General features: G+C 46.4%; 1 long non-coding RNA gene across 2 annotated transcripts; it reads right to left on the bottom strand.

Moving 5' to 3' along the window:
• Positions 1–25,088: 25,088 nt before the first annotated feature.
• On the bottom strand, positions 25,089–49,744 carry LOC144298831 (uncharacterized). 2 transcript variants are annotated; one of them, XR_013365706.1, is made up of 5 exons: positions 49,666–49,744; positions 45,515–45,728; positions 43,176–43,249; positions 29,233–29,286; positions 25,089–26,211 (listed from the first exon to the last, which is right to left on the bottom strand). It is a non-coding gene; the product is annotated as an uncharacterized LOC144298831 (long non-coding RNA). The 2 variants fall into 2 exon arrangements; XR_013365705.1 differs by lacking the exons at positions 45,515–45,728; positions 49,666–49,744 and adding an exon at positions 49,041–49,653.
• Positions 49,745–72,089: the final 22,345 nt, after the last annotated feature.

Raw genomic sequence — 72,089 nt, 5'->3', positions numbered from 1 at the left:
GGTCATGACCCCAGGGTCCTGAGATAGAGCCCCACAGGATCCTGGATCCTGGAATAAGGCCTGTTTCTCCCTCCCCCTCTGCCTGCTGCTCTGCCTACTTGTGCTCTCTCTCTCTCACTCCCTCTGTCAAATAAATAAATAAAATATTTTTTTTAAAAAAAAAGCTCTATGTCTCTTCTGAGCTTCAGAAGTCATACAGCTACAACACCAGCCCACACTGAAGGGGAGGGACAAAGAGCCCCCCTCCTGATTTGACACCTGTGCCACAACCACCACCCTCTCGAACCATAGCCGTGGTAGTCTCTGTCTCTACGCCACAGCCCGCAGCGAGCAGCTACCCTCAGAGTCTTCTGAATACAGTGGCCACGCAGGCCACGTGTCATGGAGAGGTCCGAGTCCATCCATGGGAATTTGCCATATATGTGAATATCTGGCTGGAAGGACAACATCCAAATTTCTGTGTGTGATTAAAGACCTTTCAGGGATGTCTACACTCCCAGCAGTAGCCCTGCCCACTTCTTCGCCACCAGGTCCATTAGGGAGCTGCTGACATGTTTTGTTCAGTCAGTCTCGTTAGTCATCAGCTATGTGCTTGAGCCAACAAGAGACTTGGGAGTTAAATATCTGTGAACGACAGTGAAGAGGAAGGTCTTCCCCAACTTGGCTGGGAGGCACGAGAGTGGCCTTAATGTGGACAGGTCTCATTGGAATCTCCTCCATGCCACTTCTAGCAAGAACCTGGAGCAGACACAGCCCTGTCATTGTCCTTGAGCATCTTATTGTGTCATCTGTAAAATGGGCACAGCAATGCCAGTGTTGTTGTATTTTTTTTTATTTATTCATGAGAGATACACAGAGAGAGGCAGAGACATAGGCAGAGGGAGAAGCAGGCTCCCCGCAGGGAGCCCGAAACGAGACTCGATCCTGGACCCCGGGATCATGCCCTGAGTCAAAGGCAGACACTCAACCACTGAGTCACCCAGGCATCCCCAGTGTTGTTGTTTTATATCATAAAGAGGAAATGAACAAGGTTGAAACGAGGTGTAGAGAGGAGAGGGCATGTAGCAGAGGACTTATGGTTGTTAGAGGCTTTTTTTCCTCAGTCACCTTGATCCCGCTCACCCCCACCCGGGCCAGTTTGTGTGTCTAGCCCAAAGGTCACATCAGAGCTAGAAAGGACACCGTTGCGTTGAAGGTGTTGAAGGCAAACTAGCCACAGGGCAGGAGAGATCTGGGGTTCTGCTGGGTCATCTAAGCTTCACATTTTCCCCTGCTGCAGGGGCTGGGGTTATCCCCGTAGAAGTCAAAGACACTGAGGGTCAGAGAGGTCGAGTAGGTGCCTTGTTCAAGGTCCCGGAACTAATAGAAACGCAGCCAAGATCCCACACCTGGCCATCGGGCTCCAGACCACGTGCTCACCACCATTCGGCTCAGAACCAGATGTTGTGCTTTGGAATCAGACAAACTGACCGGACCTCCAGACCTGTCACTTCACTCCCTGCCCGTACGTTCTCTCTCCTTACCTCCAGGATGGGGACGATGATCGCTTGGCCTGCAGGGCTCTTGGGAGGATGAAGGCCCTCAGCCACATCCAGCAAAGCACTCTGCACTGTGCAGTGAATTTCATCCCTGCTCCTCCTGGATTCGTCTGTGAAAACGCCAGATCCTGTGTAAGAGGGAGAGGATTCAGGTTGGGAAAATCCCATGAGGTAGAAGTTAAAAGTCAAAGGCAGCTACGGAGACAACCTGCCCCGCATCGACCCTCCACCCCCGGTGCGTCCGTGGCTGACATTGTCAGGGCACCTTCCACGTGCCCCTGGTACCCCCCACTCCAGACCCCAGTAGTGCACTAGACAGTTCTCTTACACTACAAGGCTCCTGGCTGGAGCACCTGCATCCTTCTGCCTGAGGCTACATGCTGCCTGGAAAACACGCTCTGCGGGCGGGCCGGACAGGCCAGGAATGCCAGGGATGTTGAAGAATCACGACAACCAGGAGTAGCCCTCAACCAAGAAGGGGCAGGAACTAGTGGTAAATGCCCCAGCTTCTTTGCCTTTTGGTGAGTGATTCTGAGGAGTGTCGCACACTCTTCTCAGAGCGTCCCCAGAGGGGCTGAGTCCTCATGGCCCACGGTGACATCTGCCAATTATATGTCACTGATGATTCTACTCCCTTCTCTGTCTCCCACTCCTCCTCTCTCGCTCACTGTGCTTTTGGGGTCACTACCCAATACATTACCTGCACCCAAACCCTTGTCTCAAGGATTTCTCAGAAACAAGCAAAATGTTGCTCCCCACCTCCCAGCTGCCCCTCGGTTCCCCACCCCACACCTCTGCCTCTGAGATAAGAGGGAGTGAGAAGCCACACTAGCCACTCATCAGCTCATCCAATCTTTCAGTGGAGAAACTCTGGCAGCCCATCCTAGGCCCTCCCGGGCAGATGGCACACACGCCGAGAGCCGGCCCTCCAGGCTGCATGTCTGTCCACCCCCAGCAGATGCTCCGGAGGACTCTACCTCTTGGGGCAAGTTCTCTGTTAGGTCAGATGCACCCTGTGACTCCTCCCCCACAACAAAAAGGAAAGATTGGACGTACGCACAGAGCTTGGTGGGATCCCCTGCAGAGTCAGGCTTCCGTCCCTGCAAATTATTTTTTGCTAATCAATATGTTTAATAAATAATATTCCAGTTGATTTCATTACGGGCAATACACAAATCAATAGAAGGTTATTGCATGATAACTTCCCATTGATATTGTAATCCTCCTGATTTAATAAATGTTGCTTTTCTGAGCATTGCTGTTTGCATTAGGAATTGAAGGAAGGAGGACAGAAAAAAGACTAACTCCATTACAAAACTGGGGCTGGTGCTTAATAAAAAAAAGTGCAAAGAGGGCAGCCCGGGTGGCTCAGTGGGTAGCCCGGGTGGCTCAGTGGGCAGCCCGGGTGGCTCAGTGGTTTAGCACTGCCTTCAGCCCAGGGCATGATCTTGGAGACCGGGGATCGAGTCCCGTGTCAGCCTCCCTGCATGGAGCCTCCTTCTCCCTCTGCCTGTGCCTCTGCCTTTCTCTCTTTCTGTGTCTCTTATGAATAAATAAATAAAATCTTTAAAAAAAAATTTTTTTTAAAGTGCGAAGAAAGTGAGTGGGGCTACTTCAGCTCAGTCTACAGTAGCCTGCTCTGCAGCCTGGCATTGCCCAGCGCCGGGTTAGCCTCCTTTGCCGGATTCCAGAGCAGAATGTAGGAAAAGTATTTGGCTGGAAAGTTTTCTAAACAAGCCTTTGCAGGGGCTTGACCTTTTCTTTCCTTTGCAAATCCTGGCCAGAAACTCCACGAACGAGAACCCCAAACAAGAAGGAGACAGATAGTGTAAAATCATAAGCCTGCAGTTTAAAATCTGTTCTCAAGTCCCGGAGGATCAAAGCCACAGGAGGCCTTGGCAGTTGTGTAGCACAGAGGCCGAGCTACCTGGCCTCGAGCAAGGACATCACAGTCATCTGGAAGCTGGGGCAAATGCAGGCTCCTAAAGCCCGGATCGTGGAGCGATGACCCAGGAAAGCTGCCATGGGGCCTGGCAAAATGCATTTTGCATTTTTTTAAAAGATTTTATTATTTATTTGACAGAGAGATAGTACAAGCAGGGGGAGCGGCAGGCAGAGGGAGAGAGAGGTGCCTAAAGCAGCTGAGCAGGGAACCCTATGCAGGGCTCCATCCCAGGACCCCGGGATCATGATCAGAGCCTAAGCCAGACACTTAACCAACTGAGCCACCCAGGCACCCTTGCATTTTGCATTTTTTTATTGAAGCAGAACATATTATTAAAGAATAAACTTTAAAAGACTATTAATCATGGCTCTCATACAAATACAAAGTGAAGATGCGTGGAAGATTTTCTTTCCCTCCTTAACTGATTAAGGAACGAGTAAGATCTTACCATAGATTCAAAGGAGAATTCAAAGTACCACACTCCTCTAGTTGATCTGGTTCATGCTGGAATGAATTCACAGAATCACTGGGAGAGGGATCCAGAGTCTCTCCAGCATCACACAGAACTTTCTGTCCACAGACAAGTACCATTTGCGTTGCCACCAGTTAACTATGACTTACAGAGGCATAAAAGAGCTCTAAGACAATGAAAGGTACTAAGAATCACAGAATCCAATAACCCAGAAGGGTGTCCCAGTGTAATTGGGAGTTAGGTCAGATTTCGCAGGTTAAGTAAGGGCAGGCTCCCACAGGCAACCCTCACTTCACCAGCCACAAGTGTGGATGACAGATTATAGCTGTCTTAGTGGCTCAGGCTCCCATCAGAAGGTGTTAAAGACTAGGTGGCTTAAGCAATAAATATTTATTTCTCACAGTGATCTAGGTGTGTAGGCTGAGAAGTCCAAGATCAATGTGCTAATAGAGTCAGTGTCTGGTAGGAACCCTCTTCCTGGCTTAGATAACCAAACTCCTCTGTGTCTTCACATGGTAGAGAGAGGAAGTAAATGCTCTCACCTCTCTTCTTATAAAGGGCACTAATCCGATCATCATGAGAGCTCCACTTTCATGACCTAATCACTTCCCAAAAGCCTCACCTCCAAATACCATCACGTTGGGAATTATGGTTTTAATATAGGAATTTGAGGATATATAAATATTGAGTCCATAGAAACAGCTTTATTATAAAGGAAATAAATCAGAACCAGCCAAAAGAAGAAAACCCTAGGATGATTTCTGGGAGGGCTCCAAACTTTGTGTCCTCAGGACATGTCACTTTCTTGGCATGTTGACATATATCTCTGGAGGTCAGGCTGGTATCATGTGGCTCAAAGCCCCAATCTTTTAATCACATGGTTGGTCTTTCTGGTATGGCTAGATCCCATTCTGCAATTATTCAGGGCCCACATTGAGTGGCCTCCTTAGCATAAACTCATGTGTGATCTAGGAGACCAAGCTCGAATAGCAAAGACACTTCTATCACTTGGGGCATTCCTAGGACGTAGAGACTCCCTTTCAGGAGCCAGGGGCAAACACCAGCCAAATGCTTTATTACACAACAGGTGTGTTAACTCGATTTCTATTCAAGGCATCCAGTTATCTTTTGGTCCATCTCAAAGTATTTCAAAAGTTCTCCCTGCAATACACACAGAAAACTATGCCAATCATGAGAGAATACTAACAAGGATCTTCACAAACTAAGCAAATGCATATAACCAACATTCAGGTCAAGGATTGGAACTTGATTGGCACCCCAGAGAGCCCCTTCCTGTCACTATACCTCCTACCACCAAGGGTAACCACCTCATTTCTAACACCATGGATTCATTGTGCCTATTTCTTACCCCCATATAAATGTAATCATTCAGGATAAACTCTTGTGTCTAAGCATCTTTTGCTCGGCATCAGGTTTGTGGGTATGATTATAAACAGTTTGTTGAGCTACAGTATAGTATGCAGTAGTGTGGAGGATGCATACTCTCTAGGAATAAAGCCAAGTTGGATAATTTGACTTGGCTCAGTACCAAACCTCTCCCCAATTTACAGATGATGAAACCAGAGTCCCCAGGGCAGAAGTCTTGTTCCAAGGACCATCAGCCCTCATGGGCAGGTGAGGGGGATGAGGGGATGGCAGCAAGGGGCAGAAGGAAGATGATGAGATAAAAGAAAGGCGGGGGAACAAAGGTGACAAAGGATGGAAAACAAGGGAGAAAGGGAGCCATGGAAAGGAACAGGAGGAAGATAAGAGTGAGGTGAAGGCATGGACAGACAAGGAGACAAGGAGGGGCTGGGGGAAAGGGAGTGGAAGCCGGAGGGAGACATCTGCTCACCCTAGGGATGATGCCTTTACTGCTCAGCCCTGGGAGAGTTGGAGCTGTTGGCTCACTGGAGCTTTCTTCATCTCCCTATCTCCCCCAGACTTCCTGAATCCAGCCAATGGAACCTGAGGGCTGTGTTCCCCTCCTGTAGTTCCCTGGAGAGCCAGGATTCTGTAGACTTGTGTGACCACCATCCAGGGTCAAACTGCCTGCCAGAAGCCCCACGGAAATGTGCTGCCTGTACCTGGGTGGAAAGCCCAGGACAAAGCTCCAACGCTTACCTTCCTCCTGCTACAGGAAGGGAGGTGCCTGACCCTCCAGCACCTTGGAAAAACAGAGTAGCCAGGAGCAAGGCATCTACTGAGTAGCTATTATATGTGGCATATGTGGCCTTCCCAACCTTCCCCACAACCAGGTGAATTAGGAATTATCGAGCCCAGTTTTCAGATAAGGAAGTGGTGCCTAAGACAGTACAAGACATTTGTTCAAGCAGAATAAGAATAAAAGGGATTTGACTCAAGAGTTGCATGGATCCGAGAAGCCTTTGTACCCGTGTGTGTGAGTAGTCTGTATTTTTCGTATAGCATCTCTTTGCATGCTTGGGGCTTTGCATTCCAGCTGGCTCAGCTGGAATTCTGACGTCAATACTTACTAGCCAAGTGAACTTGGAAGAATCTGTTGGTCTCTCTGGGTCTCAGATTCTTCATCTGTAATATGAGAATAATAATAGTACTTGGGGCACCTGGTGGCTCAGTCGGTTAAATGTCTTATTCTTGGTTTCAGCTCAGGTCATGAGCTCAGGGTAGTGGGATTGGGCCCCAAGTCAAGCCTTGTACCCAGAGAGGACAGTCTGCTTGAGATTTTCTCCCCCCTCTCCCTCTGCCCCTCTCCCTGCTCGCACTCTGAATGAATAAATGAATGAATGAATGAATAAATAAATAAATAAATAAATAAATAAATAAACTCTTTTAAAGAAAAATAGTACTTACTTCGTGGGGCTACTGTACGAATTATCTAATAATATACAGGAAAGGGGTCTTAGACTGTTCTTGGCCCATGACTAGTCCTCACTGAGAGTAGTCACCCCTGTATCTCTCTTTGTATCATCATCATCAGTAGCAGCAGCATTATCATCTCCATCGTCATCATCTTCATGACCACCAACATCTTTGACATTCTTACACTATATGGTCCAAATAATTCTTGGCAGTCTCTCAGCACCTGTCAGTCAGTGTCTGAAGACATTCCTTGGGGCTCCCCAAAGCACATGTCAATGGTAGCAAAACCCCAAGCAAAGCAGATGCTGGGTAGAGGTGGAGCCTTTGTGCAGGCCCCAAGTCCAGCTCATTCCCCTCATGCTCACCTCTCTTCGTCTCTCATCTCACTACACAAATCGATCAAGGCAGCCACCCCAGCTTGCTTGACTCTTTAGTCCAGCTCCCACAGCTAACCAGTTCCATAACTCAGTTTTGCAAGTCTTGACTGTGAAGAAAGGAATTGGTGGGGGGTCCAACTCATTTTTTTCCAGTTAGCCTGGACAAGTCTCAGAGAGCCAGCTGACCAAGTGGTGCGTGAACCGCCTCAAGTCCATGAGTCCAGCTTGGGTCCAATTGAATCATGACTAGCACCTTAGAGGAGAATGGAGAAGATACACAGAGAATAGAAGCCAAGAGTAACCGTGAACCTCTGTATGAGCAACTTCTTAGGTCTTTCAACTCCTATAAAGCTCACATGCGCTTTGGGGTCTTCCCTCTGTTTTCACATACTCCCTCTAACCTCACATAGCTGATGCTTTTGGTACCATATCCGTCTTCCCTTGACCAGGCTGGTGCATCCGTCCTCCATCCGCTCTGCACAAGGCCAGCCTCCTTGCCTCACAGTGGTATCAATTCCATGGTGCAATTTACACACCAGGACTCCTCCATGGGATCAGGCTGGAGCCCATCTCCCCCTGGAAATCACACCCCTCTTTTGTTACTTCCCTTGCCCTGTCCTGCCTTCCTTTTCCTTTCTCCCTTCTGTGAACACTTCTTCCTTACATTATTTCCTGGAGAATCTCTGTCTCAGGTTCCACTTCCAGGAACCTGAACTTAGATACTTTATTGTGTCTGTTCCCGTTTCAGCTGTTCTGAGGAGATTCCTATCCCTGGCAACTCAGAGCTCTGAGGGCACTTCTTTAACTAGTTTACAATACGTAAGCTTTCATTCCAAGTCATTATTATATAATAATGTCTCCTATATCCATTATCTGGTTATATCAACATTTAACTATTTGCCTGTCATTGAACGTATGGGTGTTATAATTTTCTGTTCTATCCAGTACTGTGATAAAGTTTTGACCTTCAAAGTTCAAAAAACAAAACAAATACGCAAATATTTAAAAATAAAACAAATACGCAAATATCTCTTTCATTTAGCATATTTGGTCAAGGCAAAATTCAAATCCCCTCTTGGGGCTCTTTGCCACCTCCTATATCCCCCTGTTTTAAAGTAATGGTATGTTAATAGAAAAACGGAGGTATAGTAAAGCCAACAGATCAGGAGACAATTGCCATTGGCGAGAATTTATTACTCACAATTTCCAAGAAGGAGAGGAGGCCTGCCACACCACGGAGAGTGGGGGGCACATATACAGAAGCACCAGTGCTGGTCTGGGACAGAGGAACTTTGGGCAAGAGCCTTTCTTGTGGTCTCTGTAGGAAGCTGTGGTGGCAGGTGGGTGACACAGGGTAAGCAGTTTTAGAATTGGCTGCTTTGAATAATTTCACTGGTCTCTGGGGCTAAAGTGCAGCCCCTAGTCGTCTGGTACCCAGCCCTGAGGCCAGGAAGGCAGGTAGAGAGCAGCCTGAAGCGTGAGAGCCCAATAAAGAAGAATGGGAGTACGCACTCTGGATTGATTGGTTTGTATTTAAAAATTGCATCCCCGAGAGAAGGATTCTCTGAAAGGGCAGGTGGGTGGGTGACAAGGGAGTCAGGAGGCCAAGGCAAGGAGACTCAGGCATACGATTGGGTCGTACAGAACCAGGCATATCTGGCATATGCACGCAGGGTGAATGTTAAAGGGCCAAGGAACATGTTTAAAACACCCGACGACCCCTGCTCCTTCCCAAAGGACAGTGGGAGACTAACGTCATTGCAACCGGACATGGCTGCCAGCCTCATCCCTGGGCATTATGTCAGCATCCACCAAGGTGTGGCCAGTCCCACCTAGCTCTCTGGGGCCCTCCCATTGGTACCCATTGCTGAGGTATGCAGTCACAGCCTCTGGTCCTGAGGTCCTGCACACTGCAGGCTCTTTGTCCTGATTCAGACCTTCATATCCAGATGTGCTCTGGGCACATGAGTGTCCCCACTGGGGCACGCAGAATCTGTCTGTAGTCACAGAGGTGGAGGTGGCTATCCTGGATGTATCCCCCTTCATTCTTCCCTCTCTGGTTTCTCTTCTACCTGCTCTTGTGGTATCTCTAATACCTTGCTGAACTGGGGACTTCTCTGAGGGTTTTGGACAGTCTCCCTGTAACAGTACAATTCTTACAGAACAAATAAATCCCGGAGTTCCCCTAGAAATTTCTAGTTGTTTCTAACACATACTGGGATTTTTTTGTGCCCACTCCTTGGACATCTTGATTCTTAATAGAACCTTCTCTTTGTTTTCTGGGAAGCCTCATAGCTTAGTCTTCACAGCAGAAGATCCAAGGGAAGAAATTGATAAAGAAATAAGACAAAAATATTACTTCGCCAAAATAAGTTGGAAAACATTTTTTCGAATATTAAACCTCATTTTGTAGTATTGGCATTATTAGGATGATTATATTAACTGTCACCATGTATTGATTACCCATGAAATGTTCACTGTTTACATACATTATCTCAAGTCCTCTGCCAGACTGAAGATTATTTATTATCCACATTTTGCAGATAAGGAAAATGAGGCTCCATATGGTTAACCTGCTTGAAGTCACGTATCTATCAGAAGGAAGGCAGTGCTGGAATCAAATCCAGCCCTCACACTAGAACTCTCTAGCCTCTATTTCACTACGTGTTGTGGGATGAGTAGCTTATTATTACTCGGAGTTTGATGCTTGGCAGGAAAATACAGTCTTCTCTCAGACACCTAACACGGGGACTGAGCCTCCAAAGAAGGCTGCCCTGGTCCCCAAATTCCCCATCTCTGTTACCCTGACCACCAGATGAGAAGTCTCTCCTTCTCCTCAGGACATCATCTCCCCAGCCAAAAGGGTCTTTTTGCCTTTCCTTCTGGCTCAGAGTCAGGGTGTCCTTTGGTGTGAAGTCTAGAACTAGGATCCATTAGACAAAACCCTTCAGAGACACTCACAAGGCAGACCCTTTTGGAAGAAAATGGGAAGTCTCAAGGAGAACACCCCCTATGAGTTACCAACAGGGTAATAATGATGGCCATGCAAGCTGGGACTTTTGAGACCTCAAGGGAAAGTATTAAAAATTGCACTGAAACAACCAGTATAAACTGGAACTGAGCCAGTGTAAGCAGAGCACCGGGTCCCCCTAGCCATAGGTAGAGCCAGTGGGAAACAGGCTTCGAGATTCTCCTGCAGCACTTTAAATCCCAGCAGAACATCCTGCTGGGGGGACGTTCCCCCCAACTATTAGCATTATTAGTGCCCGTTAACTATGTCATAGTCAAAGATGTGCTTCATTCTTCAGTGTGATTGCCATTGATTTTTGAAATCCACATCTTCTTCCCCAGGGACACACATCTTCAGCGAAATGATAGAAGGAAATGGAAAAGAAGGGTTAGATTTATAGGCACTCATTTTACAGGCATTGCTTTGGGGATAGAGTCGGTCTTAAAGCAGCGCTCCTTAGAGGACAGTCCAGGAACCACCTGCAGCAGAATCACCAGGAAAGTTGTAAACATGCTGATTCCCGTGTCCTGCGGAGGACCTACCACAAAACAGATCTCTGGGGATGGGGCTGGGAAACATGTGTATGTTTTTTAAAGATTTATTTTATTTATTATTTTAGAAAGAGAGAGAGAGAGCAGAAGGAGGGGCAGAGGGAGAGGAGAGAGAGAATTTCAAGCAAACTCCACATTGAATGCAGAGCCTGACACAGGGCTCGATCTCACAACCCTGAGATCATGACCTGAGCTGAAATCAAGGGTCAGGCACCTAACCAACTAAGCCAACTGAGCACCCTGGGAATTCTGTGCATTTTTAACAAGTTCCCTGGAGGGTCTGTGTGTACCGAAGCACACAGAAGACCACCACACCAGGAAATCCAGGTAGCAAGTGAGCATGTCCTGATTTTGCTCCTTGAGCTTCAGGCTGTGGGACCTCAGGTCCAAGATGCACCAGCAAGGGCTATGAAACCTCCCATGCCTTCAGAATAAGATTCAGGGCAGCCCCCAGGCAGGATGTCAGATAAAGCTCCCAAATTCCTTGTGGATATGCCAGCTCTGGTTTACTGTGCAGAGGTGCCTGGGTCTCCTGAGCAAAGTGGGCAGGTTCTTGGCGGTGGCATCTGCCAGGAGGAGCGGGTAATAGGCCTGATTTATGACACTCAGCATGGGACCTGGCTGCTGAGCTCAATCACTGTGGCTCCCCATGGTGGGGTTCATGCGCTGTAACGGGCCTGGAAATTGGAGAGGAATTTACCTCCTGCTGCCGAACATTACATAACAATCAAGGGAAACAAGCAGAGGCAGGAGGGGGCCTCCTCCTCAGCTGGCACTGGCAGCCTGGCACAGCAAAGGAAGTAAGCCTGGGAGCTTTCTGCTGGGCTCTCAAGCCCTCAGCAGCACTCCTACAGGAGTGGGCTCCAGGGTGGCCCAGCAGAATCTGGCATCAGAGCCTGCCCATGGTAGGCATCAGCCAGCAACTTCTAGAAGGGATGGGTGAAGAGGCAGGCTCCAAATGGGAGAGTGCTGCTATCAGAACCCATGTCACAGACCCTATCTGCGCTTATGGACTGTGCATCAGTCAATACCTCCCCAATTTGCCATTGGGAATGATTCAAATAGGACCTGAGATTGACATTTGCAACATGAGAGCCCATGGAACAGAATGAAGATGAGCAGGGACATGGGACCAGATCAGCACAGGCCTCAGGGGTCATACTGAGGAATTGGAATTTACTTTCAAGTGCCTTGAAAAATCCCTAAAGGGCCTGTCTTTCTCCTAGCCCAGCTGCCTCCCTAGAAGTAACCATTGGATAGATGGGCAAGTGGTAGCTGATGGGCAATGTAGTTCTGATGAACTCACAAGGAACATGAGTTCATGTCCATTTATTAAAGCAAGCCCAGTAGGCACCCCAGTTGGCAACTTTGAGAGGCACTGACTCCCCATCCAGTATACATCAGAGGGTAATCCTCCATTCTGAAATGATGGCTGGGCCTCAAAGACACCTTCCTATCCTGAATGAGCCACCTGAGACAGGTTCCCGGGTTCCATTCTTTACTGCTGCCTCTGTCACCAACACATGTGCCGGCCTAGAAATTACAATGAAAAATGTAAAAATAAAAGAACCTTATGTTCCAGTGAGATCTTACATAGAAGCCCAGTGTATTTACCACCATTGAAATTAGCAAATTCTCGGTTGCCCGTCATCCTGATGAGAGGCGCACTCCTTGAGGGCAGTGAGCACGTGGTCTGTCTCCCTCACAGAGGCACTGCCAGTGCCCAGAAGAGGCTCTAGGACAAAGTGGATATGGAAAATACTTGTTCCATCTGGAAAGGAAAGGATTGGATCAGATGCAGTTTCAGTAAGGCATCAAATATTAAGTGAAAACCACTGTATGCCAAGCTTTGCAGTCAGCGTTCAGGGTATAATGGTGAACAAATGCCTCTACTTTATTCATAGTCTAGTAGGAGAAATAAACATTAATAGATGTAAATTTACAACTGGATGTGTGCTAGCAAATAGGGGTACCTAGGGCTACAGATCTATAGCAAGAAGGACTCATTTAGTTACAGGAAAGTCAGGGAGGCTTCCAGGAAGAGGTGTTATTTCAGCTAGGACCCAAAGGAAAAGTAATACTTAACTAGGCTAGTGGGGCAGCGGAGGATGGAATTGCATTCCAGTCAGAAGGAGCAGCAGGTGCAAAGCCCTCCAGCAGAAGGAGTATGCCCTCCTGACCCTATCTATCAACCATAGCATTTCCACATTGGTCTGTTTCACATATTGAGCTTTCAAGATAACATTCTTTAGAAAAAAGTGTTTAGCAGCTAAAACAAATGCTGGAAGTCTACATAACAAAATAACCTCAAAGGGCCCTACTAGCTCTTAAAATTTTCTATGTACCTACTTGGAGTGAAGCATGGCTTGTATGCAGAGGTCAGGACCACAAGTCAGAGGTCAGAGGTGACTGAACACACCCACGGCCTTGACTGGTGAGCTGTGGATAATGAAAACACAATGTTCATTTGTTTAGGTTTTTTTTTCCCCCTCTGCATTCTAGACACACATCTCATGATTCTGGTCATTTCTAAGTGGGTTCAACATTTCAAAGTGGATTCCCAGAAGCAGGCATCTATTTGCCTTTACAACTTACAAAGTGCAATCAGTTAATTTCATTTCATCCATTCATCAAATATTTGGTGATAATATGCGTTAAGACATGTCCTTGGTAAGACATGTAATATGGAAATAAACAGGACATTGGCTCAACCCTCACGAAGATCAAAACTGCACACACTTAACAGAGCTCTACCATGATAATGTTTCCCTGGAATGTCTGCTGTCCACCAGACATTGTATTAGACACCTCAGGGGCATCATCTCCTGCAATACTCACGACAGAACAATGAGATAAATACCAGTCCCATTTCAGATCTGAAAAATAGTTTCAGAGAGGTTAAGCAACTTGTTCAAGACCACAAAGCTAGTAATTAGGGGGATCAGGATCCAAATTCAAATCCATCTAACTCCAGTCTGATGTCAATTAAAGAAATAAATTGAAGAAGTAAAATTACAAATAATTAGAAGAAGCTATAGGTAAATGTTTACCTGGCCTCATGCTGAGGATTTTCAAAGTATAGCAATAGAAGGGGGGAAAAAGGAGATTAATAACAATGACCATGTAAAACTTTAGAATTTCTACTTGTCAAAAATACCATAGGAACATTTGAAAGCTAAATGGAGAAATAGAAAAATAGAGAGAGAGATCTCCAACATGACAGAGAAAGCTTTAATTGCCTCAATATGAAAACTTGTTATACATTGGTAAGTAGCAAAAAGAATTCTCTGACAGAAATATAGACAAAAGATACAAATCTCAAAAGGGAAGAGATAAAAACTATGCAATGACCAATAGGCACACCCAAAGTTATTATAAAAGTATTAGTAATCAAAACGATGAATAATTTAAGAAACAGTGTTACATCCTGCTTTTTTTATTATTAAATTGGTAAAGATTTAAGACAATCAAGACAACCTTGGTATTGATAAATGTGCTATGAAATGAACACGTACAGACACTACATCAGTGTCTAGTGAGCATTTGACAATATGAATTAAGAGCCTTTAAAAAGATGATAACCTTTAACTCAATAATTTTACTTTAGAAATTTATCAGAGATACAAAGATGCATCCAGCAAGATGTTCACCACAGCATTATTTATAGTACAGAGAAACTATAAATCAAGTCAAAGTCCAGCAATAGGTGGACAGCAAAATCAATTTTGGAGTTTCCAGATGATAGGGTAATATGCAGCCATTAAGAATCATATTTTTGAAGGAACTTTGGTTGCATGATCCATTTTATTTATCTACCTAGAAGGATATATACCAAAATGTATGACCTATTGCAGAGGCAAATCAAGGTGGAGAGATTGAAGATGGTTTATATTTTCTTTATGAGATCTGCCTAATTTTTCTGCAATTTGCCCGCATTACCTTGCAGTAATAAGTACGCATGAATTTCTTCTACTTTCTAAAAGAGCGTGCACAAGGCTCAGGTGCCTGCTTCCTCTGCCCAAACCTGCTTCTCTGCTTTAACTTAGTTCTGCAATTGACAAAAAAGAAAACAAAAAACAAAAGCCCCCGAGTCCCCTCTGACAGCTCCCTTCTTGGGTCATGTGTCTCCAGCTGGTCATTTCTACCGGTCCACTGCTTCACTTCAGGTTCCAGTCACATTGCGCCTATACTCAGCACTCACTCCTCACCGGATGCCCTGATCTTCTAGCCTCCAACCCATCCCCGAACTCTTCTCAAACTCATTTTACATCTCTCAGCCAGATTGAGCCTCCTGAAGCAGAGAGAATAAATACCCTGTTATCACCTGGCTCCGAAACCTTCTCCAAAACTCTCCAGCCCCTAAGAGTAAAATCCCAAAGCCCTTTACTGGGAACATAAAAACAAAAGCTACTGAAGGAGCAGCTTTGATTTATAATATAACTCATGGCTACAGTTTCGTATGCAAGGTTGTGTGGCTAAGATAGAGCCACCCTTAATTTTTTTTTTAAATGATGTTAAATGGCTTTGTTCTTGGGCCCAATCTTCCCTTTCCTCGGGTACCATCCACTAACCCACCCACGCTTCTCCCTCCCCTTGCCTCTCATACACTCACACCCAGCACCCAGTAGGTGCAGAGTTCAGGCTGCTGGGGGGGTGCAGGTGTTGTCAAACCTGGAGACAAGCCTGCCCCCCCGACCCTGGCCTCACAGAGTCTCTCTTCCACCATAACTTTGCGATACTCTCTTTAAAGGATGGTGAAGGGGCTGTGACCTGAAAAAAAAAAAAAAATCAATGACTCTCCGCTAATAAAGGTTCTTATGCGGTAAATGTGCTCTTGGGAAGCCAGATCCTGCCCTTCTCCACGGCGTTGGCCTGATGCCCCGGAGTGATTTACTCTGCGGTAACATGATGGAGCCTCCACCATGGAAGGGAATTAAATAAAAATGCAATAAAAGAGGACAAAATCAATCTGCTTACAGTTTTGTTTAATAAAAATTCATGAACGATGGGCAGGCAGGCCCAGAAGCAATGTACCAGTTCTGCCAGAGGCTGGCTGGGTAAGCGCGCTCGGGCTGCAGGCACAGGGTGGGGGCTTGGCCGAAGGCCTGTGGAGGCCCTCACCCTGCAAGCACCGCACACGGGGTCCTGCTGGCAGTCAGTAAGGCCAGGCCCATCTCCCTGAAAGAGGGTGAACCAGCTAAGGCCAGATTGATGGAAGACTTCTCCAAAGCTAAAGAAAGAGAAGAGACCTTTTCACATGGGACTCGTCTCCCTACAAACCAAGAAGCTCCACGTGTTTGCCAGTGACAATGACTGTCAAGCCCGACCAAGTATTTCCTTTCTGTCTTATGTGATAAGAACACTTAACCATGAGATCCACCCTCTCACCAAAAATTGAAGTGTGCAATAATACAGTGCTGTTCACCATCGGCACAGCATTGAACAAATCTCTAGAACTCATTCATGTTGCATAACTAAAACCTTACACCCACCGACTAGCAAATCCCAGTGTCCCCCTGGCTCCGCCCCTGACAACCACCATTCTACTCTCTCTACGAATTTGACTATTTCCCTTACCTCCGGTAAGTATACTCATGCAGTTTTTGCCCGTCTGCCACTGCCTTGTTTCATTTAACAAAATGTCTTCGAGGCCTACCCTTGTTATCACACGTGGTAGGATCACTTTCTTTTCTGGAGTTGAATCATCTTCCATTCTATGTGTAGACCACATTTTCTTATCCATTTATCTGTGGATGGACACTCCGGTTGTTTCCATGTTCTTGGCTATTGTGAATAATGCTGCATTAAACTTGGCACTGCAGATATCTCTTCGAGATCTTGATTTAAGTCTTTGGATTAAATACTCAGAAGCGGGATTACTTAATCATATGGAAATTCCATTTCTCATTTTTTTGCAGACTCGCAATATTATTTTCCATAGTGGCTACACCATTTGCATTCCCATCAACCAAATGTACAAGGGTTCCAATTTCTCCACATTCTCACCAACACTTAACTTTTGTTTTTTGATAAGAGCCATCCTCTTATCACTTTGATAAGAAGAGATATTTCGTTGTGATTTGAACTTGCATTTCCCCGATGATTAGTGAATCTGAGCATCTTTTCTTATACCTGCTGGCTGCTTGTACATCTTCTTTGGAGAAATGTCTATTCAGATCCTTTGCCGACCTTTTAATTAGCTTATTTGGGGGGGGTGTTTATTTATTCGTTTGTGTGTGGGGGTGATTTTGCTATTGAGTTGTAAAATTTCCTTATATATTTTGGATATTAATCACTTATGAGACATATATTTTGAAAATATTTTCTCCCACTTAAAACTTTGTGATACTAGCATAAAAACAGACAGATAGACCAATGGAACAGAATAGAAAGCCCAGAAATAAGTTCATACATCTGTGGTCAACCGATCTTTCCCAAGGGTGCCAAGAATACACACTAAGGAAAAAGCAGTCTCTTGACAAAATAGTGTTGGGAAAATTAGATTTCTACATACAAAAGAGTGAAATTAAACCCTCATCTCACATCATTTGTACAAGTCAGCTCAAAATGGATTAAAGATTGATTGATTGATTGATTTTTGGATTAAAGATTTAAACGTAAGACCCAGAACTACAAACCTGCCTGAAGAAAACATAGGAGAAAATCTTCATGTTTCATGCCATTGATCATGGCAGTAGCTTTTTGGATGTGACACCCAAAGCACAATTAGATAAGTGGAACTACATCAAACTAACTAAAGCACTTTTACATAGCAAAGAGAAGCATTAACAGAGTGAAAAGGCAACCTACAGAATTACTGACCAAGTATCACTTGTGGTAGAAACTATTTCTGTCCATAAAGTGTTTCTTCAAAATCTATGCAAAAGATTCCTTATCTTTAGATGGAAGGACCAGATCAAAGATCCAGTGCTCTATAAAAGGGCTAGCCCACTATGCCCTGCAGGCCAAATCTGGCCCACTATCTGTTTTAAATAAAGTTTTATTGGAATACAGCCACACACATTTGTTTACACACTGTCAATGGCTGCTTTTGCCCGACAGAGACAGAGCTGAGTTAGATAACACGCGGCCTACAGAGCCTGTCTGGCCCTTTATAAAGAGGGAGTGTAGATCTCTGACCTACCCCTGAAGATCCCCACTCACCTCCCACAGGAACTCATTTATCCATTCAACCAAAACTATATAAGCTCTCACATGCCAAGCACTCTCCTTGGATGTCACAGAGAACAAAGACAAATAAGATGTGAGCCCTTGCTTTTAAGGGATTGTATTGGTTTTATTGTTGAATAACAAATTACCACAAGCTCAGGGGTTTAAAACAATGCCCATTTTTAATTTCACAGATGTGTTTCACAGAAGTCCAAGTGGGCTCATCTAGTTCTCTGTTCAGTATCTCACAAGGAAGAAATTGAACTGTTAGCCTGGCTGACCTCTTATCTGGAGGCTCAGGGAAAATTTTGATTCCAAGCTCATTCAGGTTGTTGGTACAATCCAGTTCTCTGCAGCTACTATTGATCTGAGGTCCTGGTTTCCTTGCTGTCAGCCAGGGACCACTCTCTGCTGCTAGAGGCCACCCACATCACCTAGAGGTGGGCCCTTACATCTTCAAACTAGCCACAGTACATTGAGCGCTTCTCTTGCTTTGAATCTTTCTGGCTTCCCCTACTGCCAGCTGCCAAAGAAAGTCCTCCACTTTCAAGGGCCCATATAACTAACTGTACTGAATCTATTTGGATAACCCAGGATAATCTCCCTATTTTAACATCAAATTGCCACATATCATAATCGTGGGAGTAATATTTCACAATATTCTCTCACAGGTTTTGGGTATTATAGTAGGGCATCTTTGGGGGATTATTTTATAAATTATATATGAAATATATATGAAAGATATATATATATCTGAAAGATATATATATATATATCTGATATATATATTGAAGATGTAAGGGCCCACCTCTAGGTGATATATATATATATATATATATATGATATATTTGGTATGATAAGCTAACTAGCTATAAGAGACCCCCTCAGATATCAGTAGCTTAAGAAGTAAAAGATATATTCATTCACATAGAACTGTCCAGGGTAAAGTTTCCAGGTCAGTGGAATTCTTTTTTTTTTTCTTTTAAGATTTTATCTATTCATGAGAGACACGGAGAGAGAGGCAGAGACATAGGCAGAAGGAGAAGAAGGTTCCCTGCAGGGAGCCTGATGTGGGACTCGATCCCAGGATCCTGGGATCATGACTCGAGCTGAAGGCAAATGCTCAACCACTGAGCCACCCAGACATCCCAGATCAGTGGAATTCTGCTCCGCACAGTCACTCAGGTATCCAGGCTGAGAGTGGCCTTATCATCTTCAACACATGGCTTCCAACACCACCTGACTTGATGCCATCCCAAGCAGCCAGAAAGGGAATGAACACGGAGCAGCCCAGGTAGGGTATTTTATGGGCTAGGCCTGGAAATGCTTCAAAGCACTTTTGCTCATATTCTGTCAGAAATAAATTAATCACATTATCACATCTAACTTGAAGAGGAAAAAAAGGAGATGAAGTCCAACTGGGTAACCATTTAGTCAGTACTTTTATCACAAAGGAGAAAAGAGAGGAAGGGTTTAGATGATCAGTAGGCTATCTCCTACCCAAGCAGAAATAAAGGCATTTGATGGCTACGAATTGACATCGAAGTACAGCTATGACCACTGTAACCATACATTTTGATATGTTCTAGTTTTTAATGCTTTTAAAAATATCCAAGTTGGTTCTGCTTAAGAAATTAATAAAAAGGAGACATATACCAAAATAGCTAGATACCAAAAAATGAAGTAACAGATATTAAAAAGAGAGAGAGAGAGAGAGATGGGTGAGAAACTATGGAAATTATAAAAAGTAACCATAAAATCATTTGTGTTTGACTTAGTCTGAGAAACTATCTTTACTGAGGGCCATTTGCTCTCTTCTGGGTGCTCACTGAATGAGTCTGAATGTCACCCAAATCTTCCTGGCTCCGCAGTGCATGCCCTACCCTCATGTGACCCTCCCCAACAAGAGGATTTAAGAAGTTGGCATTTGCACTAGGGGATTGTTAAGTAGAGAGTAACTCGATCCTGCCTAGATTATGGAAAGATGACCTTGGCAGCAGGTGTCAGGTACATAGGATAGAAAGCCACCAATGAGGGAGGACCTCTGTTGGGCAAGTGTTTGAGGAAGTAAGGGGCCAGACCTCAGAAAGGACAAATATGAAAGGAAAGGAAAAGACATGGCAGAGAAATTCTGGAGACAGCAACCAGATTTTTGGAAGAGATGAAAATAGAGACAAGGAAAAGAACCTTGGTGACCTTAATTTTCAAGTCTAGGTGAAACTGTTTTTAACAGAAAGGGAAGCTAGAAGCTATAGCTGGTGTGAGAAAGAAGACACTGCTGGGTTTAATTTGAGGCATGTGTTGGGTTTGATGCACTGGTAGGACCACATTTAGAAACATCCCCAGGTAACTGAATGTGCTGAAGGGTGGTGCCATGGAGCTCTCAAGAAGTAGGAAGTGGAACTGAGGAGCCATGTGCAGAGGCAATGGGAGCAGTTGAGGTAATCAAGAGAAATGGAAGAGAAGTCAAGTCACAGAGAAGGGCATCCTCACAAGATGTCAATGTGAAAGTAGGGGAAGAGCCCACAGAGGGGAAGGAGAGGAGGCAGAGGCAGGAGACTGGTGCCTCATGGCATTGGAGAACCCAGAACCCAAAGAAGATGGCATCTGCATTTACCTGGTTTTAGGAACAAGGAGATAGTTGTGATCACAGAAAAGGAAATTTCTGGAGAGGGGTAAGGGTGACCTATACAGAGCAAATATGAAAGAAAACCACCAAGGAATGTGAAAGCAAACGCAAGAATCACCAAATTCTCCCACTTATAAAGTACAAGTTTCTAACATAACTACAACTAGCTAGAGCCCCACTCACAGGCTGGCTGAGAAATTCCTTCTCTTGGGAGCTCCACTTCCTCTTTCAATATCAGTCTGTTTTAGCCATCTGTCCACTCTTAATTATACCAAAGAGGACTGGGACTTTCTCCACCTTTGGGCCAGGAAAAAAAAAAAAAAAAGAGTCGGTACATCCTATTATGGAGACACAGAAACAAGTATGAGGAGTCTCCAGGGACACGAGAATGGAGGCTCGAGGTCCAGCTGCCCCGCAGACTTCCTTCCAGAGCTGGCCTTGCAGAGAGCGAGCTCTCTCGCATGTCTTAGGGAATGAGAGGCCCCAGACCATTGTTTGGGGCTGTGAGATAAGTAGTGGCCCCAGAACGACCCATCCCAGCAATGGGTACCCAGGCGTCAGCAGGTGCCAGTGAGGCCAGTCTAGGGGCGCGTGGGGCTTTCACTCCCTCCACTTCGTCCAAGACGTATGGCAGCAGATGTTAGAGCGGGGGAACTCGTTTACAGGCAAAGAGAGACCTGGCCTGGCTATAAGATGCTCCCAGTTGGGAAGACAGAAGATGAAGAGACTCAGGTAGTCCCCTCCTACCTCCAGGAAGTCACCTTTGGGAAGAGTGAGCCATATGGAACAAGTCAAGCCCCAGGAACAAGTACAGCGGTGTTCCAGATGGTCAGCTGAAGCCAAAACCCAGGAAGGCTTCCAGGAAGAAGGGAGAGTACAAGAGCCCCTAAGAACAGGAGGGTAAGGCAGACAGCGAGGGCTCCCAGGGCAGAAGGGGTGCTCCTTGCAGGCCAGAATCTAGAGGCAGTACTGAGCCGGGGGGATGGGAGTGCGGCCCGAGACGGTCCCCGGCAGAGAAGGTGCAGAGCGGGGAGGCGGAGGGCTGGCTGCCAGGTGCTGACGAGGGCAGCCTGGGGCTCCGAGCATTCTCTTCCTCCTCGGCCACACTCAGTGGCTTGTTCGATGATTTCTCCGTCCGTGTCCGGCTGACTTGGCTTTGGCGGGAGGACCGAGCTCTGGAGGGACCTGCTCATCGAGAGACTACCAAATGCCTATTTTATTTTCTCCAGCGTTGGCTCAGGGCAGGATGTCTCCTCCGGTCCGTGGCTGGCTGTCTTCATAACTGTGCTTTGATTGCCCCGTTTCTCCCAAGGGTTTTGGTCTTTACAACCTATTCCATTTGAAGGACTGCTGAGGCCTGGGGCCCGGGGAGTCTGTGCAGCAGGGAGCCTCCCCCTGGCTCTGGTCCAGCATCCCAGGAGCCAGCCCCCCAGGTGAGGACAGGTGGGGCACGCCCAGGTCCACGCGGACTTTGCCTGAGCCGTGCGCACAAAGGGAGTGAATGAGGATGGAAACCCAGCGCGTGCTCCACCCACCAGCAGCTTCCACGTGGATGAAGGGGCACCTTTGTCTGACTCCTCGGGGAGGGCCATGTGGGCTAGTAGTAGCCCCGGCTCCTCCCTGCAGCCCAAGCCGGAGAGGGGCAGCCGTTCATGGGTCAGGGTACCACCTCGCTCCCCAGAGATCCCCCCCCACTGAGTCCTACTCTCCTTCCCCAGATCCCACAGGGCTCAGTTGGTCCCTCTCAGAGAACAGCTGTGTTCTGGTCTTCAGAACAATACTTCTCAAACCTTAGCGTGTCTCAGAATGATCTGGAATACTCACTAAAACACCAGTTCCTGGGTCCCGCCTTCACAGTTCTGATTCAGCAGAGCTTGGAATTTGCAAGGATTCGCATTTTATAACATGTTCTCAGATGCTGCTGATGCTGCTGGTCCGGGGGCCACAGTTGGAGAAACACTCTCATGGCTCCTCCTCCTGGCTCAGGGAGAGGATGAAACCACCTCAAGGGCAGCCTCCCAGCCCCACGCAGCCTGGGTGTTCAATCAATACGTATCGATTTTACTGAATGGGAGCAGTGAAGGGTAGATTGTTGATTGACTCTGGGATCCCATGAACAACTGGCTCCTTTGTGTCCAGCCCTATTAAGTTAATGGGAAGCTCAAGGGCACGGGCAGCGTAAAATGTGCAGGGAGGCAGGGCTTGACAGTCCGCAGTGGTGAACTCTGGAGAACCTCCTTCCAAATCGTCAGAAATAATAAAATAATAATGGTAGCCACCAATTATTAAGCCTCCTCTCCACGCCAGGCCCTGAGCCGAGCTCCTCATGCAACCAGCCAACGAGGCTGCGAAGGGGGCACCGCCTGCACCCCCCATTTTACACGTGAAGGTAAGAGGATCTCAGCCCAAGGTCCCACAAGCAATGGGACAGCCCAGAGCTCCAAGCCCGCGTGCATCTGTGTGCCCTGCCACACTGCCTCCCCGGGGACACAGAGGAAGCCGGAGCTCCGAGGAGGCACGCTCCTGAGGAGAGTAGTCGCAGCCTGGACAGAGAATCGAGTGTGTGGAATCAAACAGCCTGATTCTGAAAGCTCGGCCTGCTGTTGACCCAGTGCACAAACTCGGGCCATCCCTTCACTGCAGGGCCTCAGTTGTCTGAACTGTGAAATGGAGCTAATGCCAGCCCGGGGATGCTATGGGATGCAATGAGAACGGACACAAAATGCCTGGCACAGCGTCTAGCTCTTCCTAAGGGCTCAGTCGTGTTATTATCTCTTGAAACGGGTGCCCTCTTCAAGTCCATGTTCCGGAGTGACAACTCAGAGGCACATTTAGAAATTTTGTCCAACAACCCTGCGGCAGAGCTGAGGCGGGGAATGAAGAAGCAGGTGCAGACAGCTACAAAGAGGCTATTGTCATAGTCCCACTGAGGCCTCAGCTCAGCAGGGCGGGCAGGAGGGTGGGTGTACAGAACTCAAACACCCGCAGTCACTTAGAGAATCAACTCGAGGGCCCCCACGTCCCCAGAAGTGGAAAGGGGTGGCAGTTCTAGAAACCTTTATTCAAGGGAGTGGCCATGCCTAGTGAACACCCACCCGCAGGAGTTGAGCCTGTAGGATGCCACATGGAAGTCTATGACTCCAATATGCCGGGGGCTTCACCTCCAGAAGCCCTCTGTGTCGCTGTCCCCAGACCAGCCAGGGGAGAAGAAACCCAGGAGGTCCCCAGATGGCCTGAAAGACAAGCTAATACAGTGGGCATTGGGGGAACACACTCCTGTGTCTACAAGCACAGCTGTGACTGGCCAGCAGTAACCTTGACTTCTGTGAGCCTCAGTGTTCTTATCTATAAAATGGAATGATAGAAGTGAGGCCTATATTCAGGCTTGCTGGGGGAGATGCATGCTGAGCTCTTAGCCACAAGGTTTGCCATCGAGCAAGCTTTATAAATACTAGCAGCTATTACGCTTCGTAATACTAGCAGTTATTACGTTCCGGGAGATCTTAGAGAAGGCTACAAACACTGGGTCTCAGCTTTCTCATTCCTAAACGAGTATGTTAATAGAATTTATCCCCAAAAAACTGTTTCAAAAATGAAATAAGGAGCACCTGGGTGGTTTAGTGGTTGAGCGCCTGCCTTTGGCTCAGGTTGTGATCCTGGGGTCCTGGGATCGAGTCCCACATCTGGCTCCCCACAGGGAGTCTGCTTCTCCCTCTGCCTGTGTCTCTGCCTCTCTGTGTGTGTCTCTCATGAATAAATAAATAAAATCTTTTTAAAAATGAAATGAGATCATGTATATCATGGTCTTAGCATACAGTAAGCACTCAATAAGAGTTAGAGATGATTTGTAACCAGAAGCACAGATAACCCCACAGCGAGGGTGGTCAGCTGTCCCCATCTGCCAGGGACCAGTGCTAAACTCTTTAGCACTAAGAGTTTCGTGTCCTGGAAATCCCTCTGTCTCAAGCAAACCAGGACAGTTGGTCACCCTCCAGCAGCCCGTGGGCCTGGAGCCCTACTTGCTCTCCTAGACAGTGGACGGGGCATTTCTGCCTATGTCAACCTACCTCTTGGAAGTGAGGCCAGGCTCTGAGCTGCCCCTGGAGTCTAAGGGGCCCAGGATTCCAGGGCCAGTGTTCTTGGGACAAAGGGTCTCAGCAAGGCTCAGAGAGTCCCAGAGACAGAGTCTGGGTCCACATTCAGACTTCGGTAGGTGACAGACCTCAGGCCAGATCCCAAGCAGAGGGACAGAACGAAGGGACAGTGGGGATGCTCTCTGAGGGTCCTGCTGGAATCAGAGCCGGGAGGGAGCTGACATGAATAATGCAGGAGAGGAAGCGCAGGGCGGGAGGAGCTGCCACTGGCGCCCAGCCTGTTCCCAGCCAGGCTGCTGCGGAGCACGAAGCCTCCCAGCTGAGCCTGGGAAGCAGTTATCACTGGTGGGTGATTAAGTTACTAATCCTTCAGGGAGAAGACATTTAGAGGCCCATATTAAAGCAGCGCGCGGCAAAATTACATTCCGTTTCAATTTAGTTTAGCAATTCCCGTGATTTAGTTAAATGAAAAGCAATTGTTCCAATTAATAGTATTGAATGTTATTCGTCAAAAGTGTCAAAACAGCTCTGTGGCTGCATTAGTAACCCATTCTCTTGTCAGAGCTCTGGGTAATTCCCCGGGATAGGGTGGGGAAATGGTAGGGTGTGGGGGCTTTGGGGGAAAGGTCAAAGTCTGAGAGGGCATTTATGTGCAAGTGTGCTCGTGTGTAAGCTCATGTGCTGGTGACCTCTGTGCCCGGATGAGTGTGCGTGCGGGCACATGTAGGGTATGTATACAGATCCAAACTGTCCTGAGTGTGCATATTTATATGTACTTATGTGTCCATATGCTTGAGTGTGCCTGAGGAAGTGACTGGGCACGCAGTGTGCATATGGCAGCGGGGTGTGCACCTGCGTGTTGCCAAGCATATATATGTAAATATGTGCAAGGGCCACATGTGCCCACGGATGTGTGCATATGGGAATTTGTGTGCGTGTGCCCACAAGTATTTAGATAGTTATGCACTCAAGTGTGTGTGTGGACGCACACTGTGACTTTGTGGCTGGGTTGCTGTCCGAGGGAATGCGTTGTGAGCGTGCATGGGTATGCACGTTTGGCTACATCTATTTGTATTGTAAATGTCTGCCTGAATCAGGGCAGGAGGTGAAGGGCGCTTGCTGCCTCCACCGTTTAAGAGAAGACTCATCAGTTTCCATCCTTACGCCACAATTAGTGTTTTGGCTTGTCTCTGGGATCATTCAAAAGCAGTTCCCACGGGGTCAGAGGCCTTTTCCATCATGTTCACAGCCGTATTCTCAGGACCTAGAAGACAGCCTGGCCCATGACATACACTGATTGACTAGATTAATAAGTAGATGGAGAATGGATAGACGAATGGACAGATGGACGGATGGACAGGACAGACAGCTGTAGGCTCCTGGTTCTTTCAGGCCTCCCGCTCGTGTGGCTGGGCTCCCCAGTCTTCTCGGTATGAATTCCAAGCCCCTCTGGCTTTCAGCTTCAGCCCCCTAGGGCATCCTTGGAAAGCTCCATACTGGGCAGGTAGCTGGCTCAGAAGGTTCACAGGCTGCCAGAAACAGCCAGGGCTAAGAACAGGAGGGGCAGGGACTTCTTTAGAGAAGCTGGAAAAAAAAAATGCTAAGCTTGCCTAGCCAGACAGGCTCAAGATGACGCAACCAAGATGGGCCCTTCAGGGCTTGTATACCCTCAAGCCAGGATTCCCACATCTGTCCTGTGTCCCTTGCCTGCAGCCGCTAGGTCCTGACTCTAGCCCAGACCTGTTTTTCTCTGTCTCTGATTTTCTTCCTGCCCCTGACCCTTTCCACAGCATGGGGAAGCCAGTTCCCACCTCTGTCCCGATGCTGGTGCAGCTCATCATCATCCCATTGCCACGGACAGGAAGACAAAGGCAATCTACAAATGGCTTCCTATCTCCAGTGTCCTCACCTTCCAGACTTCCCTGGGCCTTGGCTCTCTCTGGAGCTGACAAGACCCAGAGCAGGCCACCTTGTGCGGCAGTCCTTCCTGCCTATCATTTTGAGTTTTGGTGGGGGTTAGTCTGGTCCACCTGCTGTCAGGGCCTGCCCCCTAGTGGCTGACTCTGGCCCATGCACCACCCCCACCCCAGGGCACCAACTCGGAGCAGGGTGCCCCCCTCAGTCAGCCTCAGCCAAAAAGAATCCCCGAGTCCTTGCAAAGGCTCTACAGCGGCCTGTGAAAAATAATAAAAGGAAACGTCGCTAAAGTGGACTAGAAAGGCTAGAAGGGGAGGCCGGAAGGGGTAGCCATTCCACTCCGCATCAATTACAGGAAGAATGATCAGTTACAGACCCCAGAAGAGGAGTCACAACAGGTAAGAACCATCAGTGACAGGCCCCACCAGGGAAAGATGTAATTGCACCCCTACAAGAGATCGACCACCCCAGCCACTCAGCCAGCCAGAGACCGCCATCACCCCGACCTGCTTTGCTCCAGTGGACTTCCCTCCAAACAACCCTTCCCAACTTCCTCCTTCTTCTCCATAAAATAATGTTCCTCCTCTTTGTTGGACTTGCCTATGGTTTTTGCCATAGCTTGCACGTCCCTGATTGTAATTCTCTGCTATTGGCAAATAAACCCATTTTTGCTAGCAAAATGATTTCCATCTTTCAAGTTAACAGGTCCCATTTGTCCCTTTCCAGATGCAGCCACAGCAGTGCCAGCTCCCCCCACCCAGATGCACACGATGGAGGCCTGGCTGCCCCGAGTCTGCATTGCCCTCGACACCCCCCCACCCCCCAAGGGCTATCTGGGCGAGCGGTTATCCATCAGGATAGTGATTAAGCACGAAGAGGAAGTGTTAGGATGTGATCCCTGAACTCGCCAGGCTCATAAAGACAATAGCTGGGACGGCGGCGAGAGGCACCAGGCGTCCTGTCTATTTTGGGGAGGCCCTGGGCATGGCTGCCCAGCACCGAGGGCATCCTGGGGCTCGTTAATCCGTGTGGGAGTGACGGAGACAGGATAGAGGGTCCGGGAGGCCTTCCGCCAGCCGTTTCCTCCCAGCCCGCCAGGCCTGCTCCACACTCCGCTCAGGGAGCCCCCGGCCCCGGCCTCTGGAGACCCAGCCTTGCCAGCTCTCTGTGGTAGACCGAACCACCCTCCCCTGCTTTCAAAGGCTTTTACTGAGAGATTAGAGGGCCCGGCCTTTCTGGGATCCACTCTTTGTTTTCTCCCTGAGGGAGGCAAAGGAAGAAGTAAAACACCATCAGCCCCATCCAGGCTGAGGCAATGGAGACTACCTTGAAATATCCCTCTGGTGCTTGGTTCCCACGGCCTGGCCCCCTTTGAGCCCAGAAGTAGCAAAAGGTTAATTGCTGGGACCTTCGGCTCCACAATGGGCTGGAGCCAGAGAGCCAAGCATTAAATATGCAATTGTTAAAAATCCCTCTCCCCCCTTCTCCTGCTCTCCCAGGGGTTAAACAGTCTGGAGCTGAAACTGACCGCAGCATAATACCCCAGAAACCGGCAAACTCTGTTCAACATGCAGTACCAGGCATGGCCCCCTTTCCTGGTCCCTGGCTGCAAGTCAACACACCCAGACGATAGGGTTGGAAAGCATTGCTTGTGACAGCTTTAGGGCCACAGAGACTCGGTGTACACATCAGGCACATGGTTCCTGGCACCCAAACCCCACTCCATCCAGCCTGGCAGGGACAGGAGATTGGTCCTGTGGGTCAGCAGACGTGGACCCTCCCTGCAGATGTTGCTTGGGTCACGTCACTGCACTGATTCTTCATTTCTCAACAGGAAGACAGGAGCCGTGATGGCCCATTCTCAGACTAGAACTTGATAGGCTCCTCCTGAGGATTGAATAGACCATTGCTTGTGAAACCTTTAGCACACTGAGGCCATCGTGGGACTGGCTGATAGTAACTGTTGGGTAAACCAGCTGTTGTCACTGTTTATTGTAGTATTTTTACTTCCCTCTTAAGGTATTTTAAAGCTAAAATAAAAGAATAGAGATAAGATTTGTGCTATTTTTTTCTTTAAAATGTTTCCAATAATGTAAGCCAAAGGTGGCCCCGTGCCTTCTTCAGCTGTGCCAGCCTCCAGGCCTGAGCACAAGGGTAAGAAGCCAATGGCTAGCAGGTAACCAGCCACACCACTTAGCAACTTTTAAGGAATGTGGCATTTTCTAACATAATAAAAAAGTTCTGGTGCTTTCCCTTTTCACTTGGGCTATGTATCTCAGTGTTAAGTTTTTGCAAACCCAACTTACTTGCTCTTAGGAACATAGCACCCAGGGAAGACCTGATGGCAGGTGGCCACTCAGATTTTCAGAAAAAGGAAGACTTTACCAGCTGCTTTTCTGGAATCATATCAAAAGCAAACATTGAGGTCAGAAAAGATGAGTTGTGTTTTCCTCAGGAGGGACCATCTCTGGCCCTTGGGTGAACAGATTACCTCATCTTTGTCCTTCAGCCCCGAAGGGATGCCTCTTGGGGGGGGCAGAGGTACCAAGAACCATGGGCTCCTCTGTCATCCTCTCCTCTCTGTGCCAGCAGACCCTGTGTTTGGCAGGGCCAGCAGGGCAGGGGGCGGCTTGCTGAGGAGCAGCAGAGATTAAATCATGCAAGAGACTCATCTGGACTCAAGCCTACCTCTGGGTGGCCTTGCACAAACACTGGCATCCCTTTGAGCTTCCATGTCCATGTCTGCAAAACAAAGATAATAATGCTAACCTCAAAATTCTGGGAGAAAGAGTCTATGCAGCAATGTGGGTGAAAATCCCTACAGTGTAATTAGTGTTTAGGACGTATTTGTTGAAGCTCTTCCTTATCACTGTGCAGTTTTTGCCTGGGGAGGGGGGCAAAAAAAAACAAACAAAAAAAAAAAACCATGGCATTAACTAGGTCTGCTATTGCTTATTGCCCAAGAGGAGCACAGGCCCAAGGAGGCAGAGATCCACTTCTGACCACCCGTGCAGGCCTGTGGCTGCGGTGTGTGTAGGACCTCTGTTCTGCAGATCTTTCAAGAGCCCAGGTAGTCAAGAGCATAACTGGCAGCTGATCCACACAAAGCAAGGTGCTCTGAGCAAGAGGGTGAAGCCTCAGAACCTCAAATCTTTGGACAAGGCCAAAATGATAAAGGCCTGACCATCACTACCTGAGAAGAGGAATCCCTGACCCTTTGCAGCCTGTATGTGAGTGCCTGCACGGGCATGTGTGCATGAGGACCTGTGTGCATTCACATGCACGTACTTGGGCACTTATGGATGCACATTTCCTCCTTCGGGTTTCTATTTGAGTGCATGTGTTCTGTGTACCCATACTTCCTGGGCGTGCATGCACAGGGAATGGGGATATATATATGCACGCGCACACACACACGTCAGCATGAAGTTTGTGTGCCTACTTTGAGGTTTGCTGCCTGCGTGCAAGTGTGGGGTTACACTTATGAATAAGTGAACGCGGGGCTGCGCGTTCCTGTGGATGCCACTCTGGCTGCAGGTGAATGAAAGTGCAAGCGTGCGCATGTGTGCTTGTGTGTATTTTTAGGAACAGAAAGTACAAATAAACAGCATAAACAAGATGGTTGGGAGGAGGGGGGCTTTAAATACTTAGGAAGACAAACAACCCCCACAAGGACTTTGGAAAGCACTCATTAGGTACAAATAATGTATATGCTAATTACAAATTACTCTTTTCTGCTCATTAAAGCAGAACTGCTATACTTTATTAGTTCAGTTCTGGGCACTCTGCACACTCGAAAATAATAAAAATGGCTTTGGGGTCAGGAAGATGCCTGCACAGGGCTCAGGGAGCCATCTCAGGCTATGTGAATGGTCACCCGGACCAGGGGCCAGGGCACGGATGTTGACTTCTGTTTGTCCCCTCCACCCATGTTCAATCAGTCATCAGATTCACTCAAGTCTACCTCCCTCCCTCCATCTCCACTGACCCCGCACTGGGGTGGGCCCCCATCCCTCCTCTGACAGCCCCTGCCCAGCTGCCCAGACTGCCCCCTGATTGGCTCACCCTCCCTCCAGCTGACTCCAATCCATCCCTTGAGATGCCACCCACTCCACTCCCACCTTAAAATCCCCCCACTGTTTTGCCATCACCAATGAGTAAAGCTCCAGCCCCATCACTTGTCCACCTGCGATCTGGCCCCTGAGTGCCTCTGCAGCCTCGCTCCCTGCACTTGACACCCATGAATATGGAGTGACTCCCAGATGGTTCCCTGAGCCCATCCTCCACCTCATTGAGCAGATCTTCCTCTCTATCCCAGCCCCCCTGGCCAGCTCTGCACGGTGGGCTTGCCCTTACTCTTGTAAACCCCAACCCCAGGGACTTCTCCTTATCTTCCTCTGCGTTTTGCATCCAAGCACGTGTTTGAATCTTTGCTGTCCATCTCCCGAACTAGACTGCAGGCAGCGGCTTTGTTCTGTTGACTGCTATGTGTATGTGCAGAGCCTAGGACAGTTTCTGGCACATAGTAGACGTTCATTTAATATGTGCTGAGTGAAAACTTAATGCCCTTACTATGCTGCTTGACCCTCCACCTCACTGTAGCTGATAAGAGCTGCTTCGCCCCCTGGGGACCTAGGGTTTTCATTATGATTAAATACTAGCTTGAGCTCCGCATCCTGTATTCTGAGGATGTCCTTCTCCTCCCCCAGGACCACTGCTTTGTGATAACTTCCAGGTCTATTAATCAATCCTGATCTTTTCAGAGTGGAGCAGTGTGAACTCAGGTGCACCACCTAGGGGCTGAGAGGTAAAACAACTCTCAGAAACAGAAGGCACCAGAAGCAGCCTCCTTGGTGGCCAGCAGGACGCCATGGCAGCAGTCATCATGCCCAACACACTTCCATCTGAGGATGATGAGTCAGAAGAGGCTCTCAGTCTCAGCTTTGGCGATATGTCCAGAACCAGTCCCTGTCACACATTCTAGGTCCCCGGCAAAAGTCCAGGCTCTGCTCCCCACAGCTATCCTACTTTTGTTTTCCCTTTGTGCTCTTTCTACCCAACTGACTACTGCCTGTCCATCTGATTCAATCAAAGAAGTTCTCACATGGGACCTGGAAAGTCAAATCACTTTGTTCCTCCAGATGCTTAACAGTCCTATGTGAATATTTATTCAACCTCTTCCTCCTAGGTTTCTAGTTTCAGATACTCAGAAGTATGGACTTGGTGAAACCACAATTTTCTGCTTACAACCTTTTCCAAAGCCACTGGTCATACCCTCACTTCAAATCTTCCTAACAAATGTATGCACTCATGTTCCTCTTCCCAGAGATATTCTTCACAATAACTTCATATCCCTCCCTATAACACAGAAGAAGTTCTCAACTTTTAAGAGTCAACATCCTTTACCAATATCCAAATATTTCACCTATCTGGAAATGATACAATTATATGTTAGGTTAGCCTCATTCAAGGCACATCAGGACTTTTTCAAAACAATTTTTAACCCATCAATTTCTCTATCCTAAGCTCCAACCCAGGCTTTTTCCTGAAAATCTGGAACATCTAGAGGGAAGATGATACCACCTTTCCACTCCTTCTCAACTCAGGAGTCTTAAGAATTCTTGGAGTTTCCTAAAGAGCTAAAATCTGAACAGGAAGATATAGCAAAGAACACATGAGAAAGAAAAGCAGTTGTCAAATCAATATAAGGAAAGGGGGGGTGTTGCTAAATGGACCCAACTTTGAGGGGTTTGCAAGGTTATGTGCATAAATGAATGGCAGGGAATTTCTCTGTAAGGAGTGCAGCTGAAGTCTGTCCAAATATGACAAAAAGAAGATCCAGACAAATGGAGAGATATACCATGTTCATAGATAGGAAGACAATAATCTGAAGATGGCAATTGTCTCCAAAAGCAATCAATCTATAAATTCCGTGAAAAATCTACCAAAATAAATAAATAGTGACATACTACAAGTTGATCCCCAGTTCATAAAGATGAGCAAAGAACAAAGAATAGCCATGATAATTTTGAAGAACAAGGAGGAAAAGAAGGAAGAGAATGAGGGTAGAAGGAATAATTTCCTCTACTAGATAAAAATAATTATTCTTACAACTCAATAATAAAAACACTCAGCTTTAAAATTGGCAAAGGATTTGAATCCACATTCAAACACAATAACCAATAAACCCGCGAAAAAAATACTCAAAACTCATTAGTTGTCATAGAAATGCAAATCCAAACCACAGTGAGATATCACTTCTCACCTACTAGGATGACTATAATCAAAAAAAGGAAAATTCATGGGTACTGATGAGGATGCGGAAAAGTTGAAATCCTGGTGGGAATTACTGGTGGGAATAAAATGGTGCATCCAATTAAAAAATAATGCCATAGTTCCTCAACAAGTTAAATGTAGAATACCATATGACCCAGCAATTCTACTCCTAGGTATATGGTCAAGAAAATTGAAAATATATATTCATAAAAAAATAGACAGTACACAAAAATTCATAACACCACTATTCATAATAGCTAAAAAAGTGAAAAAAAACAAGTGTCCATCAATTAATAAATGGATAAACAAATTATAGTATATCCATACAATAGAATGTTATTCAGCCATAAAAAGCAGTGTGGTACTATTACATGCTATAACATGGACAAACCTTGAATACATTACATCACATGTATAAAATATCCAGAATAGGAAAATCTATTAACAGAATGTAGATTAGTGGTGGCTGAAGGTTGGGTAGGAGGGGGGTTGGATGGGATGAGGAGTTTGAAGATGATTCTTATGAATATGAGGTTTCTTTCCAGGGTGATAAAAAATGCCCTAAAACTAATTGTGAAGTGATGGTTGCACAAAAGACACCACATAGTACACTTTGAAAAGATGAACTTTATGGTGTGTTAATTATAATCTCAGTTTTTGAAAACAGTAACTATAAAGTTTCAGTAACTAAACCATGCAGTGCTGGTATAGGGAAAAACAAAGCAAAGAAAGAACCCTGAAGCTTACCTCCATGTAAGGAACTTGGTATAGGACAGAGTTGACATCACAGATCAGTGGAGAAGGAGATCCCTGGGTGGCTCAGTGGTTTAGTGCCTGCCTTTGGCCCAGGGCGTGATCCTGGAGACCCGGAATCAAGTCCCACATCGGGCTCCCTGCATGGAGCCTGCTTGTCCCTCTGCCTGTGTCTCTGCCTCTCTCTCTCTCTCTCTCTCTCTCTGTGTGTGTGTGTCTCATGAATAAATAAATAAAATCTTAAAAAAAAAACAGATCAGTGGAGAAATGCTTTAATCAGTAAGTGGTACTGTACCACTGCCTCTCTATATGAAAAGTAAAATAAAATTTAATCCCACAGCATGCCACTTACACACATGAATTTCAAATAAATTGAAGAACTTAAGTGTAAAAATTAACTGTCAAACTTTCAAAAGAAAATACAGCAAAAAAAAAAAAAAAACCCTTTATAGCATTATGATAGCGAGATTTTCAAACAAGACCAAAAAGCACAAACCTAAATAAGAAAGATGGATAGTGTTCTATAATAAAATTTAAATTTTTGGAAGAACATACAACATCATAAATAAAGTAAGAGGGTAGCACATAATCAACAAAGGGTTGGTTTCTGGAATGCTTAAGAACACCTAAAATTAATTTTCAAAGTCAATCAAACAATACAAACAATGTAAAAACGTGCAAGGATAGGAACTAGCAATTTACAGAAAACACCAATGACAAATGTGAAAAATCCTCAAAATCACTAGCAATTGGGGAAACACAAATTAAAACAATGAGGCATCACTTCTCACTCTTCATATTTTAAGTATTTCTAAGTTTGCAAGGAGGATGTGAGGAAATGAAAATTCTGATAAACTCTTGGAGGAAGCATAAGTTGATATAACCATTGTAAAAAGAATCTGCCAGTGTGCTCAGCTATTCCCACTGTAGATCTGTACCTTGCAGGGGAGAAAAAACACAAATGTACAGGGACCCATGACTGCAGATGCTCTTTGCAGCACTTTTTGTAATGGTGAAACCCTGGACATAACCAAAGTCAGGGAAATGGATAAGGAAAGGATAGAAGATAGCTAAAGTTCAGTGTAGAAGTTCAAATGAATGACTTAGGCCTCTGTGGATGAATGTGGATACATCTCAAAGATATGACATGCATTAAAACTTTTCAAAATTATATGTGATATGATTTATATAAATTTTAAATATCCAGAACACTCTGCCACTTGTGGATACAGATTTATGTTTCCATTTTTAAAACACGAAAAAGATATACACCAATTTCAGTTGGTAATTACCACGGAGTTAAAAGCTGGGGAGAAAAGAATGAGTTGTAACATTTTATCTCTCAGCTAATCCATCCAAATATGGCAAAAAGCTAATGTTTGCTAAATCTGGGTGGTAGGTAAATGAGTGTGTGGTCTGTCATTGTCTATGATTTTCTGTCTATTTTAAATAGTTCACAATTTAAAAAAAAAGAAGAAGAAAAGAAAAGCTGTATCAGGGGCCTTGAGATTGGAGTCAGGAGACCAGTCATGAATCCATTGTAGTGATGCGGGGAGGAAGAGGCGGGGGCATAGACTGAGATGGTTTCAGGAGGCGTGTGCAAAGCGGTCAGAGTTGAGGGGGTGGTGGGAGATTTAGCAGGTAGGATTGAGAGACACTGGTGACCAATTAGATAATGTGGGGATGAGAAAGAGATCAAAATGCCATATGAGTTTCAGCTAGGGCCCTGGATGAACCACTGGCGTGGTAGCCATTGACTGGGTCGGGAAGCAGGAAGGAAGGGATTGACTTGGGCAAAATAATCAAGTGTGAAGGATATGTCTGTTTCAAGAGATCAGGCCAATAGATGGACCTCTTGTCTAGTGATCAGAACCAAGACTTGGTGGTTCTTGGGATGTGGTTGGTAAATGAAGCCCTGGGGCTGCGCATATGGTGGATATATATTTGGGGCATCCCCAAAATATAAGGTCTTAGACTGAGAGTGAAGAGGCCTAAAACTGTGACAGAGAAGAGACCCGAAAGGTAAAAGGATAATACAGTACAGGGCCCCAAGAACCAAGAAAAATGGGGGTTTCCAAAAATGCACGCAAAGGTCAGTGCCATCTGGCACTCTGCCAGGTGAAATCAAGTCCCAAAATTTCCAGTGGGTGTAACAAAACAGAGGTCACCGCTGACCTGGGAGAAGGGACCAAATTGTGGAGGAATCGCTGCAAGTGGGGGAGCCACATCAGCAAGTGTAGACACTTACTCCGAAGGCTGACTGCCCGGGACCAAATCCTACAGTACTGTGTGCCTCTGGACACATTACCTAACTTCCCTGTTTTAATTAGGTGTCAACTCCCCCAGTATTAATGTGTCCTAGGGTCATTGTGAGGACTAAATAAATCAGTACTAGGTGAGTTAGCAGATTCACTCTATATTGTCACTATTTTTGACAACAGTCACTATATATACAGCACAATTATTAACAAAATATGGTTGAAACGGGGAAAGAGCTAGGGTAGAAGCTAGAAGTGGCATGGAGCAAAGTGACGGTGGATGGCTGAAAGATGCTGAATGTGTTTAGGAGCTGATGGAAAATCAGTGGGAAGAAGTTTGGAGATTTGGAGAAGTTGATGGAGAGGGTTACCTGGGAAGCCCGGGGTTGGGGTCCAGAGCATAACTAGCAGGACGAGTTTCATGTTGGAGGCAGTAAATTTCTTCCACTAGGGCAGGAAGACACGTGGGTGTAGTCAGAGATATGCTTGAAGGTGGGCAGGCAGGGCGAAGAACAGGAGGTTCAGAGCACATCCTTCCTCTGACTGCTTCTAGGTTTTCAGTGACCCAGTACATGCGGTTGCCTATTCATTGTGAAGAAGAGACTGGACACCTGAAGACACTAGATACCCAAGGACAGGGGCACCTGGGAGAACAGGAGAGAACCAAATAGAGGGGCAGGTTTCTGGACAGAGTGGGAGCCCAGGGTAGGCTGGAGACCAGGAACTTGCCAGGCACCAAGCCCAGGCATTCCAGCATCCAAGCAACATTGGAGGTTTCCTGTGTCCTACCCAGAATTTTCTGCCATCTGATAACTGAGGAGTTACAGGAGCGGGCTAGACTCAGACGACCTGGTATATGCCAGCTAGGTGGCCCCAAGGAGGTCAGCTGGGTCCGGACCCAGAGCTGGCAGTCCGTGGTAGGAGGGGACATGGATGCAGGGCAGGTGAGCAAGACCTAGAACCAAGGCACAAGACCAGCTCCCAGTCCTCGCAAGGCCAACTTGACTCTGAGCCCCACAGCGATGAGCTGGGGAAGCTGAGTGGTCTATCCTGCTGCGAGTCAGGGCGAAAGCACTCATTTACCTGTCTTAGAATCTACCAGAGAGCTGGTTAAACATACAGATTTCCCTCTCTCGGAGCCTTAAGATTTCAAATCAATAAATCAAAAATGGGAAACCTGCATTCAGACTCACACCAAAGTTTGAAAAATCACTGCTCCAAGTATTGGGGCCAACCTCATCCTGCTGGTGGTTGTCCGAAGACTCAGCTTATGTAGAAGCTGGGTCCCAGACAGGGTCTGACAGATGCACCTCTTTCCAAAGTCCTGGAGGATGCAGGGGGCTGGTCGAGACGCACGGCATCCTCCGAGATATTGAGGGGTTAAGAAAAGTGCTGGGAACCTGCATACTTTTATTACATTATAGGGATGTTATTGCATTATAAATAATGCCACAGGATGCATTATTTATACATTTAATATCGGGCTTGCTTATAAGTCAGATCTCTTCACTTTTAGATAAATACTCTGTCTGCAACCCACCTCCAGCAGCCGGCGCAGACGGAGAGTGCAGAGTGTGCTCCTGCTCTCGCAGACAGCGGAGGGAGGGCAGACACATGTCAGAGACAGCAAAAGCCCTGTGATGGGAAGCAGATAATGTCTTTATGAAAACTAACAGATGGCTCTTTTGAAAGCCCTTTCAGTTCTCCTCTGTTCTGATAAGAGCGGGTAAGCAAGATGCACTGAAGGGAGCTTTATGGGTTTGTACTTATTGTCCTAAGAGCCCCGAGAGTAGGAGACAGGGAGGCCCAGAGCAGCGGGCGGGGTGCGGGGGGAGAAGGCGGGAAGGATGCCTGGCTCCCTGCGTGCTGCTGGCGTGGAGCGGGCCACTGAACCGGCCTGTCCGCTCGATTGCAAAATCGAAGCAACACTAGCTGCTCTCGCTCGTTCGTTCGAATGTCCGTGCACATTCCCCGCAACGGCTTTCCCTGAGCTCCATGCTGTCCTGTCTGGAGCAAAGCCCTCACCTCTAACTCTGAGGCCTTCTCCCTAATTTTCTCTCCATCCCAGAAGCTCTTGTGTATTTGGATGGAGGATGCTAGTTTGGCGACAGTGTTTCCTAAACTCTTCCGTCTTACACCTTCTAAAACTTGAAGTCATTCACTTGGAACTATACACACTCAAGCACACTCACACATACACACGTACACGGGTGTGTCAATTGGTGGAATTCAAGTAAGTCTGTAGTGTCATTAATGGTAACCTGAAATGTCTCCTGGTTTTGCTTTGTCATTGTTCTAGACTCTGCAAGACACCTGTCATTGGGAAAGATGTACGAGAACGGGGCTTACCTCAGAGAGGCTCCACTTCTTTTTTTTTTTTAATAAATAAAATAAATAAAATTTTTCATGAGAGACACAGAGAGAAAGAGAGAGAGAGAGAGAGACATAGGCAGAGGGAGAAGCAGGCTCCATGCAGGGAGCCCGATGTAAGACTCGATCCCGGTTCTCCAGGATCAGGCCCTGGGCTGAAGGCAGTGCTAAACCACTGAGATACCTGGGCTTCCCAAGAGGCTCCACTTTTGCCTCTACATTTGCTACAGACTTTTTGGGGTCCCCAGCAGCCAGCATGTGTCCATGACTGAATAGGTGTACAGACCATGAGAAGCGAGGAAGAGAGAAAAAGAGGGAAGAGAAAGAGGGAAAGAGGAAGGAAAAAGAGACGGATGGACAGAAGGAAGGATGCAGTCAGTCATGGGAAGGGGGCAAGGAGATGAAAAGCAGCTGCCATGGAAGCAAGAGCACGAGGCCTGGAAGCAGAGAAGAGGCCTCACCTTGAAGATCTCGACCACCGGCTGGTTGCTGAGAGGGCAGTCCCGAAGTGTGCCCCAGGAGGGGAGGTTGGGAAGGGGCCGCCCTTGGTGACAGCTCCATTAAAGAGCTGCACCCATAATCTAGGCTGACCCCAGAGAACTTCAGGGGCCAGGAAACGGACCGACCTTGCTTAAATCCTGTTATGGGCTGATTGTGTTTGCTCAAAACTCCTATACGGGAATCCTCATCACCAGTCCCTGAGAATGTGACCATATCTGGTGGGAGGGTCTTTAAAGGGGTGATTAAGGATAAACGAAGTCATTAGTCCTAGTCCCATACAACAGTGTCCTCATAAGAAGGGGGATTAGGACAGATACATACAGAGGGAGCAGCACGTGAAGAAGCCAAGAGAGGGCGGCCACCTGCACCCCAAGGAGAGAGATCTTGGAAGAAAACAACCCTGCGAACCCTTTGATCTGGGACTTCCAGCCTCGAGGTGCTGGGAGCAAATAAGTTTCTGTCTTTGAAGCTCCCTGTTCTGTGGTTTGGTTATGACAGCCCTAGCAGACGAATCCAAACCCAGCTGGTCGGCCGAACATACAATTGAGAAGATCCCCAAGGAAGGGGCCTGACAGCCACAAAGCCTGTGCCCAAAGGAACAGTTTTTGGAGAAGGGATCCACACACATGAGCTTGCCCCCCCTCCAGCCTCTGATAATGGGGCAAGGGGGAGAAAGGAGCTAGATGTGGCATCAGGGACAGGAGCACACACTTTGCAATCAGAATGGCCTCAAGTCCCAGCTCTGCTACTGACCTGCTGTGTGACCTTAGACAGGTCACCTCACTGCATCTGTAACACGGAGTCGGTAATGACATCCACATGGGAACATCATGAGGATTCAAACAGCTTAATGAACAGGAACCTCTCATGCCCGGGCTTACTGAGTTGTGGGCGGTGGTGGTGCTATCACTGTAGGTGTTGTTTTGTTTTTCTGATGCCCAAGAGAAAAAGAGCCAAAGAGCACTTGTTCAGATTTTTTAGAGAAAAATGAGCTCATGACTCCCGAGGCCACCACTACTGTGCACTTGGCCACTAGCTCCCTAACCCTGGGGGCTCCCTCAGCTTCTTTGAGTCCTACGGTCTTCACGTACACATGAAGACCAACAACGTGTGCCCCAGCTGCCCCACTGGGGTGCTTCTGGGGAGGGCTTCAGATGCCTGGTTAGCACCTTGCACGCACAGGGAAAGGATCGCCACTGTCCGGCCCCAACCTCTGCACTTGAGATTTGAATCCCAACCTAAGTGGGAGAGACAGAAAGTGCATCTCTCACTGACCTTCTGCAGCGGGGAGCCCAGGCCTTCCCTGCAAGCAGCAGCACAGGCATGCCTCCAGTTGCCCCAGCCCTGGGATCAGAGCCTTCCCTCAGCAAATCATGGCAATAAATATGGTCTGAAGCTACTCCAGCTCTTACAGCCTTAATAAATGGGTTGCCATAGTGGCAAATTCAGACGCAGAGAGCATCTTTTCAATAAAGGCTGAGAGGGTTATTAATAACGTTAATGTAGTGCCTCGTGAAGTCACAGCCTCACGGAACAGGCCTCTCGCCCTCCTCCCTGGCCCATCTCGTCCGGGACTGGCCAGCAAGTCTGCCTGGCTGTGGCCGCTGTGGGGTGTGACCCAGGAGAGGCAGAAATGCCAGGCTGGAGCAAGGTGACCGGGGACAGAGCCAGCAGGACCCCTGGCAGGAGTTCACAAGGGAGGATGCTCCCCTGATTTGACCATTCAGTGACCTTCCCAGCACCTGCTTTCTACGGGTGCAGCCACATAGAGAGGCTGAGAGGAGATTCTTTCAAGGTGAACAGACCAGGGCTCAGACCCCAGCTGAGCTTTCCTCCATGCCCCCCTGGCTGTTTTATGTAAAAAGTGCAAAGGCCCGGGCACTCTCCAGTAATGTACCCCAGGCACTCATTTCCCAGAGCACTTGTGGTCATCAGAGCATGCACCGAGCAGCTCAGCTCCCCACCACCTAAGCCTGTGGCAAAGCTGAAGCCTTTCTATTGGGCAGAGCTGAAAAATTCTGAGCAGAAATGACACATGTCACTTCTCGGTCAGGCATGTCTTCATCCGCATTAGACTCTTCAGAATCCTCCTTTCCCTTACAAACACTCAAGACCGTGGGCAGCCCACGGGCCTGGGTCCCAGGATGACTGATGAGCAGGTGCTTCCAGGCCAACCTAGAAGGACACAAGGCCCAGGCAAGCGATAAACCTTGGTTGTTTTAAGAAAGGAGTCACCTACCTACAGAGGGGCCTGAGTGAACAGGCAATGGGCAGGATTTGGACCATGACCCATGGTTTGTTGAACCTTATTTTAAGCCATGAAGTTTTGGTGCTTTGAGTCTGTCCTGACTGATAGGCCCTCATTCCCTTCTGACATCCTATACATTATCATCCACCTTCCCCAAGTACAGTGTAAGCACAGGGAGGTCAGGGATCTCCCGTATCCCCCACTGCACAGAAGTGTCTGGAATAGAGTAGATGCTCAATACGTCTTCTTAAATAAGTAAATGCTGAATCATTAGCTAGGTGTCATAAGTAAGTCGCTTTACCTCCTTGAGCCCCAGTATATTAAGTGTGCAACATATAATAAGTATTCCGTAAATGGTAGCTGACATTTTTTGCCATGTCTGGAACAATAGCCTGCCAAGTCCGATCTTTGCCTGCCTCCAGCTCAGGCTTCTCCTCTGTAAAATGGGGACACAGATCCTGAGGGTCCACATTGATTAAAATGGATGTGCACCCAAACATAGAAAGATTACCTCCTGGGAACATGCCCTCTGCATCAGCAACTGGCAAACCACTGTCCATGGCCCAAATCCGTGAGCTGCCACTCATTATTAAAAAAGTTTTATTGAAACACAGCTACACTCATTTGCTTACAGGGCTTCGATAGCTACTTTGACTTTACGGTGACACAGTCGAGTAGCTGCAACAGAAATTGTAGGGTCTGCCAAGCCTAAAATATTCACCATCTGGCCCTTTACAAAAAATGGTGCTGACTTGAGCTCCAAATGACAACAAAATCAAGAAAGACAAAGGCATGTTGTCTTTCTCTACCAAGCTTGTGTTTGCATAACTGGCTCTCTGGATCAAAGTGCAAGGGCTGTCATTTTGATCCGTCAAATTTTATTTTGGAAGACTAAAGCCAGCGTTACCCCTTGAAGAGAGCTTTGGAAGTCCTGCTGCTATCACACAGTAGACTCCATCCTGCCCATCTGTGTCCATCCATAATGGGACAGGGAGGACATCTATCACTTATCTGGCCATTTATTTAGTCATTTGACCAACATTTGCTGATCACCTATTATACTATGGTGAGTAAAACTAACTTTGACCAGTTAGGAAATGGTCCAGGATTCCAACCCAGACTTTGTCATCTCTTTCCACTATATTACGTTGCCTCCCCCTCAGACAATTACAACTCCATCTAACAGGAAGATCCCATCATTCACATTTCTCTACTCTGCCCTCCAGGATATGAACGATGTGGCTCAGTACTCCATTCATTTGTTCACTTGTTCATTCAGTACATAAACGTTATGTTATGTGATTACTCACTGGGAGTGCCCACGACAGATGCAATTCCTGCCTTCACAGGGCTTGTAGTGCATAGCACATAATAGGTGCTCAACAAATATATGTTGAGTAAACTTATTTCCCAAATGTCCTGATGGAATTTAGATTCACCTGGCCGTGCTGTTTGCCTATCTAGGCATCACTGTGTGGTAGAAAGGCCTGTAGAAGCCACTAGAAGTCAAAGAAGTGCTCTCACCCCTATTACACACCTGTTGCGTGACCTCAGACAAGTCACTTGATCTCACTGAACTTTTTCCTGTGTGCTGTATCAACAATCCGCACAGAAGCCACAGGGATTCCATGAGACTATGTTCAGAAAGTCCTAGGACCAGGCCTGGCATTTAGAAAGTACATAGACAAATAGCCAGAGGTCATAATGGCTAGTATCAAATGCCTGGCCAGTGCTACACACAATTCTTGGCACTTTACAAAGCTCACAGCCAGCCTGTGATGCAGGAACTATGATCACCCCAGGGTTACAACCAAGGAAACTAGCAGAGAAAGACTGAGTAACATACTCAAAGTACCACAGACACTAAGTGAGAAGTCAGCCACTAAGTGTCCAATAAATCTTAGCTTGTTACCTCTCTTCCTCCCCAGACCTTCTGAAGAAGAATACTCCCCTCAAGGAACATGCCTTTTGGTTCCAATGGTCCCTGCTTCCTTAAGAGCCTTTCTTGGGGCACCTGGATGGCTCAGCGGTTGAGCATCTGCCTTTGACTCAGGTCGTGATCCTAGGGTCCTGGGATCAAGTCCCACTTCGGGGTCCCTGCAGGGACCCTGTTTCTCCCTCTGCCTATGTCTCTGCCTCTCTCTGTGTCTCTCATGAATAAATAAATAAAATCTTTAAAAAAAAATAAGAAGAGCCTTTCTTCGTAACCTGCACTAGAGACTCACCAGACCACACAGCCAGCTTCATCACAGCTCCAGCAGTCTCAGGCCCTCGGGTCCTGCTCAGATGTCTGAAGATGCTGTGGGGGCAAAAAGGAGGCAGCCAAGTACTCATGTCTACTCCTCTCGAGTCTCTCAGAGGCCATGGGTGTCTTCACCTGTCAGAAAACCTATAGGATAGCAACTCCTTTCCTGAGTCTTCTGGGAAGACCACTAGCCTGGCCTTGGACATATTTCTAGAATTTGCTCAGTAACTGGAATGTGTTTGTTGAGATCTAGAGTCCTTTGAGTACATCTAGAAGTGCCACCTTTCTTCTAGTGACCTCAGACATTGTGGAATATAGCACCATTTAACTCCACCTCCTCAGCGGGGAATGACCTCTGCATGACAGAGAAGGCCCCAAAGCTGATTCTGGAGCCTCCAATACTGTGTGACATTGGGCCAAACATTTATCTCACTGTGCCTCAGTTTCCCCCCTCTGCATGCAACAGCGCCAACCTAGAAAAAATTACTGATCATAGCAGAGACAGCACCTAGCACAATGCCTGGTGCCCAAAGTAAGCGCTGAATAAATGTAGAGCGCCCATTGAAGTAGATGCCTCTGTTATAACTTACCTCCAGTGACACATAAAAGATCAGAAATAAAGAATAATCACAGTAACAACGGCTATTGTACCTCCACTCTGTGCCGTACACTATTGCTAAGCTTTTCATGGGCCACTTTTCTCTTTTTCTCTTTGTGGCTACCCCAAAAGTTTTCCACCTTTAGGGGTAGCCACAACTGTGGCCCTGCGGGAAATTGCAACACGCCAAGATCACACAGCCAATAGGTCTCAAAGCCAGCATGCAAACCCAGGCCTCTCCTACTCTAGACCCGGAGGGCTAAGCCACCTCTCTCCACCGTTTCATTGACTGGCACCCTCCCAGGGCGCACCCAGACCCATCCCCCTGGGAGCCCAGCATCCCCACAGCTCCCAGGATCCCTCCTGTCCACGCTGGCATCCTCCGATCTCCTTCCTGCCTCCCAAGCTGATGCCCGAGAAGTGACCCACTCCTCGCAGGGCCCCCGCAAAGCCCTCCGCCTGACCCCCACGTAATGAAGGGAATTAATATGGCCAAGCCTCCAGCCCAGCCGAGCGGCTTCCCAGCAGCCCTGGCCAGGCCTCTAATTGATTAGGCCATAAAGCCCGGGCACTAAATTGAAAGGAGCCGCACTAATTCTCTTTTATGTTAAATTTCTGTCTTTCCCCTTTATCGAATCCCGCGCCCAATGTCCCCTTCCCTCCCCATCGCGGGCTTGCTGTGGGCCTGTTTTTTCCGTGCACAGATTAAGTACCTAATCAAAATCTTGTCTCCCCTAATGGCATAAAATTGAAAGATAGATATTGCACTTTACACAGCTGATTAAACACTCGAATGTGGCTAAATGCTTAAAGGGCTTGTTACATTAACTAACTCTGTCATCTGCCCACTGTCTTATAATTGCGTGTGCTGGAGCAGCTTCGGGGGAGGCGTACACAGCAGGACAGCCTTCCAGTCCCTTCCCAGGGGCCTCCTGCACTGTGGCTGGGCCCAGGTTCAGGGAGTCAGAGCCCAGGAGTGGCCACAATGCTCCCATCTGGCATTGGGTGCCAATGACAGGGAGGTCGGATGCCCTCTGTGTGCCTTCCCCTCCCACCGCTTGATAGCCAGGACAGTGAGATCTGGCAGGGGTAGGGGTGGGGCGTGCGGAGACTGACACACACCGAGCTCCCGGATGCTCCTGACACAGTATCTCTGCCGTTAAGTCAGCACAGGATACCCTGGGACCTGCCACGTGGCTGGCAGCTGATAGGAGATAGATGATAGATGATAGATAGATGATAGATAATAGATGATAGAAGATAGATAATAGATAACAGATGATAGATAGATGATAGATGGATAATAGATGATAGATAGATAGATAGATAGATAGATAGATAGATAGATAGATCAGGAATTGTCTTACGCAATTAAGGAGGATCACAAGTCCAAATCTGCAGTGTGGGCCAGCAAGACCCAGGAGAGCCAAAAGTGTAGATGGAAGTAAAGGCTGTCTGCTGGGGAATTCCCCCTTGATCACAACAACCAGTCTTTTTGTTCTATTCAGGCCTTCAACTGATTGGATGAGGCCCACCCACATTATGGAGAGCAATTTGGTTTACCCAAAGTTTACCTATTTAAATATTTATCTCAATAAATAAATAAATAAATAGATAGATAGATAGATAGATAGTTTTTCTCAGCCAAAACCCCTTCCAGGCTGACACGGAAAATTAACCATCACACAGGGAGGCAAGACACATGCAGGAAACTGACGTACCTAAGTTCCCACAGCAAAGTAGTGCAGCACTGCGTCTTGAACCCAGTTGCCCTGACCCCCTTGGCTCGCAGCACTGAGGCTCATGTCAGAAGATGAAAGACTGGCAGGACAAAGCTCACTGCTCGGGATGGCAGGAAGCAGCCTTTTCTGCCACAGCTTCCAGTGCAGGGAAAAGGCATGTCTCAGAAAGGAGTAATCAAACATGGGGGATTTCCTGGCACAGGAGTTAAGGAAGAGTGTACATTTGAGTTGGATCTGATTGGTTCAACCCCAGCCATGTCTGCTCGTCTTTGCAGTGATCTTGGCAAATTTTGTATTCTTTCAATGCTATCATATCTTCATTGCTAAAATAGGGACGCCACCAGGCCTTCAAGGAACATTTATTGAGCACCATCTATATGCCCAGTTCCAAGCAAGGCATGAATATTTCACAGTGACAATGCAGGCTATTCCTGTCTTCACTGAGCTTACAGTAGATAAGAGAGGAAAGGCACAAATCATCCAACCAGTGCACAAATAAGAAAGTGACAAATTATGATAAAGGCAATGAGGACCAAAACTAATCCATGCATAAATAACAGTGACAGTGCCCCTAAGGGCTCCACTATGGAATAACGGTGTGAGGATGGGGGGCTCCTACAGGCAGGGTGACCAGGAGAGCTCCTCAAGGTGACACTAAGCTGAGGGCTGAAGGAGCAGGAGTAGTCACCCACATGGACGTCAGGAAAAGGAGTTGTGGCAAAAGACAGCAAGTCCAAGGATTCCAAGGCAGGATAGGGTGTCACTGACCAGTGTGGCTACAGAGTGGGGAGCTAGGAAAGCAGTTTCAGTGTCACCTCTGCGCCCGCCGAGTGTCAACCCCCCAGCACTTGTCATCAATCAGAGCCTGCCTCCTCAACTATAAAATAGGAAACACTACACGGGACCGTGGGGAGGATGCCTGTCCCACCCTTGCCTGGGCAAGGATTGAGCAGAAGCTCAGCCCTGAGAGGGCTTTGAATTCATTCAAACCTGCTCCAGGTGAGGGAAGAATACTTCTTTTTATTTTTTAAGATTTTATTTATTTGTCCACGAGAGACACACAGAGAGAGGCAGAGACATAGGCAGAGGGAGAAGCAGGGTCCCCATGGGGACCCCAGTGTGGGACTTGATCCCAGGACCCTGGGATCATAAGCCAAAGGCAGACACTCAACCACTGAGCCACCTGGGTGCTCCAAGAAGGAACTCTTTATCCCTTCTTCTCTTTCTCTGTCTCTGTGCTTTGACCTCCACTTTTCTCTGCAGTCTGCTTTATCCTCCTCCTTCAGACTGGTTTCTTCCGCTCTATGTGTCTGCCCACCCACCTCCCACCTGCCATGCAATAATTCAAATAAATTAAGATGTCAAGACACCAAATCAGCCTCAGCTGGACGTGAACTTTCAGCCCCAGTGCCTGGCACCACCAACTCCTGTCTCTACACCTCCAAGTTAAACTCTTGAGAGGGCATCCAAGCATCTTCTCACCTGACAACGGACAACCAGGCCTTAGCACGTGTCCCTCAACCCAGTCAATATGGCCAAAAGGAAGAATGGAGCTGTGGTCGCCATGGGCAGCCAACAGGGGAGATCCTTCTGGCAGGGCTTGCAGCCATCCATCTACAGTTGAGTCAGAAAAGACATTGGCCTTCGGCTCCAAGAAAAGACACTCTAGTCCCACTGTATCACATCCCCCAGGCCATCCTCATCCTCCTGCCAACCTGACCAGATACCGGTAAAATACAAGTATCCTCTCCCTTTTAGAGTCAGCCTCCTTACAGGAGCTACACCTGAACCAGCCTCTTGATGGCTCTTAACCATGTATTCCCTTTGGTCCTGTGGGAACCACAGCCCTCTATCCACAGGAACCTCTTCCCTGTGTGTGGAAGCTTCCTCCCTGTCCATGGGAGTGTCCTCCCTGTTTGTAAGAATCCTCTCTGTCCCTGTGGGAACCTCCTTCCTACCTGTGGGAACCTCCTCCCCCTGTCTGTGGGAACCTCCTCCCTATGGGCAGGATCCTTTTCCCTGCCTGTGTGAACCTCTTTCACATCTGTGAGAGCCTCTTCCCTCTGTCTATAGAAGCCTCCTCCCTCTGTCTGTGGAAATCTCTTTCCTATCTGAGGGAACCCCCTCGCTCTGTCTGTGGGAACCTTCCATCCCCACCCTCCAGCAGCCCCTCCTCACTGCAGCCTCTGTGGAAAGCGTTCATCTCCCCAATGGCCTCCTTTAAATAGCTCCATTGAAGGGATTATGGACTCCTCACTAAGTGCTTCACATTAAAGATTCATAGAGGCACAATATATATTTTAATAAGGCAGGTTGTACAATACAGAATTCAACTCTGCACAAAGCACATGGCCAAGAACTGGGGCTAAGCACCTCGGGGATCTGCGAGCACCATGGCTGGGTGCAGAGGAGCATAATGGTTTGGGAACCTCTTCTCCCCACACCCCAGACTCCCCCACCACACCCACCCAACCAGCCACTGACTGAGGAGCCACTCTGAGAGCCTCACACATGTGCATGCACACACACTCACATGCATGTGCATGCATACTGATGCAAACACACAGAATTACATGCATTTAACGCATAACTGCGCATGTGCACACTTGTGCGCACTCACATGCATAGTGCCATACATTGCACACTTAGGCACACACTCCCATACACACCGTAATGCACATACACATGCACAGTCTACATGTGCTCATTTATACACACACTCTCATATACACAGCAACACACACATGCACAGTCACACACACGCACACTTATACACACACTCCCACACACACAGTAATGCACACGCACATCCACACACCGTAAGAGTGCAGTTATCCACACTCATCAGACTTACAAGAGAAATGGTACTAATGACTACTGGTGGCAGCCCTTCCAGATGCACTGGTTCATTTATGTTCCTGGTAAAGGGTTCCTATAGCCATTTCACATGGACGAAAACGATCCACAAAACCTTGGCAAGTTCACCTGCCCAAGGTCACACAGTCAATAGTGGCCAAGGCAGCATTTGAACCCAGATCCATCCAACTCCATATTCCATGCTCTCAAGCACAGGAAGCACAGCCTCCTTACAGACAAACCAAGCTCAGGTTTGCTGAGTGTAGCCAGCTTTGAGGTTGGAGATAGAGAGAAGAGGGTCCTTAGTTCTCTACCATCGATGTTTCAGGGCTGCCCTGAGTTCACCTACTTGGTTAGTCTACTCTCCCCACCTCCAGACCTGCCCTGCCCCATCTTTCCTCCCCCCAGGATCCAAGGAAGCTTGACATGAATCGAGGCCATGGGGCCCATGCATTTTAAGGAAGCAGGATCCTTGCACCCCAGAAGTACCCATCATTGAGCTCAAGAGACAAGACGAATCTCCCAAATCCCTGCCTGGTCCTGGAAAGCTGGGCCTCTGCTCATCACACCCTCGAAGGCACCCAAGCAGCCCATGAGCTTCCCCCCACCCCTAGGCAGGTCCTGGAACCCACTCGCTGTCCCTCCTCACCTCAGGAACCACAGACAGAGAAAGCGGAAGGAATCCTCGCTCTCTAGGACCATGGAGCCTGGCTGATCCGGGCTTTACTCCTGGCACAGACTCTAGTTGGCAACAGGATGGGGGAAAGTTATTTACGCTCCAAAGCCATCTTCAGCAGCAGCCCAAGCCTGGAGACCTTTAAATCGGGCAGCCTGTCTCTGATGCATGGGGATCCTACCTCTGCTCACCAGACTGCCTATCGCCCTTGGCTGCACCACCATCATCTGTTACCTGGACTACTGCGCTGGCCTCTGAATAGGCTTCTTACACAGTTTCTGCCCAACCACACAGCCAAAGAGCCTGTATTTGATGGCCTTATTGAGGTATAATTGACATAGGGTAAATTGCACATATTCATATTTAAAATATACAATTTAAGTTTGGACATATGTATACACCCACGAAACCATCATCACAATCAAGAGAGTGGCCATATCTATCACCTCCAAAAGTTCCCTTACACCCCTTCCTAATCGTCCCTCCAGTCCCTTTCTGCCTCTCCCCTGCCACCATCACTAGGCAACTGCAGATCTACTTTCTGTTGCTATAAATTAGTTTGCACTTTCTAGAGTTTTTTTTACAAATGGAATGATACTGTATTTGCAGTTTTTGTCTGGCCCCTTTCATGCATCGTAACTATTTTAAGAGTCATCCATGTTGTTATGTGTTTCAACAGTTCATTCCATTCTATTGCTGAGTAATACTCCATTCTACGGTGATATCACAATTTGTTTAGCCATTCACTGGCCGACGATGCTTCGGATTGCTTCCAATTTGGAACTACATGAATAAACCTGCTATGAACAAGGTGTGTACAAGTCAGTCAAATATCTAGGAGTGGAAGAGCTAGATCTTATGGGAGGTGTATGTTGAGCTTTTGAAGAAATTGCCAGACTGCTTTTTCAAGTATTTGTCCCATTTTCATCAACACCAGCAATGTAAGAGTTTCAGTTCCTCCATAGCCTTGCCAACATTTGGTGTGATCAGTCTTTTTAATTTAGGCACTCAAAGTGGAGTGTGGCCATGGCCCCATATGTTTTTAATTTGCATTTCCGTAATGACTAATCACCTTGAGCATCTTTTCATGTGCTTACTTGCAATCCATTGATCTTTCTTGGTAAAGTTTCTATTCAAATCTTTTGCTAATTTTCTGTTGGGTGTTTGTTTTCTTCATGTAGAATTTTGAGAGTTCTTTATATATCCTGGATGCTAGTCCTTTAGCAGATATATAATTTGCAAAGCTTTTCTTTCCACTTGCAGCTTGTCTTTTCATTCTCTTGACAGTGTCTTTACAAGATGAGACATTTCAAATTTTGAAGTGTAATTTATTCATTTATTCTTTTATGGATCATGCTTTTGGTGTCTTATCTAAGAAACATTTGCCTAACCCAAGATCACAAATACCTTCTCCTGTTTCCCTCTAGAAGTTTTAGAGTTTCATGTTTTACATTTAGATCCATGATACACTTTAATAAAAGTTTTGTATAAGGTAGATGGGCATAAATCAATATTTATATTTTTTGCAAGTGGATATCCAAATGTTCTAACACCATTTATTAACAAGACTATCCTTTCTCCATTAAATTACCTATACTTTTGGCAAAAAATCAGTTGTCCATATATGCATGAGTCTATATCTGGAATATTTAATTCTGTTACTTTTATATATTTATCTATCTTGATGCCAACACTTTCTAGTTTCATTACTGGAGCTTTATAATACATCTTAAAATCAGGTAGTGTGAATCCCAAATATTGTTCTTTTCAAGGTTATTTTGGCTCCCCAAATCCTTAGCATTTCCATATGAATTTTAGAATCACTGTGTCCATTTTGATCAGCATTGTGTTAAATCTATAGATCACATGGGTGAACATTGACTTCTTAACAATATTGAGACCCCTGACCCCTAAACAAGGTCCATCACTTTATTTAGATTTTCTTTTATTTCTCTTAGCAGTATTTTGTAGTTCAGTGTATAGATCTTTCACACCATTTATCAGATTTATCCACAAGTACTTCATATTTTTTATTCTATTATAGATGCTATTGCTATGCTAATTTCAATTTATAATTATTCGTTGCTTATACAAATACAGGGATGCCTGTGTGGCTCAGTGGTTGAACATCTGCCTTTGGCTTGGGTCATGATCCCAGGGTCCTAGGATTGAGTCCCACTTCAGGGTCCTCACAGGGAGCTTGTTTCTCCCTCTGCCTGTGTATTTGCCTCTTTCTCTGTGTCTCTCATGAATAAATAAACAAAAACTTAAAAAAAAATACAATCGATTTTATATATTGGTTTTTATATCAATACATAAGCCATCATCACATGTCCCCAGTGTTTTATATATTGTATCCTGCAACCTTACTAAACTCATTTGTTAGTTCTCATAGCGTTTTTATAGATTCCATGGGGTTTTCTATATCAACACGTCATCTGTGAATAAAGATAGTTTTACTCCCTCCTTTCCAATTCAGATACCTTTGATTCTATCTTACCCAATTGTGTTATCCAGAACCCACAGTACAATGTGTAGTAGACTTTAATGACAGCAGACATATTGACATCTTGTGGGAATCATCTGACTCTCTTAGAGTTCTACTATGGACTTTTTGTTAGGTGATGGATGGATGAATGAATTGAGTGCGGCTAGGTTGTCCAGGGGAATCTTCCTAAATTTTCTGGAAGAGCTTATGTAGAATTGGTTTTATTTCCTCCTTAAATGCTTGATTAAATTCACCAGTGAAGCCATCTGGGCCTGGAGTCTTCTTTGTGGAAAGATTTTTAAGTACAAATGCAATGTCTTTAATAAATACAGGGCTATTCAAATTTCATTGATTTCTCTATATTGTTTTTCCGTTTTTTTTAATTTCATTGATTTCCACTCTGAACTTTATTATTTCTTTTCATCTACTTACTGTGAATTAAATTTACTCTTTTTTTCCTAGCTTCGTAAGGTAGAAACCAAGGTCTTTGGTTTGAGAAGTTTCTTCTTTTCTAATATAGACACTTGGTCCTATAAGTATCCCCCTAAGTACTTCTTTAGCATCATTACACAAATTTACATACATCGTTTTAATGTTCACTTTGTTAAAAATACTTTCTTACTTAATTCTTTGACCCATGGTTTATTTAGAAGTGTGGTATTTAGTTTTCAAATATTTGGGGATATTCCGGAGATCTTTCTGTCATGTGTTTCTAATCAAATTCTACTGTGTTCAGAGATGATATTAGGTATTACTTGAATCCTTTTAAATTTATTGAGACTTTATATCTGTTTGATGGCCCAGGATATAGTCTATCTTGGTAAATGTTCCAGGTGTACTTGAAAAGAATGTGATTTCTGCTACTACTGGAGGGAGTATTCTACAAATAAATATCAATCGGTTCAAATTGGCTAATAGTGTTAAAAATGGCAGCATCCCAGAAGAGGGGGATCTTGAGTCCCAGAGTCAAAGACAAAGACCAGGAACCCCATCACTGGACTTTGTATAAATGAGAAATAAACTTGTAGTCCATTGTACCCCTGAGTTCGGGATCTTACTTGTCACTGCTACACAGCTTGCTCCTGTGCAGACTCCTTCTCTGGAAGGGCACTATTCTCACATCTCTTTCTCCAGTGGAATACACAAAGAAATATGGGAGGAGGAAAAAATTTCTTTTCCCCTTGGAATACTACAAAATAATCTATGGCCAGAATTGCCTATTTAAACATTCTTCTCTTCTTGTCACACAATCTTGTCTTTATACAAAATGTATCAACAATTTGTTCATGATGATGACAGGATGTGGGGTCCAAAATTTTGCCCAGAGAGAAATTTGTATGGGCATCCTGCTACCTTGAAGTAAGTCAAGACTAACCAGTAGTAATGTGTAGGGAGCCAGAGCAGAATATTTTCACTGAATCAGGACTTCAGCCCTCTGTTATGGGGCAGATCAGACTTATTCCAACCCTCATTGATCCCTAGGACAAGGTATGTGATTCCCCAGCTGATGGGTCTTTCCCTGGTTGTACTTACATGTGGTCATCACCAGACTGTGTGGTCCAAAGCTGTGACAGGTGAGGTACGGTTTAGAGACCTCTCAATCCTTACATTAAGAATCATCTCCAAATGACGGTTCCTGCCCAACACTCAGCCAGGGGTACCTGCATGGAAAATCCCTGGGGTGAAAGCCCATCTCCTGTAATATGACAGACTAAGTATAGGCATGAGCCTCCCCACTAACAACTACTAAAAATACTGAGTCAAATATATTTTGTAAATCGTCCTAAAACCATGATGGGAACTGTCAGACCAAGATCTAAGGAAAGGTTGGACCCCTGAGAGGTGTGTGATACATAAGAAGCTTTTGCCCTGAGGGTATTTGCCAGAACTGGTAAAATTCCATTTTCACAACCTCATGGAATGTGGGGGACAAAAGACCAAGCCTGAAGCTCATTCAAGGTTATGAGTCTGTGAGGTGACCCTCCTCCATCACACCGATGCCTGAAAGGTCTAAACTGCCCACGAAAAGGCAAATGCCAAGTCCCTACAGCCCCCAGAAGATTTGAATGAAAAGTCACTCAACATTGAGCAGAGCAAGATTGGTTAAAGGCCTAAAACAGAAGCTCGAAGTAAAGCTCCTAGTGGTCAAGAAAAAATCCACAAGCCATAAATTTAGTGCACAGTGACCCCACATGGCCCCTCGAGATGTGGCCAAATCATATACAAATACTCTCTGGACTGAGATGCCTATAGTCTAGACCACAAATATTCTCCCAAAATAATTTGCCAACAGGATCCCTAAGACAACACTTGGACTCCCCACATGCGAGGCCAGAAGCTCCAACACCAAATAATCTGGGATGCGGCCCTCCTGCCCCCCAGCCAGCGTGGAATTGACTGAGCCAGGTTGGTCCCAGAGTCCAGTACATCATTGTTGGATCCATGAAGAAGGGGTTTGATAGAGATTTATGGTGGCAGCAAGACTGGGGGAAGATGATTAAAACCACCCAAGATATCACCATTCTGAATCTCCCTCAAGTATTTCAGAAAGCACCAATTACTTAAATGCAACTGATATGCTGATTACAAATCGTTCCTATTTATTGATTAAAATAATAAGCAAATCTTCGTTGGCCTGATTCCAGTTACTATATATACCCAAAGGTAAGAAAACTACATCCATGAAAATATCATCAATAATTATGTTTCTTCACTAAGTTAGACTTTTTGATGCAGATCTGACCTATGCACGTACGTGGACCCCTGTTGGCACCATTCCCAGCACATGTTTTTCCTTGTTTTACTCTCCCTTTAGGAAAATCCCTTAGGTTTGCTTGTAAGCAAATCTTAAGACCAGAATTTGGCTACAAGTTATTTGAGAGGTGATTTCAAAAACTACTGTGAAGATCGAGAAAGAGAAAAGTTGAAGCGTATGTTAATGAACAACAGAAATGGGGGGTCAGTCCCACTGGGGCTCCTTAGAGAGACTGCTGGGGTGGGGGATATCTCCAGTTTTAAGCAGCAGCAAGAAATGGACTGGGGCAGATGCCAGCACTGTGGATTTAGACTGGCATGGGGTGGGAAGAGCAGAGCTGAAATACATATATGGCAAAATCATTACCATTATAATAAGAATAACAACTATTTGTTGGGCCCTTAGTATGGAATGAACACTGTTCTAAGCATATGATTTAATGACCCCCAAATCCTTCAGGGATTTGTTTCTGGTTTTGTTTCTTTTTTTTTTTTTTTTTTTTCAGTGTTCTGTTTTGTTTAATATTGTCTGACTTTATTATTTTTTTTTAAGACATTCGTCTCAAGACAAACACGTTTCAGGTCAGGTCTGACCCCAGCCGTTTCTGCCCCTCGGGACAGGGGGCCTCTGGCTCACAGGAATCCAGGGACCAGGCTGACAGCGCCGTGGCGTATTTCCCCGACGGCCGTTAGACACAGCTCACCAAGCCAGGCACGGCCAGAGATAAAGAGTGTTGTTTTTCACGCCTCGGGAACTAAAGTGCTTGACTTACAGGCGAAGTTTTCCTTGTAGCAACTCTTCTGACATACAGCCCAGCCTATTCGCCGGGAGCACATCCTCAGAGCTACCCGGACCAGGGAAACCCTCCTTTCCCCAGCTGCAGGGAGCAGAGGTGGGTGGGGGTGAAGGGAGGAGTCGAGCCCAGGCAGCTTGAGAGGGACTCCCCAAGCCGGGCCCTCAACCTCGAATGTCTGCTCGGGACCCTCTCTCTATAGCCTTCCTCCTCTCTACAAGCAACCGTGGGCTGGCAGGGCAACCTGCCTCCACCTCTGTGGCCATAGACTGCGAGCTACCTGGCCCTGTAACTTCTTCAAAGAGGGGGACCCTGCGGGCGGGAGCAAAGTGACCCTCAGGAACTCCTTCTCCAAGAGTCTCTGTGTCTGCGCTGGGTCAGGCCCGGTCCATGCTCCATCACTGCTGGGCCGAGGAGCAGATGAGACTCCTCACGATCGCCTGCCCTTATCATGCTGCTGAGTTTATTCTCAAAGCTTTGGCCCCAGACATTGGCAAGCCCAGACAGCCACTGCTGCGTGCGCTGCCTGTGACTCCCGCTCGTCCCTCGGGAGCTGCGCCATTCATCTCAGTTCAGTAGAAAAGAGACCTCGGAATGCCTGACTTTGTTCCGGTCGGCACAGCCATCCACCAGCAGAGGCCCGTCTGCAGCTGGACACCTGCCCACACTCTGCACTTGGGACCCACAATTCCCCGCCCAGGTGAGTCACGGGCATGCACAGCACAGCAGAATCCAGCTCAGCATCTAGGATGCTCAGCCTACTCAGCCGTATAATCAGTGAAGCTTTTCTGAGAACCAAGCCTGATGTGGGTGAGATTCGATCCAAGATAACTTTGTGGATGTCTAATCTGAAAGTCGTTCTCTAAGGGGAGATGTCAAGCATGTCCTCCTCCTTGCTCTCTCCCCACACTTAGAAACCAGGCTCCATGCCCAGGCCTGGCAGCGCTGATTGGAGCAGGTGCTCCAAGCTGGACCAATCGTGGTCGCCTCTCGGGATTGTGGGAACTGGAGGGGCCTGGAGGCAGAAGGCCATAACCCCTCCCTTCATTGGACTTATCTCCGTGTGTCGTTATCCACATGCTTCTGTGATTATTTGATAAATGGATGAATCACTGAATTCACAAATGAATGAACCGTTGAACTCCAAGGTCGGTTAAGAGCTGAGGCTAGCATCAGCCCTGAGAAGGGAGAAAGAATCTGTGGGGCGGGGGAGATGCAAAGCCTGGCAAAGGAAGCTGGTCTCTAGAGGGGAATGGAGCAGATGGACCAGACGCCCATCTGTGGTTCCTGCAGGTGGACTCTGCCAGAACTCTTGGATGCCTCCAGAAAATTCTCTCCCTGGGCTGGTTTCAGTTGGCTTCTGTTCCCTGCAGCTGGCTATGTCCTCAATGTAGACATCTCTCTGCAAAGCAAGATCGAAAGAGACACAACCTTCCCTCTGAAAGACCCAGTGGTCTCCAGTGAGCACACCGAGGCTGAATCTACAGTGGCCCAACATCCTGGAGAAAATATGGAAATACAGCCCCCAGCCAATTGATCGGCCTTTAAATCCACTGATGTAAAAATAAAACCTCCTGGGGACTGAACGAACAGTTTGCTTCGCAACTAGATTGAGGTCTGGAGGAAAGACAGTGTGGCTCCCACAGTGTGTCGTGCTGCGGGTGCCCCAATTCTCCAGGATGAGAGGGAAACCTCTCTCTCTCTCCCAGGCAAGCCCGAAGCCTGGGTAGAGTGATGGTACCAGACGCTGCCCCTTGGATCTCATTAGCCAAGTGTCCCTGATGACAGGTGACAGCTGGCACCCTTCGGGAGAAATCCAGGTTGCATCCTTCCCTGCCGCAGCACGCCATTCACACCAGCTCCATCCTTGCACCACCCTGCCACTCCCGGATGGGGCCGCCGACAAGTGAATGAGGAAGACATTCACACTCGTGTTTGCAAACTGTCACCTTTATAAAACAGGAGGCATTTTTCTATTACAATTAAAAACACTTATGTCAAGTTTGCTTTTAATTAAATCCTTTCTGTGCCTTTGACTCACTAAAGAGCAGCAAAGAGTGGCCTGCAGTGGCACCAGAGAAAAACGAAAAAAAAAAAAAAAATCCAGAAGCTACCAAACCCCTCTGAGAGCTGCTGACCCAAGTTGGAGTCAAATTTTAAAATTCTGTGATCTTCGCTCAGGAAAGTAGGTGGGGATTTGAGGAGTTGTGGCAATCACTCTGGTAACCTACCCCATACTTCTTTCTGGCCAACAAAAACCCAGCTTTGTTCAAATATCAGGTGGAGAGTCTTTGACCCCAGGATATCACTTCATGCTAACCAATATGACACAGGGGAATCTTCTGGAGAAAGTATTCTCTGTTCTTATGAAAAAGAGACACTTAAAGAGAAATTGTCTGATCCCCTCTGACCCCGGCCTCCTGCCCACAAGCATGGCATAAGGATGTAATGGTTGGAGCTGTGGCAGCTATTTTGTGACCATGAGGGGAAACTCAAAAGAATCATAGGGAGGTCAGCCCAGAGACATGACATTGTGGAGCTGCTGAACCAGGACCCACATCTCCATACCTCTAAACATACGGTGTGAGAAAACTATATCTTTGCTTAGTTATATTTCCTGTTACCTGCAGCTGAAACATTCTTAATTGACATAAGGTATGAATCAAGCCGCTAAGTTTACAAAGAGGAAAAGTAGCATTAACTTCATGCCCGCTTTCAATTGTGCTAAGAATAGAATACAAACCCCCTTCCTGACCTGCTTACTTCATGTCACTCTTCTCTCTTTCTATATTCCAGTCATACCAGCATCCTTTCATTTCCTCCAATACAGCATACTTGCTCTTGCCTTAGGACCGTTGCTCATGCTGTTCTGCTTATCCTTTGAAGTGCTCATCCTCTGTTTTATGCCTGTCTTCTCTTCATATTCTCACCATTTGGGTCTCTGATCAATACTCCCTCCCCGAAGCTTTCCTGATAATCTAATCTATAGTAGCCTCAACTTCCCTCTGGTACAAGTGACCCACCACGACTACATGTGTTGACTTATTTTCACTCTCCTCCAGTGAAGTCTAAGATCTGTGACTATAGCAGCCCTGGAGGCCTTGCTCACTATCGTATTTCCCATGTGTAACACAGGCCTGAGCCTCTGCAGCCCCTCACATTTTAAAATCAATGAATGGACATTCGGATCACTGTGCTAGGCCCTCCATATGGTAGCACATTACACTCCATCCATTGGTCCATGAGGTGAGAATGCTTCTTCCGATTTCACAGATGACAAAACCAAGGCTCACTGAGTTTATGAAACTTATCCAAGCTTCCGAGCCAGTAAGCGATGGACCATGGTTCAAACACAGGTCTCCTGGCCCTACAGACTCTCCTCCACACTGCATTCATCTGGCTGAGTTTTGTCAATTTTTTCAGAAGATAATTGGGAGACACTTCCAAACTTGAGGAATCTTGGTTTGTTAGCAATTTCATAGACAGATAGTAAGATGCAAATCTTCCACCAGCTGCTCCATTCTGCACCTATCCAGCAGCAGCTTGGGGCCGGGGGGCTCAAAACACAGAGGGATCCCGAAAAGGAAATCCACAGCACCTGAAGCTAACACAACACCCTAAAGCTCCACATGGCCAGAAGGTCAGCAGTCCCTGCAGGGAGAATTCTGACCCCCATGATAATTTGGAATTTTGTTCCCATTGCTCTATGTGTGTCTAGTGCTATGTTAAAATAAAATTCAAAATTTTGTACAATCAAAATGTAAAATCAAGTCATTTTCTAGAAACTGAACTCGGGACATTATGGCTCAGAGTCAGCTGTTACTGTGGAGTGTGGTATTGGAGGGCAATCAGTGAGGCGGGGTGTAGACAATAAAATCGAATAAACAAATGCTAGGCAAAAGGAAAAGAGGATGGAAACAACTGTTATTAAGTATCTTATATACACTAAGCTCCTGGCAACAGCATTTGTTTGATAAGCATTAGCACATTTAATTTATGCAGCAATATGTCAAGGGAACAGGTAGTGATCAAGACTCTTTCAAAAATGCCTACATCTATTTGACCATCTATTGCTGATGAAGACCCTGATTGGGGCTTCCTTTGGAGAATAAGACTGGAACAAGGCCTCTCTGGCAGCTCTACTGTGGGCCCCAGGGATCTCTGACCTGCCCTAAAGATAGAGAGGCAGAACAAGTTAGTGTGGACTTGACAGGTGCCAGGCCCCACCACTGATTCTGCAGTGCAAAGCTGCCATGAACTGCTGTGTAGGTTTTGCACTGCACAAATCCAGGCAGTACCTGATGCAAATGGCATTGACTTGGTGTGAATGGCACCCTCAGTGCTATGCAGGGTAAACCTGCCCAACCATACATGGCATTCCTGTGCAGTAGATCCCCTGAGTAGTTTTGCTGGGCTCTGTGTGTGTTTTTAACACAGATTTCTGGGCCCCACCCCCTGGATATTGGCATTCCATTGTTTGTAGGTGGGGCCTGGGAATCTATGCTATAAATACCCCCAGGTGATTATGATGCACGTTGTCTACAGGCCACCCAGGGGGAAACCCTCTACGGAAAAATGGCCATGATTTTTTGGCTTGTATAGTGCATTCCAGACAGGAAGCTGGTATCCCTGACCAATCCTTTCTCCAAAAAAAACGGAGAATGGAAACCCTTCTTGGGAATGTGGAACCCTAGTGAGCTGGCTTCCAGAGCAATGTGCTTCTATTACATCCTGCCAGAAGGCGAAGCTAATTTCTGGACCCTGCAAATGCAAAGCCAACAGTTTCCTGAGTATAAAGGAACCATTGTCCAGGGCAGGGGAGTGGCGGCCTTCACTTGGGGAAACCCTGGCGTTGGCACAGTCCCTATAAAGCCATTCCTTGGAGGGGGTGACCGTTAAGTAGGGACGCCCCCATGCCCCTAAGCAGAGATGACTTCTGGCTACAATCACCACGATTAACTGCTGTCTGCCTCCTCTCCTCTCTCATAAATATGCTCCCATTCAATCTGCTGGAGGGGTTTTTTTCTCCTTCCCGCAGATATATATCCTTGACTTTCTAATGGGAGCCAAGTGGAACTAGGATCTCTTTTGCAGTCATTTTGCTTAATGCATCTTTATCCACACAGGGGAAGAAACTGCCTTAGTACGTTTATCCACACAGGGAGGAGGGACAAACTCCAGGGGATGCTCTCTAATTTTCCAATCATTCAAGTTCTATGTCCCTGACATACGCGACATGCTTCCCTACCACTGTGTCTGTCTACAACACGCCCCTGGAGGGAGGGTCCTCAGATCTATCTCTGCTTCTGGAACTCCTTCCCATATCCCTGGACCAAGCACAACTAACGTTTCCCCGAAGTTCCCAGATATACCCCAGGGGGATGCAACTGACCTCGCCTCTGTTCTCCAACCACATGATGTCCCTCGGTCTCACCCAAACTGCCCTTGTGCTTGGCCAACTGTATACCTACCTGCCTTTTTTGCTAGAACACAAAGTCCTTCCGGGGAGAGTCAGTGCCTCGGTGGGCGCCTGGCAAATGTGTATACAAGGCAAGCATGCCATGTATGATTTAACACAACTTTTAGTGATGTGGCAATGCAATAGGGCCTTAATTCATACTAATTTGGGGAGATCTGAATTAATGAGAAAAGGGGGTAATTTGAAAGAACAATAGCTTATTTACTCTGAATATCATGCAGAAAATCAAATTAGCCCCAGAGAATTGTTGGAGAGAGGCCTTGCCTTCTGCATGAATGAAGACACTTAAGAATGTGTCAACTACAGCGCATCATCTCCAAAACCTAGCTTCCCTGGGCTGCTGTATCTAGAAAGGCAGGTTTAGAAGCTAAAGCCCGGGCCTGGAGTCAGATGATCCCGGGGTTTATTTTTCTGCACCATTACCAACATACTTAAACTCTCTCTAAACTAGCCTCAGTTTACTTGCCTGTAAAATGGGAATAATGGTAATACCTTCCTCCCGGGTTTTGCTGTGAGAAGACATCGTGTCTGTCAGGTACTTGGCACACTGTAAGTGCTCAATAAATGTTGCCTGCCTAATTAGTAACTGTTATTTAATCTGTGGAAGAAGGGGTTTCCTAAATATGAAGACAATTTTGGCCCAGCTCTGGGCATGTCCTGAACAGTAGAGGAAAAAACTGACGAGGTCCTCAGGCATCAAGGACCCTAGATACGGAGGTCTCAACTCCAGCTGTCTTCTTAGGAGCTCCCCAGCCAGCGGAGCAGGCATGCACAGCGACAGGCAGCAGAATAGCACCCATGCCTCACGGCCCCACTTTCCAATCACTAATATTCTTCAGGATTCCAGGAGATCGGCCCCCTCCCTACAGTGTCCTCATAGGTGAAAACCAAAATATTCCCTCTGGCTTCACCCAAAGACAAGCTACCAATATGCAGGAACTCCAGCAAGCCAGGCTCCATCTGATGGAAACTAAGCCCCAGCACTCCCCACCCCCTCACCACCCACCTGACCCCCCAGCTCACCTCCATGGCCAGCACATCTTAAAGACACAAGCCCAATCAATAGGGAGCATTCAGAGAGTTGCTGCCAGTGGCTACTAGAGAATAGATACTGAGAAAGTCATAACGATGATAAATCCAGGATCTGCTCCTCTCTGACTAATGTAGACACTAAAACACGCCATGAATATCCTGCTTTGAAACGTGTCACGCTTCTGAGGGACCAATCAATCTCTGGCTCTCGGTGGACCACATTAAAATAAATTTGTCACTGTGAGTTTATGAAATATTGATGGTGTTTTTTAGTCAGGGTGTTAGGAGGTGGAAAGGTGTATCAGAAGAGGGAGGCGGGGAGAGGGAGAGTTGCTTTAATGAATTATCTCCAGGCTAGGAAGGGGAACATCTGCAGACACTGGAGGAAGAGGGAGCATGGAAGAAAGTACATTGGCGTGGAGAGCAAAAAGCTTCCAGAAGGAGGAAGCCCAGAGCTGTCAGGTCTAAACAGCACCACAGAGAACACTAATGAATGGGTAACTTGGGAGGGGTTGGTTGACACAATGAGGGTTTTCTCCTAAAATAAGGATTTGCGTATGTAAATCCAACTCTGGGACAGACACATCCCATTAACATATTACAGGTTCTGAGAAATCCTGCAGTAAAGAAACTCATTTGATTTTGTGTGAGCTTAACATGTCCCAAAAGTAGCTGATTCGGTAAGACCAGCATCTTGCTGAGCCCTAGGGTTCTGTGGAAACCAGGATGGAAATGCTGGCCTAAATCTCCGCCTCTCCAAGTGTCACACGTGGACACCAGCAGCATATCACCAGAGAGCTGGTTAGCAGGCCCACCCCGGATCAACAGAATCAGAATCTGCCCTGTAACAAGATCTGGGTGATTTATGCAGAGTCAAATATGGAAAGGTCTGGTTTAAGTGGTTCACCAGAAAAAGAAGACCATGTAGGACAAGCTGAAGTATCCCAGGTAAAGAAGGGCTGGCTCCTGCCGTCACCCTGCCCATGGCCAGCACCAGAAGACCTAAGGACTGTCTGGCCTCGTCTGGCATCAGGGCTGTTTGTCAGCGAAGCATTCACTCGCAGCAGCATAAACTCATAAAATCAGATATTTTTAAAATGCCCTTGAAAACAGTAGAAAAGATGGAAACCCAGTGGTCTTTTTTGCATTTGCAGAACCAGAGCCAGGAACCTCCACCAGCACCGGAAGAGTTGAACTGAGGTCATCAGCCTGCCTCACCCACTCAGCAGGCTCAGACTTGTCACTTGGCCTCCAAAGACAGCTGGTGTCCACATGTGGAAACGAGTGGAGAAAGGTTGGGGAGCCCAGGTAGATGGCACCTGTCATGTGGTATGTGAGAAGCTCACACCCTGGAGGGGCACATCCCAGTTCCACTGCTTAAGTAGCTGTGTGACCTTGGCAAGTGCCTTCACCTCTCTGAGCCCCAGGGCCCTGGCTGTCTTGTTCAGTGCTGCACCACCAGGCCTCAGCACATGTTTAGAACATGAAAGCATGTTTGATGCACAAATGAAAATACTGTCCAAGCTGTATGGTGGGGACCACCATAGTTCCTGCCTTTTAAAAGGGTTATTGAGAGAATTCACGAAATGGGGCCCGGAAGACGTGAGGCACACATAGTGGACACTCCAAATGGGTTTTTGCTTTACTTATGTATTGGCTGGTCCCAGTGTAGACAACTGAGGGAGTGTTTTCCCTCCTGCTCGTGCTTTGGCAGCTGAGATGGCTGACTCTGGGCTTTGTTCATTACCGATCAGTTCCCTGGGTGATTGAGGGGCAGAACAGGATTCTGCTCCCTCTGGTGGCTTTTGAACTTTTTTGATCCTCAGGATTGTCCGCCCCCCCTTCCCAGAAAGGAACTGGTGGTCAGAAGCCATGTCACGCTCCGCAGACCAGCTCTCAAAGCTTCTTGATCTTCGCCCACTGACCCTCAAGAATGGCCCACTTCCCTAGAGAGTCAGCTTGGGAAAGCGTCTTGTTCTTTTCCTTAAACAGCTAAAATAGTGTAAAGAAAACACCAGCCCCTGGACCCACAGAGATGGCCCTCTTCCTTCCTCCTCTTCCATACCATATGGCCAGGACAGGCTGGACTTCTTGTCCTCCGCTGGTGTCTGAGCACATCCTGCTTAAGTCCGTTCTTCCCTCAGATCCCTCAGTTAACTGAGTCTCAGTTTTTTCCTCTGTAAAGTGGGGAGGATGAATTCTTCCTAACACAGTTGTAATAAGGATTAGATGAAATAATGCATGCAACTGATTATCGATTAATGCTTTCTTGATATTGACCAATGGATGATGAATCAAGCACTCAAGAAGTTATATTAATCTTGCAGTTGTTATTATTAAGGATTCTTTTTGACATCAGTACATAGTACAGAAGATGCTTGACAAAATTGATTGAATGGAGAAAGGACCTGACACACCAAGAGGAAATAGATTATGCTGTTTTAGAAATAGAAATAACAATTATTTAGTGATTAATATATGTCCAGAAACGTGCTAAAATCTTTTACATATATTATTTCACAGAAGTGTTAAAAATAACACAATGAGATGGGTGCTATTAGGATTCCCATTTCACAGATAAAGAAACTGAGGCACAGAGAGGTTAAGTGACCCACCTAAAGCCACACAGCTAATAAATGGAAGAGCTGAGATTCAAACCTAGGTCTTTCTGGCATCAGAGACTGAGCTTTGGGTTACAAAGTTATATCACACAGTGCTTTACAACAGTTAAAACTGCATCCAATCAGTCTCCTGTAGAAGACTGAATTCCACACGGCCAAGATTCAGCTTAACCAGAAAAACAAAAGGAAAATCAAGCACCCTGAGGTTGCTCCATATTCCACCAGGCACCCCACAAACTGGTGGTTGGTCTCCCAGATTTTGTTGCAAAGGAAAGAAGTTGTCATGAGGAGAGATGGGTTTGTGACCTTTTATATTGCGTCAGCTGTGAGACTTGAGGCAAGAGAATAAATCTCTGAGTCTCCATTTCCTTGTGGGCTTCCAGAGTCATGGAAGGAGTTAAAATAAACAGTTCAGTAAAGCAGCCACATTCCTACATGTGTATCCAATGCCAGGCAAAATGGTGGGGTTTCTGAGATACAAAGATCTGCCTCATGAGTTTACAGAGCAGTAGAGGCAGGTGTTATTTTAACAACCCAGAGGATGGAGCAACCGACTCTATGCTGGGGAAGGGCAGTCAGAGAACGGCCACAGAGTTCATATCTGAATGGGCTCTTGAAGGATGAATAGGAGTTTTCCATGTGGACGGGGAAGAAGAAGCACCTCCAGGGAAGACTGTAGACAGGAGAGTGCTTTATAAATTGTGACACATGACTGCGTCTGCCCCAGTGTCTGACCAACACCATGTCATGAAGAAGTCAATTTAGCTAGTGCATCCAGGTGTAGAACCCCTCCACTGTCATGCAGGTGTGATCCCCTGAGCCCCCAGTGTGAGGTTCATTTGCACAGTCTCATTGCTAGAGTGACAGGATTTCCGACATGGTCCATCTGTGCCATCAGGGAGGCAGGTTATGCTGGATGGCTAAGCAGTAGACAGTCTCCGTCAGTTAAGTGACAAAATCAGCCCAACCAGGTGACTGTTACTATACTAACACACCAATCAAATGACTAGCTGACTATTCCACTTTTCAACCCAGCACGTTGTGAAACTACACAGATCAATTTAGCCACTTCTGTGCCTGACACCTTTAGAAGGCTTCCTCAGTGAAGTTTCCAATGAGCCATAAATGTGAGCAAAAGCAAAGAAGCATCCCAGTGGCCCTTGATGATCAGATGCACATGCATCTAACACCCCAACACAGACCTTTGGTAAAGCCAGAAGGGAGGCCCAAGAGGCCCAAAGTGGAATATAAATCATGGGAACTTAGTTCTCTTGGGTGGGTACATGGAAGTCAAAAGTCAAGGAAAAAGTAGAAGAAAAGTGGCAATATCTATAGGACACAAAGGACCTCTATGACAGCTTACCCACTGTCGTAGATTGTATTATTCTTCACAATATGTTTTGGCCTCCCTAAGGGAGAGTTTTATGTCCACATCATCCCGCCTAGTTTGAATATGGTCATGTGATCTGTGCTACTCCCCTCCCTGGGAGGGGCTGAACTAACCCTACATCCCTGAAATTAAGAATGGCCATTTGACTCCCCTTGGCCAACAAAATGTGAGCAGGAGTAACCAGTGTCACTTCTGATTAGAAACCATAAGAGCCGGTTCATGATGAACCATGGTTTTCCTTTGTCTCTGGCACAGACTGACAATGTCCCATTGTCCCATGGAGGCTTCTTCATCAGCCTGGATCCCAAAGTGCAGGGTGTGGAAGGAAGCTGTATCCAACATGAAATGTACACACAGGGTGAGCAAGCAATTAATGTTTCCTATTTTAAGTCGCTGAGATTTGGGAATTTTTTGTTAGCATAGTGTAACTTGGACTGAACTGCCTGTTACATCCACCCGGCGCCATGGAATGGAAGAAAGAGAATGGCAGAGAAAGACTGCAGGCACTTTTAACATATAGAGATGCCAGCAACTAATAAAGAAACAAGGTCCAAAGAATTTCCAGAAACTTTCAGCAGCAGTTCCTCTTTTCTTAAAGCAGAGGTCCTCAACCAAGGCCTAATTGGCACCACTCCTCCCCGCCCCCAGGACATATGGCGACATCTAGAAAAATTTGTTGTCATGGTTTGGATCCTGCTACTAAGAATCTAGTGAATAGAGCCTATGGATGGTGCTGAACATCCTACAATGCGCAGGACACTTCCCACCACAAAGGGTTATCCATCCCCAAATGTCAATAGTGCTGAGGTTGAGAAACCCTGCCTTAGAGAGAAGCCAGGAAGGGGGAATGGAGAAGTGGGCTATATATCACGTTTAACAACAAAAGCATGAAACATCTACATATCATTATTGAATTTAGAAAGTGTTTGCTCATACATTCTCTCATTTCACCTTTATGCTTCTCCTGAAGGATGGAGACCGTTAGCCTATCTCATCGAGTCGGCCACAGAAACCCAAGCACATGAGCTTACATGAGGGCACATTTACAAAGAGGAGATCAGAATTCTAACCCAGTTTGGCTGCCCCATTTCCCCACCGTGTTTCGTTAAACTATGGCTGTTTGCAATGTCATTTCCTCCAGGACGTAGATCAATATTCAGTCACTCATTTGGGGGCAGTGTCTAAAGACGGATCAAAAAAATAAAAATAAAAATAAAGACGGATCAGGTGCGTTTCTAAATCTTCTAATCCCTTTGAACATGGGAATCAGCAAAACAGGCATACTGCTTAGTGCATTTGTTTTGATAAGCATAGCTTTGTTTTAATTATTTATGATAATACCGAGTGCAGACTAGTCAATTACCCTGGTATATCTTGTCAAAGTAACAATGCCTTGGAGAAGTCTCTAAACCACTGACCTCTTAAATCTTTGCTGAGAAGTGGAGCAAAACCATGGTGGGGATTCTTGGTGGAAAATCGTCTATTGCCCGACCAATTAGCTAAACCACAATGTGGAATGCTCTCTACTGGAGCATTCCAGTGATGCAAGAGGCTTCTTGTTGCACGGGTCTCATCAACAAAGGCTGGCAAAGAAAAAGCCAAAGGCATGTGGACTGTGGGAAAACTGTCCTCCAAAAATACCATGCAGGTCAAACAGTTCCTCGCTGACAAAAATATGTTGTGCAGTTCCCATCAAGGTCCCTCAGCTCACATGTATAGGGAGCAAAACTAAACACTATTCACATCAGTCATCTGGGGCCACCCATCGCCAGGGCTCAGGCAATCTTTTCAAGCCTATCTGAAGACTTCCAACTGCTGATCCTGTCAGTTAGCCACAGCCTGAACCCTGGTAAGAGGCATGTGAAAAGATAATAGTAACAATGGAAATCAATAAGTATTCTTATATTCGTATATGGATAAAAATAATTGTTCACCAATATAATTTTCTATTACATTTTGCAGTGATTGTTATGATTATCATTGCACTTTGGAAGCTGTTTTTATGGCAATGTATTAATCTGGTAGAAATTAGATTGAGTGGGTATGGAAAACGGTATAAAGGTTCCTCAAGAAATTAAAAATAGAACTACCATATGATCCAGCAATCTCACTTCTGGGTATATATCCAAGGGAAACAAAATCATTACTTTGAAGAGATATCTGCACTCTGTTCATTGCAGCGTTATACACAAGAGCCAAGATATGGAAACAACCCAAGTGTCTGTCCAGGGATGAATGGGTAAAGAAAATGTGATGAACACACACACACACACACACACACACACACACACAATGGATAGAATATTATTCAACTTTTTTTTAAAAAAGGGAAATCCTGTTATTTGAAACAACATGGATGAAACTGGAGGGCATCATGCTAAGTGCAAGAAGCCAAACAGAGAAAGACAAATATTGCATGGTATCTCTTACACGTGGAATCTGAAAAAATAAATAAATAAGTTTTAAAAATCTAACTCATAGAAACAAGGACTAGAACAGTGTGCCAGGGGCTACAATGTGGAGGAAATGGGGAGACGTTGGCTAAAAGGTACGAACTTCCAGTGCTAAGATGAATAAGGTCTGAGGACCTAGTGTAGAACATGGTGACCAGAGCTGATAATACAGGGGGAAAAAAGAGTTGAGTGAGAAGGCACAGAATATTGTGTGACTCCAGGAATATGCATAAATGTGACATTCTCAGTTACCCATTTCTGACCTTGACTTCTGAGTGATTTTGACATTCGGTAATTAAAATGGACAAGGTGGACTAAGTAGAGCCCATTAGAACAGAAAGACTGATAAAATATTGGGGATTTTTTATCAGTTTTTGGTAACAACATGTGGGCAGCTTCCCGCAGAGATGAACCCACCAACCTGCACAGTGGACAAAGACTCCTCTTCAGCAGAGGTTCCTGGCACCCTGTCCCACTTCCCCTCACCCACATGACTCACCTACAGCAGCCAGTGGAATTATTTCCACTGGCATGTCCACCCACAGTGCCTGCTTCTGCACCCCCTTTCTTCTCTGCCTCCCACCTTTTCCTAGCAATCCTTGTATGTGCTAATCTCCTGTAAGCACAAATGCCCTCAGCAATGATCTCCAACTGATGGGGTTTGGAATCAGTGCATAAATCCCCAGCCTCCCACCCTAAAGAGATGTTAAGGTGCATATCATATGGCATCTCAGGGGGTCCCCAGCAGGATTAAGCCTCAGCCCCCACAGCTATAATCATATCCTCATTAGCATGCCATTTGAGGAGGCTTTTCTTCCTTTTTGGCCCTGCTTTCCCTACTTCCTCTCTTGTGCCTTCTGGGATCACCTCCCAGATAAATAAAAGAACCCACACCCAAGTCCTGGTCTCCAGAAGACATGAATTGAGACACTGCCCTCCAATAAAATAGCAGCTACGACTCTGACCCTCCTTGAAGTTCAAGTATACAGAAACAGGTACAACAGACAAGGGTGAAAGGGAATAAAGCCAGATGACCAGGAGGACCCGGACTTGGAGAGGGCATGCTGACAGAGCAGAGACACTAGAGCAAGGGGACCAGTGCAGTCTTGATGGTCTAAGGGTTGGGGCCAGCATGGTTCCATGTAGATGGATGCGTCTGGGTCCAGCTCTTTCCTTGACCAGTGTAGCACCTGCCTGGTATTCAGTACTCCTTTCTAGATTCCTCTGAGGAAACTGTCTGTCCTCGTTGTGTATGTTGTTGGTTGCAGGGCAGTTAGAGGTGACCACTTCCCATGTGGGAGTTCAAAAAGAAATGATCCTCCTTCTTCCGGCCATGGTCTAAGCTGGACCAGAGGCAGGCTAGCAGCCTACGGTTAGAAGCAAGATGCCCTCCCTGAGGACTTGAGTCTTGAGAGAAGGGAAAGGTGGAAAGAAATGGCTAGAGTCCATGCATGGCTGCAGAGGATGGGGGCTCCTGGCCAGATTGGTCTGGCCATGAGATCACTGCTGGGCAGTGATTCATATATCCACAGGGCTCATGTCTGCCCCGGTTCCCCGCCTCTAACAATCCCAAGGTTCCAAATATCCAACTGATTTCCTTCTGCTGGAATTTAGCCAGTTGATTTCTGTTATTTACAACCTGGGACCTTCACTGATGTTTTACAGTGTAGGAGCCCCCTGGGTGGGAAACAGATATGGGGGGTGGGGAGAGCTGGAAAAGTTCTAAATCTAAGAACTATGAAATATGTTTGGAACCTGAGCAGTTTTGCAATGAGATACCCATTAAATGAACATAAATTGGGGGAAGTGTTCTTTGTCCTTTTTGTCTCCTGGAATCATTATGACCTGAGCAATTAATTAATTAATTAATGCACCCAAAGGTAGTATGAACAGAAAGCTTCAACAGAGGCATCAGATTACAAAGTTCCAGGCCACCATCCAAAGCATTAGGCTGGGGCTCACAGAGTCAAGAGAGTCCTTACCCTCACTCCACAGTGACAATAGCATCAGGGCTTGGTGAAGGGACCCAGGATTAGAGTCTGCATGTCAGACAGCTACCCTTGGGCATGCCATTGTGGTGGCACCCTGAGAGACACAGGACAAGATGCTCTAAAGTGAAGGTGTGGTTTTGTCATCTCAGTTTTGCTGGCAAAGAAGAGAGTGGCTACAAGACTGATTTATGAACACGTGGAACCTTCTCTAGAATCCCCCCCAAGCCATTTTGGAAACAAAAGCATAGAAGAGGCCTTCCCACAATGAAGCAAGTGGAGGTCGGAGCACCCCAGGTCCTTACTGTGCTGCGACCAGTAGACTAGCAAAGGCAGGAGTGGGCTGGGTCAATCCAAAGGCAGAGTTTTTGCGCAAATTACCTTGTTCCTCTGTGCTTCACCTTCCTAATCTACAAATTATTTCACTCTCTACTCCATGAGACTGTTGTAAGGCCTAACAGAAATAACATATATGTCATGCTATGTCATTATGTTCTATTATGCACATTTGTGCCATCCATGCAAACTCTGTGTACAGCCATGATATAAGTTCCTGGCACATATGTTATTAGAACTTCATCTCAAATGTGCACAGAATAAGTCTGAAACAGATTAAATATTTACATTTAAAGTAGGGGACTATAAGGAGAGGGGCTTGGGGGATGGGTTAACGAGGTGATGGAGATTAGAGAGGGCCCTTGCCGTGATGAGCACCAGGTGATGTGGAAGTGAATCACTCTATTGTCCACCTGAAACTAATAGAACATTCAATGCTAACTAACTGGAATTCAAAAAGCCTTAAAATGTTTAGGCTACATAAATAAAGGAGGAACCTCTAAGTTCAAAAGGACACTGTTGAGAATGTCATGACTATGACACATGCCACCCCAAGATCACCAGGAGGGGCCAGAGGACTGGGTGAGCAGGACAGTAAGCCATCCTCTATGGCTGCGCCATTTCCTCCTTGACCAGAGTTGTGGTCTTGTTCAAAGACAATGCTCTCTCCCAGTAAAGAAGGCCTGTTTTTCCACTCAAGTTGGGTAACTCTGTACCAAACCCACCAATAAGCCCGAACTTCAATCTGCGGGAGCAAACTGAAGTCAATATTTTGCCAATCATAGAATTTACTATGACTAAACACAAAACAATAAAGCTTTAAAAAATTGAGAGACCTCAACAATAGAAATTTTAAAATTAACAAATTGAGAAAAATATTCCTAACATCTGTGATAAAGAGTTAATATCATGAAAATCTTCTTCAGGTTTGGATCACCCTTAGTAGTAAGAAGACCAGTGCAGAGATAGGGAAACGCTCCATCCAAGGACAGACAGGGGAAGTCCACGCAAGAAGAACCATAAATGGCAAATAAAGAAGATTTAAAAGGCTCAGCCCACTCATAATCCAAAAAAAAATGCAAATTAAGACAGCAATGTAATTTCATTGGTAATCTATTACATTTGCAAAAATTAAGAAAATCCAATTGGTGACAGCAGAGCGAGGGAGACTCATATACTACAGGTAGGAGTATAAATTAGATCAAATTCCTAAAGCACAATTTGGCAATATATATCAAAGATGCTGACATTATTCATACCCACTTAAGGATTTCATCCTAAGGAAAGAATTAGAAATGTGAACAAATATTTATTTACAAAAATGTTCATCATAAAACTACTTATGGCAGCAAACAAATGGATGTATCTGACAGTAGGACAACAGGGAAGTGAGTAAATAGCATATGGTTCATCCATACTGTAGAGTATTAGCAAGTCTTTTAAGAACACGCTGAAAACACACGTTACAAAACAATATATAATTTGATTACAACTATATAGAAATACAATTTATTTACGCATATTGTATATGCATAGATACAGGACTGATGTTTTATAGTCCAAAGCGTACATTGTGTTTATCCCTGGGAGGTAGGGTGAGAACACTAATAGGACTTCAGATTCCACTCTGGCTGGTCTCAGCAGCAAGAAATAAGGAGGAATGACACCCGGGCCAAATCAAGCGGAA

This window comes from Canis aureus, chromosome 26 (genome assembly GCF_053574225.1).
Source record: "Canis aureus isolate CA01 chromosome 26, VMU_Caureus_v.1.0, whole genome shotgun sequence".
NCBI lineage: Eukaryota > Metazoa > Chordata > Mammalia > Carnivora > Canidae > Canis > Canis aureus.
Note: the sequence above shows the minus strand (reverse complement) of the source record. Positions and strands in the feature narration are given on the sequence as shown.